This window comes from Chrysemys picta, chromosome 20 (genome assembly GCF_011386835.1).
Source record: "Chrysemys picta bellii isolate R12L10 chromosome 20, ASM1138683v2, whole genome shotgun sequence".
Classification (NCBI taxonomy): Eukaryota; Metazoa; Chordata; order Testudines; family Emydidae; genus Chrysemys; species Chrysemys picta.
The window spans coordinates 18,076,728-18,147,656 of record NC_088810.1 but is presented as its reverse complement, the minus strand read 5'-3'; the positions used below and the strand labels follow the sequence as shown (position 1 = coordinate 18,147,656).

General features: G+C 52.0%; 2 protein-coding genes across 4 annotated transcripts in view; both read right to left on the bottom strand.

The window, feature by feature from the left end:
* Positions 1–2,390, bottom strand: part of ENSA (endosulfine alpha) — a 14,739-nt gene extending 12,349 nt beyond the window's left edge. The window contains exons 1-2 of one of the 2 annotated variants that reach the window (XM_005293681.5): positions 2,203–2,390; positions 588–617 (exon numbers count right to left, since the gene is read on the bottom strand). In XM_005293681.5, coding sequence (XP_005293738.1) covers positions 588–617; positions 2,203–2,259 — 87 coding nt within the window. In that variant the 5' untranslated portion in view covers positions 2,260–2,390. The remainder of the gene's footprint in view (positions 1–587; positions 618–2,202) is intronic. The other variant, XM_005293682.5, reaches the window with a different exon arrangement.
* An 11,249-nt stretch (positions 2,391–13,639) lies between these two features.
* On the bottom strand, positions 13,640–51,337 carry LOC101937837 (hepatocyte nuclear factor 6-like). Of its 2 annotated transcripts, none has more exons than XM_005293804.4 (2): positions 40,712–42,063; positions 13,640–19,220 (listed from the first exon to the last, which is right to left on the bottom strand). In XM_005293804.4, exons 1-2 carry the CDS (start codon positions 41,643–41,645, stop codon positions 18,922–18,924), a joined length of 1,233 nt encoding a protein of 410 aa, XP_005293861.3. In that variant the 5' UTR covers positions 41,646–42,063; the 3' UTR covers positions 13,640–18,921. The 2 variants fall into 2 exon arrangements, 1 of the variants encoding a protein (XP_005293861.3); XR_010593997.1 differs by lacking the exon at positions 40,712–42,063 and adding an exon at positions 51,042–51,337 and having other exon boundaries at positions 19,082–19,220.
* Between the last annotated feature and the right edge of the window lie 19,592 nt (positions 51,338–70,929).

Sequence of the window (70,929 nt, the reverse complement as noted above, 5' to 3'; positions counted from 1 at the left end):
ACTGGTCCTATAGGGCCCAATCCACAGTCTCCCAATGACTTCAATGGGATTTGGATTATGCTCACACACAAGCTTCAGAAACATATTTAGATTTTTTTTAAATTAAGTCTGATGGTGGAGTGGCGTTTAATATCCAGGGTCCCCTGTGTAAGTCATTAAGAGAAACCCGTGCCTTCGGAGGTCAGTAAGTCATATCCTCTGTTGTACCCATTTCACCATTTTAAGTTGAGGGACGCTTTAGGAGCAAGTATTTCCCTATGTTAAAAACCAAGAGTGAAAAGAGTTAATATTTAAAATGAAGGTTTCAGATTGGAAACACTTTCTCCCCAGTCCCAACATATATGATTTCTAGGACAGACGATGCCAAGGCATTTTGGAAGAGACTATTTAAGTCAGGTTTCTCCTTTTCCCTAAAGCTACCGTCTCCTCTCTTTGGTTACCATCCACTTAAAGAGAATCAAGAGAAAATAACAATTGGAAAGACAATGCATCTTTGCTAAGACAGTCTTTAAATAAAGTGGATAAGTCTGAGTAGCTGCTCCGCTCACGACACCGTGGGCAATGCTCTAAGAAAGTCGATGACTCACGGGAGCTGCACACCATGCTGCTAAGCTGCCCTAGACAAAAGGCAAAACAAGAATTTTTGTGCAGAAGGGTTATGTGGGATAATTTTATATTATTACTCACTACAGTTCAGTCCCGCAGCGTTAATACAAAACCTCCACTACAGCTTCGCCCCCCCAAAGTAATAATGCCACCTCTTCTCATCTACTGCAGCTTCATTTTCAGGCCGCCCCCTGAATTCTGCTTTAGCCTAAGGCACTTTATTACCCTCAAATAAATCAACAGCTTGTGCACAGAACTACAGACTTGTCTACAACAAAGTGATTGCTTTAGTGCAAGCCTGAACTGGTATTTTGAGAGAAACATCCCTCCCCCTTAATATTAAAGGGAAATTCCCCTACTTACTTTGAAGCAGCTGTTATTATATAATCCTAATTTACCTCCCCTTCACGCAAACCCGATCTCACCTCTCATCAAAAATTATTTACGGAGAAGTCACGAAACTGAGGTGAACTGACGTTCTTTATACGGAAGCCACCAAACCCACTGCTTTTAAAGCAACTCCTGCGCTCTTAATTCTTCTTGTGGCTCTCACTGGGCTGGGCAGGCGGCTTTGTCCTACCATTGGGGTCTTAACAGGTGGGAGAGGGATACTTATTATAAGCCATTTCACATATATGTTTGCAGAGTTGGAGCTGTATTGGTCCCAGGATATGAGAGACACATGGGTAGGTGGGACAGTATTTTTCATTGGACCAGCTTCTATTGGTAGAAGATATAAGCTTTCGATCTACAGAGGGTTCTTCTTCAGATGACCTGGTGGGGCAGGTGCGCTGAAGAAGAGTTCTGCGTAGCTCAAAACCTTGTACCTTCCACCAACAGACGCTGGCTGGTCCAATAAAAGATATTTCCTCATCCACCTGGTCTCTCTCCTTTCACATACGTGTACTCATGGTTTCATGGACAGCTGTAACCTTAGCCCTGGTCGACACTTAAAATGTAGATGGACCTAGCCACATCGCTCAGCGGGGTGAAAAATGTCCACCCGAGTGCGTGCCGTAGTTAAGCCAACCGGACCCCAGGTGAAGAATTCAAGCTCCCCAAGCTCCAACCAGCAGCGGAGCCACCCCATGCTGAAGTCCAAGTCCCAACCCAGCACCCCCAGATCCTCCCTCCACCATAATCCCCTGCCCCTAGTGGAACCACCCCCAAGCCTGGATTCAACCCCCACACCAGGACCCCCCCACCCCCAACATCACAGTCTCCCCCCACATCCTCCTCTGACCCACCCTGGACCATCCCACTGCCGCACCCTGGCCCCAGAAGCTTCCACACTCCCCAGGATCCCATCACGACGCCCTGACCCCATCCTGTCCCGCCACAGAGGCCTCCACACCCCCAGTATCCCACAATCCACCAGCCCAACCCGTCCAGACTCACGCCGCACTGAAGCCCTATCTACCCCACGGCCAACAGCCCCCCGGAAGTACCACCCCCACCAGGCCTGTAGCCAATGACCAAACATCATTACGCGGAACGACGAGTAGGGCAGCCAATCACAGCGCAGCCCGGCGCGAACGGGCAGTCCCAGTGGCCAATCGGAACCCAGCGCGATCCCGCCCAGACTCAGCCCCTCACCTGTTTCTCGTCGCCCGTCTGTTCGCACCGGCTGTCGGCGCTGAGCTTCTCCGACATGGTGGGACAGGGAAGGGAAGAGGGACGTGGCTGAGAGAAGCACCGGCGTTCTGCTTCCCACTCTCTCCCCGGCTCCTGTCACTTTCACTCTGTAAACAAAATGGCCGCCGCCGCCCCCCTAACGTTTCTGACTGGTAACTGACAAGCAGATCATCCAATAAAAAAGCTTCGGAGGCCAGGATGACATCATACCCAACCAATCATAGCTCACAGGAGGCGGGATGAGGGGGGCGGGATACGGAGACGAGACAGATGGGGCAAAGGGCCAATGGAGAGTGAGGCAGGAGCAGAACGGGCAGGGCAAAACTTGGGAATGACGAAAACTGAGCGGGACCAATAAGAGACGGAGAGGAGGCCGTGGGGCGGGGACCCAAAATAGGGGGCGGGGTGAGGCGGGTCTTGGCTGTAGCGGGGGCAATTTCATTGGCTGCCCTGAGCTCGGTGGCGCCAGGTCCCGCCCCTGACTTGAGCAATGGCCTTGGTGTGAGGGCGGGGACTAGCGTGAGCCGCGCCGGCCAGGCCTGGGGCCCCGCCCCCACATCGCTTCGGGACCCGCCCCCGAGATCCCACCACTGCCCCCCCCCGCCGGGACCCGCCGCCACATCGCCCCGGGACCCGCCCCCGGGATCCCACCACTGCCCCCCCCCGGGACCCGCCCCCACATCGCCCCGGGACCCGCCCCCGAGATCCCACCACTGCCCCCCCCCCGGGACCCGCCTCCACATCGTCCCGGGACCCGCCCCCCCACATCGCCCCGGGATCCGCCCCCGGGATCCCACCACTGCCCCCCCCCGGGACCCGCCTCCACATCGTCCCGGGACCCGCCCCCCCACATCGCCCCGGGATCCGCCCCCGGGATCCCACCACTGCCCCCCCCGGGACCCGCCCCCCCACATCGCCCCGGGACCCGCCCCCGGGATCCCACCACTGCCCCCCCAGGACTCCCCCCCACACACATCGCCCTAGGACCCGCCCCCGGGACCCCCCCCACATCGCCCTGGGACCCGCCCCCGGGATCCCACCACTGCCCCCGCGGGACCCGCCCCCACATCGCCCCGGGACCCGCCCCCGGGATCCCACCACTGCCCCCCCGGGACCCGCCCCCACATCGCCCCGGGACCCGCCCCCGGGATCCCACCACTGCCCCCCCGGGGACCCGCCCCCACATCGCCCCGGGACCCGCCCCCGGGATCCCACCACTACCACTGCCCCGCTGGAACCCGCCCCCCCACATCGCCCCGGGACCCGCCCCCGGGATGCCACCACTGCCCCCCCGGGACCCGCCCCCACATCGCCCCTGGACCCGCCCCCGAGATCCCAGCACTGCACCCCTGGGACCCGCCCCCCACATCGCCCCGGGACCCGCCCCCAGGATCCCACCACTGCCCCCCGGGACCCGCCCCCACATCGCCCCGGGACCCACCTCCGGATTTTGTGACTCAGCAGAATTGTTCACTGTGTTACCCCATGTAAAACTGTCTGTAGGTACTAGGGTTGCATGGGTACAACTAAGGACATAATTATCCCACAGAACCCTTATTACATACATTGGTGGAAGAAGGAAAGAAATCCATCTTGACAACAAGATTGGTTGAGTTCAGAAGAATGCGAGTTAAGTGAAATGACTTTTTTTCCTATCAAACCTGCTCAGTAGAAAATCACTGAGATGACAATATTTACATTGCAGAGTAGAACTAGGGAGGTGGTGGAGTCTCCTTCCTTGGAGGTTTTTAAGGCCCGGCTTGACAAAGCCCTGGCTGGGATGATTTAGCTGGGAATTGGTCCTGCTTTGAGCAGGGGGTTGGACTAGATGACCTCTTGAGGTCCCTTCCAACTCTGATATTCTATGATTCTATGATCCCCACCACTGCCCCCCCCGGGACCCGCCCCCCACATCACCCGGGACCGAACCCCGGGATCCCCTGGGACCCACCACTGCCCCTCCGGGACTCTCTGGGACCTCCCACATCACCCCGGGACCCCCCCACACATCATCCTGGGATCCACCATTGCCCCCCAGGACATGCTCCCCACATCCCCCAGGGACCCAGCCCCCAGGAACCTCTGGGACCCACCACTGCCCCCTCCGGGACCGACCCCCCACATCACCCTGGGACCCACCACCACCACCCCAGGATACACCCTCACATCAGCCTAGAACCCAGCCCCTCCATATCACCCTGGGACCTACTGGTGCCACCCCCCAGGAACCTCTGGGACCCGCCCCCCACATCACCCCAGGACCTGCCAGGACTCACCCCACACATCAGGACCTGCCTCTTCTCCCCTGGGACCTACCCTCCAGGACTCTCTGGGACCCACCCCCTCAGAACCGCCCAGTCCCCCATCACCTCAGGACCTCCACCCCCCCATCACTCTGAGTGTCATACAGTTTGTGTCTTCTGCGGTCAACGCTGAGTCCTCCTGTCCCTGGGAATTTGGGATGGGTCCAAACTTGGATGAAAATGATGTTTGCACAGTTAATGTGTAACCCTGTTAATGGCTGTTGTCAACATGGTTCTCATCCTAGTTTGAATATGGTTCTTTAATCCAGCCCCTCTTTATGCCCTTGGGGACAGCTAGAGTCTGAATTTAGGCCCCAAAATGTAGATTTTTGTTTAGATTAAGGGGGAATTTGCACAATATAATATAGCTAGAAATAGGCTCCTCCAGCTGCATTTAGGAACTGAATTTCGTGCAGATGTGGTTGCTCCATCTCAAAAAAGATAGATTGGAATTGGAAAAGGTTCAGAAAAGGGCAACAAAAATGATTAGGGGTATGGAACAGCTTCTGTACGAGGAGAGATTAATAAGATTGGGACTTTTCAATTTGGAAAAGAGACGACTAAGGGGGGATATGATAGAGGTCTATAAACTCATGACTGGTGTGGAGAAAGTAAATAAGGAAGTGTTATTTACTCTCTCTCATAACACAAGAACTAGGGGGTCACCAAATGAAATTAATAGGCAGCAGGTTTAAAACAAACAAAAGGAAGTATTTTTGCACGCAACACACAGTCGACCTGTGGAACTCCTTGCCAGAGGATGTTGCGAAGGCCAAGACTATAACAGGGTTCAAAAAAGAACTAGATAAATTCTTGGAGGATAGGTCCATCAATGGCTATTTGCCAGGATGGGCAGGGACGGTGTCCCTAGCCTCTGTTTGCCAGAAGCTGGGAATGGGCGACAAGTAATGACTCACTTGAAGATTACCTGTTCTGTTCATTCCCTCTGAAGTACCTGGTATTGGCCACTGTTGGAAGACAGGATACTGGGCTAGATGGACTTTTGGTCTGACCCAGTATGGCTGTTCTTATTTTCTTACAAATGTTCAGGGATGTTTGGATCCAGGTTCTTCAGCTAAAAGCAGGGATGAAATTGAAGGGAAAATGCTATGCTCCCAGGCTCCACCCTCAAACTAAGCCTGCCCATTTGAAGTGCCACAACGAGGTGCTACTCACAATAAATTGTGCAGCCCTTCCCAATATAGTTTTATTGTTTTATGCACTCTGCAGCACAGCGGGAGGAGTTGATCATCATCCATCAACTTTCCTGCATTCTTTGCACAGCAATGAAGTAGTTCACAGCATTGCCAGTGAAACAATCACCATTAGGTTTCAGAGTCAACAGTCTACTGAGATTAATTGAGACAAGTGACATCTCTCAGAGGGATTGTTTCAGGCTGGCTGCAGGGTCGGGTAGAAAGCACTGCGGTGGTTTACACTTGGTTCACAGTTTGATGATTCTGTTTGCGACTAGAAGCTTAATTTTGGTTTTTGAACAAAAACGGGTTTGTTGGAGAACAAGGTGATGAAAAAAGTAGGCCAAGCCAGCCCACTTCGATCCTCTTTGTCATCCTTGTAAGAAAAGTCAGTGAAAACAAATGTTTAAGAATCTTGCTCTGCAGGGTTACCCTCTCAACCACAGCCGCCTGGGGCTGACAAGAGGAGGGTTAAACGCAAAGCCTACGAGTGACAGGTTCATCTTTGTGCAGTGCCGAGCACAATGGGGCTCTGGTCCGCGAATGAGGCTCCAAATGCGCCTAGATCATTACTGAGAAAAGGAGACTAGCAGTGTGTTGGGGTTGCTATTTCCCCCCTAGAGATCAGGGCAGCTCCTCCGTGGGCCCCTTGGCTTTGGCTGTCTGGTAATCCTTTCCTGTATTTGGGCCAGGACCAGGGATGGGCGGGGAGGATTCAGGTGGCTTTATGCTGCTTTTGTGCTTCTCCTACTGTGAGGCGGTGCAGCCTTTGGGCTGTTCTAGCTTGCGCCCTGCTCCCCATGGACCCCGGAGAACAGGGCAGCGGGCCCCAGCCGTGCTCCCAATCCACCCTCTGTACTGAGGGCTGGGAGCAAGACCAATGCAGAGGCCTTATGCTAGCTGCACCCCAGCCAAGGCACCACCCAGGGAACACCTCCCCACCAGGCCCTTCACACCTAGCAACTACCATCCAAGAGGAAGGAAATCCCCCCCCACCCCCCTGCAGGGAAGCAGGACAAGAACCCCAGCTAGAGAACAAAGGTGTCCCTGTGAATACTCCCTGAGAGCCTGGAAGGGGCCCAGTACAAGGCTCCCACAGGCATCTAGTTGGGCTGGATTTGCTGCAGCGAGAGAGACCGGGAACGCTAATGCCGAAGGCCCAGTTTCAGTCTGAAGGCCACAGGCCTGTTGCGGTAGGTCCTGGGGGCCTGGCCCACTAATGGGGTCACTCTCAAGGGACTGGTTACACGCTGGGACATAGCCCGGACCTTGGGACTCCGGGACAAAGAGGTTTAAAACGCCTTTGGCGTCACGCCTGGGCATGAATTCGCATCCCTCCCGCAGCAGCATTCTCCGCTGTTTCAAATGCCCCGCGAGTAACATTCAAGCACTCCCTGTTGCTCCTTTTGACGTTTGCTACCCACCGGCCCCATTAGCAGAGCTGTGCTGAATGCAAACCAACCAAGAGCTCGCTTAGACACTCGGAGTTCTGCCTCTCTCTAGTGGCCTTGAGTGCGGAGTGTGACATTAAACAGCGGACGCAGGAGCGGCATGAACAAATCAAGCCAGGAAGACGTGTTTAACCATCCCGCTTATACCTGGCACTTGCATCTTCTTTTTAGTAGCGAGGTTCTTGTCTTTAACCAAGGCCGAGTTGTCCAAAGCACGAAGATCATTTAGCTTGTAAATACTTTGGGGGAAGGGACTGTCTTTTTGTTCGGCGTCGGCACAGGCCTAGCTGGCCCTGAGTGGGAATTCCAGGGTGTTACCGTAACACACGTAATATATAACTAGAGAAATCAGCTGGAAAACCCCGGTTAAGTCCCAGTTAGTCCTTCCTCTAGTCTCCCGGCCCTTGAACTTCCCCTGGTAATGTGGCTTCCCTAATTCCTCTTCTGCTGCTCGGAAATGCTGCTCCCTGAGGTTCAGCTTAAATTTCCCTTTGCTGAAGGACTCCAGGCATCTGAAGAAGTGGGTTTTTTACCCACGAAAGCTTATGCCCAAATAAATCCGTTCATCTTTAAGGTGCCACCGGACTCCTCATTGCCTTTGCTGAAGTGAAGCCACTCTCTGCAAGGCACTTGGCATGACGCACTAGGGCCACTAGATGCCACTCTTGACACATTTTGCAGAGACTTTTACAGGCTTGGCTACTGTGGGTTGCACTGCACCAGGGTCAGCAGCCTACATTTTCGCCAGGCATTCTGGGCAAGTGCAGCTACCCAAGTGGCAGACTCCCCAGTGCAGGAGATTGCTGACAGTGGAGGACAATGCTAGTTCTGCCGTGAACTTTAAATCCAGGCTTCTGGCCAGCCAAGCAGCAATAAGACCTCTCCCAGAAGACACATGTGCTCTCAAAGTCACCTCCAAGAACAGGGCTGGTGGGAAGATCCAAGCAGAAGGTCTTTGAACAGGGAAACAAGTCAAACTGACTCTTGGCTGGGTTTCTTTTTCAGCAGAAGCTTTATTGGGCCAGGCCAGGCTGATGGGAAGGGGATTAGCGTTCTCACCTTGCTATAAGCATGATGCTGCTTCACCCCACAAAGTGCTTCCCCATGGACTTGCCTGAGTGAGTTTCATTCATTCATTAGTGCCAATCCATGACTGACACCTCCATCCAATCTGTAGTTACTCAAGGCCTCTTTAGCAACCACAGAGCTGGGCAGAGTCGCTGATTTCAGGGGGAGAGGCAATCATACAGTTTTTCCGTTGGCCTTCAGCTCTCACACCACCTTCAAAGGGCCCACACGCTGCCATCTCCTCCTCCAGATCTCATCAGGAAATACCTGCTCACACAGCATGAAGAAAATCAGTGGAACTCCCTGCTGCAGGAGATCAGGACATTAGATATGGTGGCTGGGTTTGAAAAGGAGGTGAACAATTTTATGACCGACGCAGGCTACGCTGAGGGAATCGACTCTCACGTTCCAGGGCAAGAGCTGATTGCCATGAGGGTCCGGCAGGAATTTCTGCCTCCTGCTCAGAATGACGCAATAGGCCAGGTGCATTTGGGGAATCTTTTTAACCTTAATTCATCATTTGTGCTGGCTTTTATACCAGTGCAAAGTGGGTACAAAACTCCCGGTCACTTTGCAATGCTGTAATGAATGCACAAGGTATAGGGCAGCAGAAAATTCTGGTGCAGCTATCAAGCACCAGCATTAGGAGTGACGGGCGTGATCCTTCCTTCGTCTGTGTGCACGGGACCATGCTCCGATGCCTTTTAGAGGTAGCGGGCTTAGCTTAATGGACCGTCCCTCTAGTAGGTTCAAATTCTAGCTGAGTTAGCCTGTTGTGGTAGCTAAACGTGAATTCCACGCAGCAGGCGGGGTGAGGGTTTCTCAAAGAAAACTTTAAAAATCCAGGCTCTGCATGGTCCCCTAGCCCTTCTTCTCCAATCCATGGCCAAAATTCCACCCCCGCAAACCCCATTTTTATGCACAGGATGGTAGAGCTGTTGGAATATTTCACCAGAATTTCCAAATTCCTTATTTCAATTAAAAAAAAAAAAAAGCTGACACGTTTTCACAAATTCTCCCTCCACCTTCATTTTGCAACTGACTCTAGAGCTGGGTCAAGATTTGGACAGAAATTTGACCAAAAAAAAAAATGCCCCCAAAATTAATTTTCCCCCATTCTACCTGACTGCTTCACTTCACCCCAGACATGGCTGCATTTCTGTGGCACTGTACAGAAAGCAAAGCAGCTTGGGATTATAACAATAGGCCCTGAGCCTGCAAACACATACACGCTTTACTACTGTGAGCAGGCCTGTTGAACTCAACAGTATGTTAATAAGAAGACCTAGCTCTTATGTGGTGCTGTCTTCAGTAGATCTCAAAGCACTTTACAAAGGAGGTCAGTATCATTATCTCAATTGTACAGATGGGGAAACTGAGGCACAGAGCGGAGCAATGACTTGCCCAAGGTCAGCCAGCAGCTCAGTGAGCAAGCCAGGTATAGTCCTGAGTCCTAAAACAGGGCACTAGCTACTACGACACACTGCTTCCCTACAATAGAGTATCGTTAAAGAAGTACAGACATCCCTAGTGTGAATGCAGCCATATCGGTATAAAGAGGCTTTTTACTGGTATAGTGATTCCGGTATAAGCCGTACTGTTATAAGGCACTGTTATACTCATGGCACTGGGTCCACTCTTGCAACAAATAGTTTTACCGTAAATCAGACCCCTTAACTGATAGATTGTACAAAACGTGTGTCTAGAACAGGCCTTAGTGCACTGGTTCCCAAACTGGGGTTCATGAAATGTTACAGGGGAAAAATTCCCTAATGGGGGACAGAGCTGTCCCTAGTGACCCCGGGCAGCCCGGGACCAGCAGCCCAGAGCCCCTGGACTTCCAAGAGCTAAGCAGATCAAAGCAAGCATCTCTATCACACCAAGGAGATTTAAACTTCAAGACTCCTTATAAGAAATGGAAAGGGAGGTGGACATTTTTTGCTGTTTTTTAAATTAAATAAGCAGCTAGTATTGTTTTTAAAATATTATGAACAAGAAGTTTAAGCTTTGTTGTAACATGCGTTGTTTGCCTGGACTGTTCAAGACCTGAATGCTTGTGTAGGAGGAACTCTTTGAGTTGGCTTCTTAAATACCTTCCTGCTGTTTCACATCTGATACTCCTTGATGAAACATAGGAGCCTTGTCTTAGAACAGGCTTCTTCAAAGTGATACAAGCTACGCAAGTGAGATCTTGGAAGAGTGTGGCCATTTTCATAATGTAATAAAAATAATCATTAATAATAAATAGAAGAACAGGAGTACTTGTGGCACCTTAGAGACTAACAAATTTATTAGAGCATAAGCTTTCGTGGACTACAGCTTATGGACTACAGTCCACGAAAGCTTATGCTCTAATAAATTTGTTAGTCTCTAAGGTGCCACAAGTCCTCCTGTTCTTCTTTTTGCAGATACAGACTAACACGGCTGTTACTCTGAAACCTAATAATAAATAGTGTGTAATAAGCATGTCATAAAACAAATGGTATATTTCCAAGATCACTGCTTTTATAATTTATACTCAGGTAAAGGAGAAAATCCCTGGAAATATTCATTTTTAGGAGGGGGTTCGCGAGACTTGACATTTTAGAGAAAGGCATTCACAGGTCGTTAAAGTTTGGGAACCACTGCTCTAAGTGGAAAAGAGAATTCAGCCTAATTATGAACAGGGACGGCTTCAAATGCACTCAGGGGTCAAGGTATTTGTAAAATACACCCCAAAGGATGGACTCATGACCCCACTTGAAAGCAAATCAACCGAGCATGGAGCTTTTCAATAAAGGACATTTACTTTGTGGATAACATATCAACACAAACAGGTACAGGCTGAGGTATCCGAGAAAAAACTTTGGTATAAAATGTACATGTCTTTAAAATGTTTACAGGCAAAGAGACTTTGGTTAGTTAGCACAGTCAACAAAGAAGAAACGAAGAAGAAACATTCAAGTGAATATATAGCAATGCACTGCTTTTCACACATGGTCACAGCACGCTACCAACGGGAAAGGAAGGAAAGGGCTGGTCGAGTTTGGCGTCACGTATTATTTGTGAGAGGCTCCCGGTGGGGTCATTGCTTGGTTGGGTGTTTTGTGAATCGATGCTGGTCGGCCAAAAAGAGAAAAAGGAATTCAACGACAGAATTCAGATTTAGGTTTGGGGACGGTGGCGGTGTGTTGCAGTGGGATGACGCAGGGCCCCGTTCTGGACAGCGATCAAAAGGAACAGACGCCCCCCAGCAGCAGCGGCACGGATCCAGGAGGCTCCTTGGCAGGACGGCTATGCTCAGTCAGGGGGCTAGTCCCATTCCCACCCACCTTAAGGCCCCCCGTATGTTACCACTGTGGCACAAAGAGGCCTGCTTGTAACTGAGAATCAGACCCACCGTTCTGTACGAATCCGTGCCGCCGGCCACAGCCAGAACGTGGCATCGGGGGAAGGAAGGAAGGAAGGGGCGTCACAGCAGTTGTTTGCATTGTGCACAGATAGGAACGGATGCTCAGAGCTGCTACTATATTCTTCCCAATTCCCCACTGTGGAGAAGAGGCCAGGCTGGGCTGCAATGAATATAAAGGGGATTCTTGACGGAGGCTGCTGGACCCAGCCAGACCCCGTGGTTCGCTCTGGCTGGTTTCTGCCAGTTCTGCAGCAGAGATGTGCCAGGGGCTGGCTGACAGAGACACCTCTCAGAGCTGGACTGCAGTAGTGGGTGAGAATCTTACCAATGCCCGATTCACAAGAGGGCACAGAGAGCTTCCAAAGCCTTTCCCTTTTATCCCCATACTGCCACCAGCAGAGTCCTGCGAAGGGGAAACGATTCCCCTGACCAAGACCAAGAGGCAGGGCATCAAGGTAAAATCAGCAGGTCTCGGGATGATGGTATCTAACATCACAAGTTTAGGGATGTGTGTGTGTGTGTGTGTGTGTGTGTGTGTGTGTGTGTGAGTGTGAGAATTGTCCAGGTCTTTTCTTTGGCTCTTTGATGTTGCCAATTCCAGTGTGAAACTGGAGGTTAAAAGAGGTGCCCTTTAGCCTCCCAAGTGGCAGACAAGGCCGCTGCTTGAGAGACACCAGTACAGAGTGGGCGAGGTTCATGTCCTTAGAATCACCAGCATTTCCCAGCAACTGGGATTACGGGAGAGAGACTGGAATTTCCAGTGGAGTCTAAGGGAGTTAGGCACTCAGCTCGCACCGCCAGTCAATGAGATGCCCCAAAGCTCCTTTGAGAGTCCCAGCCAGCCAGTCAAAGGGCCAGAGGGAAATCGGGGTGCTAAAGAGAGCGGGAACCTGGACCCGAACAGCTCTGATCCTTGGGGATCCCCGTCTCGACCTTCCCGGCTTGTGGTGAAGTAGCTCGGGCAGAATAAGGCCCTGCCTGAAACTCAGTCAAAGTCCCTGAGCAGAACCGTTTCAAAGCGCTGGATTGTTTCCTGCTCCCAGGGGATTGTCTGTGTTGGCGGCCGGCTGCTGTCTCACCTGGTTCCACATGGAAGCACCCACAACGGGCTTGTGTAACCCAAGCCAACCGGAGCTCCCTGCCCCGCCCCAGAGGCCAGACCGTGCATAGAGTTTCAGCAGCCTGCTGGTCTCTCTGAGCCAATGGATCTGGGGCAAATCCTGGCCCCACGGAAGTCACTGGCAAAACTCCCATTGATTTCACCGCTCATTCTCTAATTCAGGCAGGGGCAGCTCGGGCTTTTAGATCCAGCAGTTCTGCATTCGCTCGTGACCCACCGAGGGACACCGGTAGGCTAGGAACGCTCCTGAGAAATCTCCCAAAGGGGCCTGGATTTCATTCGGCGGCAGGGCAGAGGGTTTGGGTCTGAGGGATGCTGATCCGGCCCCAGCCGTGTGAGGTGTGCTCCTTGCTCTTAAGGGAATGTTGAGAGACTGGCCCCAGGGGAGTCAGAGAAGCGACTGCAAGAACGTGTTGTGTTCTTGCTCAGCAGCTGTGCTCCCTGTGTGCATTCAAGCGCATAACTGCTGAGCCGAGGGGCAAAGGTATGTTTTTAATGCTCCCCATTGCCCTGCAGGCTGTGGGGGACGGAGCCAGGTTCTAGGCTGGCTCGGGCCTCATCAATAGTTATTTCCTAGGTTGCAGTTGCAAATCTCCCCCCCAGATCTAGGAACCAGAAGGAGCTAGCAAAGATCCTAGGTGCTCGTGCAGCCAAGGAAACGTGCGCTGGCTGGAATGACACCGAAGCATGCTGTGCAATGGAGACAGCGGAGCCGCCCAGAGCAGGGTTTTTAGCTGGCAGAGGTTTTGTTACCAGGGCTGATTCCCAATTCGAAGTGAACCCAGTTTGATTCTCAGAGCCCAGGAGGAGTTTGCAGCACTGACAGCTTGTGGGGAAACACCTTTGCCCCGAAGGACGTTTCTTGCTCAGTTAGAGGTGCGGGGAGGGGGAAACTAGCAGAAAAAATAATCTTTGGATCTTTTCGCAAAGCCTTGTAAACCAATCCTGTATTTATCATGGCTCCGATCCGGCCCCACCATCCTGCTTTTACAGAGAGTCACTCCTTAGCAGAACAGCACCGGTCTGTCCCACTGTTACAGGTGTCTCACTAAAGTGCATTATATTGGTAACATCCAGAGAGCAGGGGACCGTGGGGAATGTCACAGAGTCGTTGTCTCGGTTAGGACAGATGACGCATGTAGCTCACGTCACCAGCTCTGCAGGGAGGGAAGCAGCTCCTGGCCCACGCAGGGTGACAGTCCGACACCACAGAGTACTTCCAGAGACAAGCCATGCAAAAAAATATCTCTCTCTAAATATAGCTATCGACACACGCACGCAGGCCCACCTAGGTGCCCACACGGAGACTCCTTGCAAAATCTTTGGTATCTTTGGTGCAAGAGACAAAGTGAGGTAGAAATTTGCCGCGGTTTGACAAAACAATAGAGTCGCACGAGACATATGGGGACAAATTTGGGTGAGGAGCGGCTGGGCAGGCAGCAGGATACGGACACCTGGGCTGTCTCGCGGTGGGGACGGCGTTCAGACAGCCAAGGGGAGATGGAGCCAGCTAAGTCCCGGCCGGGTCTGATGTGTTCATGCAGAATCCGGGGCAGGGTTTTCTAGGTCAGATCCTTCCTTACGTGTAACTGACTCCAGGAGTTGGGGGTGGATTTCCCAGGGCCCTGGAGTAGCAGGTGGATGGGGCAGAGCCGGCTGGGGAAACGAGCATCGCTCCAAAGAAGCAGAGGCTCTGGCCTGTACTATTTATCCGAACGAGTGCGCCCCGCGTGGGGAGCGCTGAGGCCTTTCAGCCCATCCACGTGGTTATTGATTTGCGACTGTGGTCGTCCCAGCTTGGGATCAGCCCCGCTCCACAGGAACGGAAGCCTGGCAGCACCGCACGGGAGGGGTTAGTGGAGATCATTAAGGACAGGCTGCTTCTCGCTCACTCCTTTCCACCCAGAAGCTTCAACTGTTTGACAAACCGCTCGGATCTGAGCATCACGGGGCAACCGCAGGTGCGATTTTGAAACCAGTTCACTTACACTGGTGCACCTTCGCGTGTGGACGCTCTTGCCTGGCTTTAAGCCTGACCTACAGCGGGTTTAGTTTGGCCTGATGTGCCAGCTAAACCAGGTTGAACTGGATAGAATGTGTCCACACGGCCGGCGGCGGGGGTGTGTGTGTGTGTGTGTGTACACGAACACACAAGCCCTGAATTCCATCTGCATTGTGTAGAAGCAGGCAGCATGCCTGCCAAGCAAAGATCTCAGGTGCTGGGGTAGCCGAGGGAAATTGGCTCAGGTTGCAATCCCCTCCTGCAGCCATGCCACCCTGTGGAAAACGGGGTTCCCACCCATTGGAGGGACCCTGGCAGCTGATCGGCCACAGTGACACTGGCGCCAGCCCCGTCTTACAACAGCACAACGTGTCCGCCACCAACGTAGCGACGCTGGTGCAGGTGAAAGCCGCCCCCAGCCCCCGGGGAGTTTGGGGATGAACGTCAGCGGTGCCAGGATTTCAGTCCTGCCCCGGGCACGTGCTCTCGACTCCCAGCAAGGGGATCCCGTTCGCCTTAGACATGGTCTCAGGGCATCACCTTGCCCCGCCACCCGCATAGATACCACGGCGATGGGCACCTTACCAAGCCTTACTCGGACTCTTATTCTATTCGTTGCTGTATCCCGCTTCCCCTTGAGCGCCACCGATAGAAAACCAGACGCTCATGGCTGGAAACTTCCTGCCTAATCTAGCCCCAGCTGAGAGCCCGGGATGGCCACCTCCAATATTCTTATCCAATCTGCATTCTGGGGCCCAGGTGTGATGAGTTTGCTGGGCCCCAGCCCCATTCCCACCGGGGTCCCCAGCCCTTTTCATTGCCCACTTCGTGGGCCAGCCTGGCAGAGAGCCGAAAGATCGGGGCGGGGGGACACCACTGGAGACCAAACTCCCCTCTCCTTGCTCTGAGTGGATCCCACCAGGAAGCACCCGGCAGGGTGGTGTGGGGCCAGCTTCCCTGCCCATACTGTGGGCACAGCCTCCCCCTTAGCCAGGAAGCCGACGGGGAGCTCAGCTGTGCAGCCCGTTGGGACGCTGGTTGCTAAAAGCTCAGCTCTGATCCCCACCTTTCATCCGCCCTCCAAGCTGCCCGGGTCTCTCTGCCTTCGCTCCCCCTCTGCCCTCTGGGGAAGCTGCTCCCGGCTGAGCCAGAGCCCGGCTCAGTCCCTCTCATCCTCAGAGGAGGGAAAGGTCAGGGGCTGCTTCAAAGCCCTCCCCAGCCCTTTGAGTCGCCGCATCTCCAAATGCAGCCCCGGCAGACAGGGCCTGAGGTCTGGGGGCCGTGTGGGGTGCTGGGTGGGGGGGGTCAGTTCCATAGAGGGCAGCAAAATCCCGCTGCGCCGTGCCGAGCTGCTGCGTCCGGCGAAGGCTACGCTGGGTCCTGCCCGGCCTGGCTGCGGCTCAGCTCCCCCCCAGGGTGTCTGTCATGCACAGACAGGCGGGGGGCAAATTAAAAGAAAAAGCGTTGCCACCTCCCCGAAGCAGGGGAGCCGCTCCGGACCCCAGCGAGGCGCAGGGGGAATTTGGCTGGCGACTCCAGTGGGGGCAGGGTGGGGACGCTGGGAGGCGAACCAAGGAGGATTTTGAAAGCACCAGGCCTTAGCTATGAAGTCGAGCGCCAGACCTGAACCCTCCCAAGGCTCCCAGGGGGGTTGGAGCCGGTTTTCTGGTCTGTCCCAACTGCAGCGTGACGCTCCCTAGCTTAGGCCTCAGCCCAGCGGCTAGCAGGGCAGGGAGGAGGGGGTGTTGTTAGTGGCTCCCCCTCTTTGGAACCTCACTCCGGGCCCAGTCCTATAAGTGCCCCACAAACCCAGAGCCCCCCTTGACTTCCAGGGGTGCTACGGCCCCATTCCTTGGAGGCTCTGCGCCTGGGGAGCTTTCAGGATGGGTTTGGTTCATCTACATGCCCAGGCCTCTCCAACACACCAGTTCCCTCTAGGCCTGGCCCCTCCATCGCGCAGAGATTGCCCATGGCTCTTATGGGCCCAGAAAACCCCCCTGGGCCCACAACCCACAGAGGCATCCATGGAAGGGACACAAGACAGAAGACCCCCCTTGATTTTTCCAAGCATCCTGGTTGTGGGGAGGAGGGGTCAAGCCCCGCCCCGGCTGCAGTGCATAGCGAGCAGGAGACCCCCCACACACACACTGTTCTGATTCGGTCGTGCACCGTGAGTGCATCAGCACAGGAGTGTTTCACACTCACTTTGCACGGGTGGAAGTGACAGCAGAATCAGGACTTGTGATTTCAAAGCACCAAGGCTCAGATCCTCAAAGGCATTTAGGTGCCTAACTCCCCACAGCAAACCAATGGGAGTTGGGTGCCTATATGCCTCTGAGGATCTGGGCTTTAGATCATAGAGCTTAGCAAGCTGTCATCTGATGCTATTGGGCTGTCCACATGGGACAGGACCACAAGGGGGGCTGGGTACAGGGTGCTGGGTACAGAGCACCGGGCTGCCAGCCATCCCTCCCCCGCAGAAGGGACCGGTCATATTCCCAGAGATTTGCTGTTTAAACTGAAAGGCTCCCTGGGAAAACCTCCATATGCGCCCTGGGGAGAAGCCACCCGGGGAGCCGCATCACGAGGTGTGATTTGTAATCCAACATTCCCCCCGCCCAGCACTGAGAATCCCCACCTCCCACAGGTGTTAACAGGAGCTGCAGCTGTTCAGCTCCACGCACTGAGTCCAAGGCGCCATTTGTACAGTGCCTTGCACAGTGCCGAGCAGGAGGACAAGGCCGTCCTCTCTGAGCGTAGCAGCAAGTTGAATGCACTTTGCACCTGTGCAAACAGCAGCACAAGGTGCTGGGCATGGGGGAAATCAGGCTCACTCAGAAACAGGCTCATAGTCTGGACACTTAGGCCAGAAGAAGAAGCAGGTTTGTCTACACAGGAAAGTTAATCCAGATTAAGGTAGAGCATGAATTTAAAGCAGAATAGATATCCTGGAGTACCTTACCTGTAGATAAACCCTTAATTAAGTTGCCCAAGATCATTTTGATGGATTGATTTTACTGCCAGTCAGTGACACAGGGGGAACCAGGCTGGGGGAATGTCCCATTCGCCTTGGGACTTCTGACCCTGAAACCAATCATATCCCGGAGGCAGGCTCTCCAGAGCACCTTTCCTCTCAACACTTGACAGACACTGGCTCATTCAGCGTCCCAGCACCCCAGTGAGATAGGGCAATTGTAAGGGCTCTGACAGGTGGGGAAACTGAGGCACGGGACCGCTGTGCCCCAAGGTCACACACCAAGTCAGTGGCAGAGTCAGGAACAGAACCCAGGGCTCCTGATTCATCAGTTTATGGTGACATTGCTAGAAATCTTGTAAGAGCCATGTGTAGAACCCAGGAGTCCTGGCTCCCAGTCAACTAATCTATCAATTAGATTGCATTTCCCCTCCAAGAGCCAAGAACAGAACCCAGGAGTCCTGATTCTAGGCTATTGTTCTAACCGCTAGACATCACTCCCCTCTCAGAGCCAAGAACCAAATCCAGGAGTCCTGGCTCCCAGCCATAGCTCTCCCCACTTCCCCACACCACCGCTCCCCTCTCAGGGGCACAAATAGGACCCAGGAGTCCTGGCTCTGCGTCTCACCTCTGGGCAGCACCGCCTTCCCCCAAAGGAAACAACCACGGGCTCCATCATCAAGGGGAAACAAATGCTTTTTAAAGAGCCACAACCTCCCCCAGGCGCCCGAATCTTCAGCCAGGTGCTTCCCCTGCCTCCCAGGCAGTTATTGGAATCAAGGGGGGGCCCAGCTCCCCAGCCAGTGCCAATCAGTCTGGCCCCATTTACCCCAGCTGAGGCGCTTGCCTGTGATTATTTAAACTCAGCTCCGCAGCTGGGGTAAATCAGCGTTGCTGCATTGGAGTCAGCGGGGCCAGATCCCCAGCTGGGGTAAATCAGCAAGGCCCCACTCAGTGCAAAGGAGCTGTTTCATGTTAGCTAAGGATCTGGGCCTGGTGGGTTCTGTTGAAACAGCTGAAAAAAAAAAAAAAACTCGGGCAGGGGAAGGGTAAAGAAACCACCAGAGAGGAGAAATTAAAAACAACCTCCCTCCCACCCCCCGACACCCCATCAAACCCCACCCAATCGACACCAGCCTGGCGCGGTGCCCCCTGTCCGGCGCCCTGGCTTCCCCTCAGGCTTTGGTGCAAGTGACGGCAGAGGAGGTGTGGGTGCCCGAGGCCGGGGGGCGCCCCTCTTCCAGCCACTTGTCCAGGCTGCGGCGCCGTGCGTTCATGAAGAAGTTACTGACGGTGGAGAGCTCCAGGCCCAGCTGCTGGGCGATGGTGACCTGCAGGTCCTTGGAAGGCCGCTGGTTCTCATGGAAGATGGCGTGAAGCGTGCGGCGCTGGATGTCCGTGAAGACCAGCCGGTGCCGCTTAGGGACGTGGTTTCTGTCGGCTTTGCTTTGCTCTTGCTCTTTCCTTTTGCAGGCTGCGGCAGAGGGAGAGAAGAGGAGACGCGGTCAGAGAGGCGGGGAGCGGCTGCCCAGAGGTGCTGGAGCTGGGCGTGCGGGTGGGTTTAGTGCCAGGGAACCAGCCCAGCCAATAACCCCAGAGACTGGAATCCTCCCGCTACCCCCAGCCCTGACGAGCTTCCCACACGCTGCTTGGAGCCCCCGGCCCCACTCCTGATCCTCAGCCCCAAGCTCAACTTGGGGGGACCTGCCCCACTGGATTAGCACAGGGGCTTCTCCAGCTGCTAAGAAACCCTGCAGCAAAGGGCTATCCTGCCCCACGGGAAGTTTCCTCCTGCCCCGCATGTGGAACTTGCCCTGAAGGAAGAGGGTGCCTGCCCTAGCAAGGGAGGCCTGATCCCCTGGCAGGGGACGGGAATTTCATCCAGCCCTGATCCAGGATTCTGTAACCACAAGACCAACCTTCAGGGCTCATAGGGACTGCCCGTTTGGATCCGAACCAAGGTCCAGGTAGCTGCTGTCCTACCTCCCACAGGGGCCAGTACCAACTGCTTCAGAAGAAGAGGTCAGAACCTGGCAGTGGCAGATGGGGGAATATAGGGGATATAAGGAGACTCACCCCCGGCGTTAGGTCATGTCCCAGTCTCCTTCCTCCCTCCTCCAGGGACGAGTCTCCTTTGCCCTGCCCCTTGTGCCGTCATTTACACCAGTGCAAACTTCTATCACACAAGTCCCCAACTGGGCTCAGGTCCCCGGGGTGCCGGGTGCCACACGGACACCCAGCGAGAACCAGGCCCTGCCCCAGCAACCCACACCCTACGAGTTTCCCCTAATTGTCAGCTCAGCTGCAGAGAGTGAACGTGAGCTCAGGAGATGTCAGGATGACCCAGAACAACCACCGCGGGTGGGCCGGGGGCAGAAGTGAGACAGACAGAGATTGAATTTGTCCCAACAAACAGGTCTCCTGATATAACGCAAGGGCTGAGTTCAGATCACGCCTGTTGAGCCAGAGCTGTGTGAGACTGGACCAGAACCGGCGTGAGACATTAGGCCTAACTGGTGGACAAAATAACCCCGGAGACTGGAATCCTGAGGGGAGTTGTTCTAACGTGGGGCCTCGCAGGCCTACCCCAGTTAGGAGCTCAGCTGCTGAAAAGCAGGTAAAATGAACACACCGGGGGGCAGAGCGTTGAAGCTTGCCCGCCCACCGCCCGTGCTCTGTGGATGGACGGAGGCCTTGTGGCTTCGGAGATGCCAACGCGGTATCCTTCACCAGGGCTGAGATCACTCCATGCTAAAGAAAATTAGAGACGCCCCAGTTAGAGCTCTCGGTTCCCTGGAGTAGGCCAGCCTTGCCCGTCTATCCATCTGCGCCAGTCTGGTGCGTCTTTTGCTCTTGACACAACCTACGCCGATACCACACGGACACAGCTGGACCCTAAGTAATCACATTGACTTGTGCCAGTCCTAGCTACCAAGGCTGCTACTCCGGCTAGCTTCTAAAACACAGAACCCGGTGAGCGCCGCCAGAGGGCCTGCCGACCATTTAAAGGGCTACCACCCTCTCCCGCCACACACCACGTAACCGCAGCCTGACGCAGGTTGTAGCAGCCTCCCCGCCCGCTCCGGGTGAGTAACCACCGCCCGGCTTCAGGTAGGGTGTCAATAACCGTTCACAGCTAAGGAAACCAATAATGCACGAGAACCGCCACTTCATTTCGCTAGAGCCTCGTCCAACCGCCCGCCCGCCATTAATATTGCATCAGGCACTTCAGGAGGCGCGTTTGGGATGATGGATGGGCTGGGCCAAGGGAGCCCAGTGATGGAGCAAGAGGCCGGCATGGGCGGGGGGGGGAAGGGGGAGGCTGAGATGTTAAATGCTGCTATATTCAGCCACAGATCCTCGGTCCAGTGCTTCATGGGCTCCTGGATCGATAGGGCCCAGCTAATCATAGAAGATCAGGATTGGACGGGACCTCAGGAGGTCGTCTAGTCCAACCCCCTGCTCAAAGCAGGACCAATCCCCAACTAAATCATCCCAGTCAGGGCTTTGTCAAGCCGGGCCTTAAAAATCTCTCAGGAAGGAGATTCCACCACCTCCCTAGGGAACCCATTCCAGTGCTTCACCACCCTCCTAGTGAAATAAAGACATGCTGCAACCCAGCGAGGCCAGCTAAGCACTGACGACTCCGTATCGTACAGCTGAGGCTAGGGGACGTCAGGCAAACGTCTGATTGACGCCGAGGGTCACCGGGCAGCTGTCCCTTTTATCTGCTACGCCTCTTCTTTACCCTAGTATCTGAGCGCCTCGTGATCATTAATGGCCGGATCCTTCCAACCCCTCTGTGAGGCAGGGCAGGGCGATCACCCGCATTGTGCAGATGGGGAAACCGAGGCACGGAGCGGCCAAGTGACTTGCCCAAATCTGTAGCAGAGCAGGGAATGGCACAGAGCAGGCCTGGGCCCTAACTACTGGACCAACCTGAAGGTCATTCAACCAACCCTGTTCCAAGGCTGGCTCTGGGAGCTGGGCTCAGCTGTCCTCGGACCTGGTTTAGCTGGGACTGAGAGCCCAGTGGCCAGACGTGCCAGAAGTCTGGGCCTCAGTCAGTCGCTAGAGGATAAAAAGGGGACTCTGTAGTTGCCAGCAGGAGAACTGCAGAGGGAGGCTGCAGCTGGGCTGAGAGCAGCTGGCGGGGGTGGCTATGAAGATGACAAAGGCCCGTTAGAGACGCAAATTTCTCTGCAGCTGACAGAATCACCTGACTCCAGGAGCTGGGACCTTACGCACTAAACGGCCCGGGAGCTGGCGACGCTGCCCCGCATGCCAAGCACACCCACCCAGAATGCACCTGCTGGTCTAGCCAGTGTAAGCGGGGCCGGCTGAAAGCCCCACCGATTTTCACCTGCTTCCGTTGGTCAGCTTTGACGTTTGTGGAGCTTCAAGGCCTCAGGATCTGGCTGTGGGTTAACGACTGGTGAGGATCCTAAATCCCCTGTTAGTGTGAAACAGCAGGAGAGTGCTGTTCATTGCAAACCTGGCCCCGGCAGCCGCTGGTGTTTGGTTCTGGGGGAGTTAGGGGGTGTCTTCAACACCGGGGTTCTGCCTGAGACAGCCAGCCCTCAACCAGAGCCCTGCACATGCCTCTGTCAGCCCTGGCAGTGTACCATGTGATGCAACACCCCCTGTCCGTCCGTCCCCTGTCCCCCCACCTCCTGCCCTGTGCACCCACCAGGCCAGCTGTACAGACATGCCTCTCCCCAAGTGGCACCGCTGTACAGCGATGATCTATGGCTCTGTCTTACGATTGTGAAACATGAGGGCCCTGCCTTCCCCTCCTCCAGTTCCTTCCGTGCCCCCCGCCCCCAACCAGCCCCCACCCCACCCCCGCTCCCCGCCTGGCTCCTCATCTGGGGCTGCACGCTGATAGAAAATATTGATCAGATCCAAGCAGCGCGTCTGCAAACAACAGCCTATTTCGCGTTAACCCTTGCCGGGCCGGGCTTCAAGCGGCCACGGATGGCATTTGCAGGGGTGGTGGTGGTGGGGGGGTCGGGGTTTGCTCAGCAGCCCTGGGGGAGGTTTGAAAGGAGCATAGTCTCCGTCAGCAGGGGACTGGAGACCTAGGTACGCTGGTTCAGATTAAGCCCCTGCTCTGTCGGTTAGAACCCAAATCTCCCACTGAGATTGCAGCGGGTTCCAGAGTTAAGCAGAATGGGGCAGTTCCCACGGCTCACGCCTCCTGGAGCTCTTGTTTCAGGCTGGCTGCAAACTCTGGCAGGCATCAGTCCCATTTCCAAGCTTTTCTTCCTTCCTGCTCCCTTCAAGCGATGGCAGGCGCTGGGGCCCATCACCCCTCTGCCTTAACCCAGCCCCGAGGGGCTGATTCGAGCCAAAGCAGCTGTTCTAGCGCACGGGGCAGCCACGACCCTGTCACCATCCCACAAAGTCAAAGAGGCCCCGAATAGATCGATAGCTATTTTGTGTGTGTGTGGCGGGGGGAGGGGGATGTCTCCTGTCTTAGTACATAAAGACCCCACCCAAGACACGGTCTGACACAAGATGGGTGTCAGCCACAGAAATTCAGATGCAGGCTTTGAACCCCCTCAAACTTTGACGGGGAGGAGTTTGGATCCAGGATGGGCAGGGGGTGATCCTGGTGACAACCCCTAGTTCTAATGAGTAACAACGGGACGATAGGACTTGTCTGCCTGGTCTGGATCGGTCTCCTCCTAGACAAGCGACCCAGCCTTCCTGCAGCGACCAGCCTCACCGGCTTCAAAGAAAGAGAATGCCCAGGGGACAAGATTTTGTTTTCAGGACATCTTCCATCAGAAGATCTCAAAGCCCTTTGCAAAGACACTCCCTCCCCCCCGCCTTTTGTGTCTTGCTCTTGTTAAGAGCTGATCACAACCCCAGTCTCACTCCCCCCGTTGCTTGCTCCCCCTCTCCCACCAGTATATTCCCCACCTGCTCTCATAACAGCTCTGCTGGCAATGTCACAATGTGCCCATAGCAGGAAATTCACAAGACGGCTGGATTGGCAGAAAATTAAAGGCCTGATTTTTCCCAGGCATTGGGCATCTGCAACTCCCCCTGGGTTTGGCAGGAGCTAGGGGGAGACTCCCCTGAACGAGTCACATCTTCTTTCTGTGCCTCAGTTCCCCAGCTGCTAAAATGAGTATAATAACCCTTCACTTGTCTGTCTAGACTTCAGGGCAGGGACGGGGCTGGGCACCGCCTGGCATGACAGGTCCCTGATCTCAGTCACTGTGTGTCTGGGCAGCGCCCGGCACGTCAGGGCCCCAATCTCAGTTACTCTGTGTCTGGGCAGTGCCCAGCACGTCAGGACCCTGATCTCAGTTACTCTGTGTCTGGGCAGCGCCCGACGTGACGGGGCCCCGATCTCGGTTACTCTGTGTCTGGGCAGCGGCCAGCGTGACGGGGCCCCGATCTCAGTCAGGGCTTTGAGCTCCCCTCCAGTTTCCTTAAAAAAAAAAAAAATTATATATATATATATATATATAGAGAGAGAGAGAGAGATATACCTATCTCATAGAAGTGGAAGGGACCCTGAAATGTCATCAAGTCCAGCCCCCTACCTCTACTAGCGGGACCAAGTACTGATTTTTTCGCCCCAGATCCCTAGAGTGGCCCCCTCAAGGATTGAACTCACAGCCCTGGGTTTAGCTGGCCAATGCTCAAACCACTGAGCTATTCCTCCCCACATTTCATGGCTCACTGACTTCCCCATTTCACGGGTGTGACCGAGAGGGGGCTTTTGGCCCTAAGATTCCAGGCTGGGATCAAGATGCCTAAATGCTTTAGGTGCCCAAATCCTATTGGGTCAGCTCCAGGCACCCTACCGCTGCAATTGGCCTAAAGGACCAGAGCAGCCTGTTCTCTTGGTGCCCCACGTGCCAGAGAGGGGTGGGGGTCCGGCACGTCGTCCCTGCTCTAGTCCTTGTACCCAGGCACCAGGACAGAGGTGCCGGGAGTGGAGCAGGTGACATAAGGGTTAGGACCTGTCGACGGCCCAGACAAACGCAGGCAGTGAGGGAGCGTGGCCGTGAATCACGCTGCCGAGTTAAATCGCCCAGCAGGGGTTGCCATGGCAATGGGGAAGGCCAGGCAGATTGGTAGGATCCTCTCCGGACACAGGGGCCTGGGGGTCATCGGCCCCCACCCACTGGGAAGGGCAAGGGGCTGGGAGAGTCAATGCCCAAGGAAAAGATGAAACCTTTCTCCTTCACGCCTGGGAAGGTTTACACCTGTGCTGGGGGCGGGGGGCACTCTGCTCCCCAGTCAGCATCCCACACACACACTTTGGGGCAGGGCAATGGACACCAGGTCCCAAACCTTCACCCCCAGGAGGGCCAATTCTGCTCTCTGGGGCAGCCCCCTGCACTCAGTGGGGGCTACAGGGGCCCGTGGCTAGATGGACCATGATCCTACCACGTTTTCTTTGCACCTGCTTCCGCCGTTCCCACACAACCTCCTGTCCTTTAAGGTCACTTCTCCTGCTCTCCCTGCCCACCCCCCCTGAAAACCCCATGGCCAATCCTTTCCCAACTGGAGTCAGCCCCCAAGCCTTAAAAGACCCATATCTGGGGGAGCTTCCCCAGCCCTGAAGAGGGACAAACATTGGGAATAGCCAACGGCTCCTTTAAGCATCTCCGCTAGGATAGGAAACCGTACCGAGCTAAAAACCAGCCCCTGGGCAGCGGGGAAGATATGGCTGAGTCCAAAGGGCCTGGTCTCTCTCAAAGAATCATAGAAGATTAAGGTTGGAAGAGACCTCAGGAGGTATCTAGTCCAACCCCCTGCTCAAAGCAGGACCAAATCATCCCAGCCAGGGCTTTGTCAAGCCAGGCCTTAAAAACCTCTAAGGATGGAGATTCCACTCCCCAGAGGAAGGCTGGCTGGCCCGACTCCGGCAATATGGCCTCCATCATGGCACCGTGGCTACCAGGCCGCCATGGCCAGGTTGGGTTTTAAGGCGGCAGAGGAAGAATCTCTGCTGACACGGTCTCTCAGCTGGGCCCGGTTCTTATTCACAGCTCCTTTCAGAGCAGAGTAAATACACCCACTCTCAGGCCACTCCCAGAGCCACCCTGCGCACGAGAAATGACTTCCAGGGACTTGCCTCCACAGAGAATTTTGCCCTCGCTTTGCATAGACGATAAACACAGGCTGGGGGAGGGAAAGGGGGGGATGCAAAAAGCGGGGGCTAATTTTGGCAAATCCAAAATCAATGCTTCCCTGGCAGAAAAGCCCCCCTGGGGAACCGGGCGCAGGGAATTGTGGGCTATTGACTACTAGCTTGTGACTGTCACTGACTGACTGACTGCAAGGAGGAGAGAGAGAAAAAAAAATCAATGGCTTCCCTTAAATAAAGCACCCCAGGGGGGGTTGGAAACCAGCCAGGAATTCGCTCCTCCTCCCTTCCCCCATGGCAGCCTGGATTGAGTCGGGGTCTCTGCAGCGTGAATGGAGTCTGGCATCTGACCTGCTGGCCAGTCTGTGTCCCTGCCATGTCCATCGGGTACCCAGCCTGGCCGAAACAACGGACCCAGCGATTGCACCATTACTTCGTGCTTTCCATGGGAAAGTCTCCGAGAGCCATGGAGTTTCCCTGCCCCGCACTGTGGGGTGTTAGGAGAGATGGGTAAACGGAGGGGAATGCTACTGCCAAGGGCCTGCAGAGACTCAGGGCCAGGAATCAAAACCCCAGTCATCCTGGATCCCAGGCCCAGACGCTAGATCATGCTCCCCTCAGGACCTGGAAACAGAAGACAGGAGTCCCCCAGCCCACGTCTCCTGTTCCAACCACTAGGCACTACGCCCCTCCCGGAGCAGAGACCAGAACCCAGATACCCTGCTCCCTTGCTTTAAGCGGGCACTGCGGATCGCCTGGCTGCAGGAGCCGCTCCCCGTTCAGCGGGAAGATTTGACTCATTGGCCCTGTCTGCATCCTCAGCGGACATGGAGTCTGTAAACCCCTCCCCCACTGAAACATAGCGCCCCCCCCACCCCCGCTCCAGGGATAGGAGAGTTAGCTGCCTCCAGAGCTGACATGGGCAAAGCCAGCGTTCCCAGAGCTCACTGACCTTCCATCAACAACCCCATGTGAGCAGGCCTCCTCAGGAGACCCTACAATAACAAATCAGCTGGATACAGGAGTCAAGGGGAGCTGATAAGTCCAGGTAGGGTGACCAGACAGCAAGTGTGAAAAATCGGGACAGGGGGTGGGGGTAATAGGAGCCTAGATAAGAAAAAGACCCAAAAATCGGGACTGTCCCTATAAAATCGGGACATCTGGTCACCCTAAGTCCAGGAGCTCTCCGTGGGGTTCTCTCTCTCTCCATCGGGCTCCCATCACAGCACCTCGCCATCTTTATCCTCCCCATCCCTGGGAGGTGGGGCAGGACTATCCTCCGCATTGTACGGATGGGGAACTAGGCACAGAGAGACTAACGCCCTGCTCCGCAGAGGTCTGGAGGCAGGTAACTCCCCATTGAAACCAATGAGAGTTAGGCATGTAAATACCTTTCAGGAGCTAGATCTAGGTGCGTCTACACTGCATTGTAAAGCTGGGCTCAGACCCTATCCATCGCCACGCAAATCAGTCTGATGTGTCAGCAAGCCCCGGGGACCCGGTCGGATCCTATGGCCCATCTTGGAAGGGTGTCTGAGCCCGAGTCCCTCGGAGACTCCGATCCAAGCCCTGTCATTTAGCAGTGCGGACGCAGCTCAAGCCGCAGACCCGAGCCGGAAGGTTTGCGCAGGGCAGTGTGTACGCTGCGAGACGCGGGTCCAGCCACCGCAAACCCAGGTTTACGACGCAGCGAGTCCACAAGCCCGGGTCCCACAGATGCAGGTTCACAAGGCAGGGGAGACATCCCCCAGGGTACCCTCCCCCCCAAGCCTGGTTTCAGAACTCGAGCAGGAACGGCCACACAGCAAGTCTGTAGACCCAGGTGCTGAGACTTGTTGCCATGGTTTTTAGGGGATGGGTTTTTTTTTTTGCAGTGTAGACGCACGCTTAGGGTAGAGATCCGGCCCAGGGCTGCAGCCCGGGCTCTGGGACCCTCCCACCGCTCTGGGTCTGAGCCTGAACATCTGCACAACAATTAAATACCCCCTGCACCCGAGCCCAAGTCAGCTGGCCCGGGCCAGCCGCGGGTTTTTCACTGCAGCGCAGAGGTTCTCTCAGTGACTTGCCCGGGGTCAGGAAGTTTGTGGCAGAAGGAACGGAGCCTACCTGGGACATCTCCTAAGTCACAGGCTTGTGGCCTAAGCCCCAGCATCAGCCTTCCTCCCTCTCTCGTCTCTGTCTGCACCCAGCCAACATCCTGACTCGACCTGCCCATCAAACCTAGAGCAGCTCCCCTCTCGCTAATTACTCGGCTCCCTGACGTCGGGCTCGTGGCTCACCCAGCGGGAATTTGCGCAGATCCCTAAGATGACAAAGCAGCAGCAGCTGCCGCAGCATGGAGCATTTTTGCACTGGTACAGTGAAGCCCAGCCAATTCCCAGCGGTCTGACTTCATTCCCCCAAGTGTCGCCCCCAGCCCCTGAGCTTCTACCCCAGCCGTTGGGTCTAGGTTACAGCGCATCAACTAATTAAAGCCCAGGAGAGGAGTCAATTGCTCTGTCTCGTAGGAACATGAATGCTTCATTTCAATTTTGAACACTAGACTAGGGAGTGCGGATAGTGGTTAGACCAGGAGGGGACTGGGAGATGGGACACGTGGGGTCTAGTCCCAGCTCCAGGAAAGGGATGTGTTTATCATACCACAAATAGCAGCTCCTTTCCGGTACGACTCTCAAAGTGCCCCACCCACCCACAGGAGGGTCAGTATCTTTTGCCCCGTTCTGTGGATGGGGAAAGTGGAGTTCACAGAAAAGAAGCAACTGGCGCACGTGGGAACAAAACTCAAGATTCCCAGTCTCCTGTGTGGGTTTCCCATCTCTGCCGCGGACTTCCTGTGTCCCTTCAAGCAAATCCCCTCCCCTCTCTGTGCCTCAGTTTCCCCATCTGTAAAATGGGGGTGCTGACCCTCCCCTCCTGCAAATGACTTCATTAACTGATGCTAGGAAAGTGCTAGGAGACCCTGTGATCACAGGAGCTTGTAAGGCAAAGGATGACAGCTGTTAGACTCTTTGCTCTCTGGGTGGGTTTGATGGCGGCCCAGAAAAGCACAGATCCTAGTGCCAAATGATTCCTTCTGGCCGACCGTCGGGCAGAATTCAGATGCTCCTCCAGCCCCAAAGAGCTACAGCAGGGAATATTCCTGCGCTTCAAAATAACGCTGAGCGACCACTGGATTTTTGGTGCGGGGGCCAAACCAAAACCTTCCCCCCCCAAAATCCTATTAGTTCCTAACCGAAAACTATTTTTTCCATTGAATCAGAAAACTCAACTTTCATTGGACATTTTGAGTTGCCTTGAAACAAAGATTCCCACCCCCAATTTTTTATTTCAATTCAGCCGTACTTTGCCCCCTGCAGGGCATCATCATGGTGCTGGATGTTTTTGTCTCTGATAACGGGGCTGAGAACCAACAACTCGCTGCACACAAAGCAGCCATCAGAGGGCAACAGCTTTGGGTCACTGACGACCAGGCTGTGGAGCCCACACCTGGATCCCTGAAGGGGGTTCCACCAGGGCAGGGGTGAGACGCATGGGGAGGAGAGATGTGTGGGGCAGGGGAATTTTGGCCTGAGCTGCATCGGGTTCTGGTTTCCAGGTGGCAGCCGATCCAGAGATCGCTCCAAAGAGCGGGGCTGACGGACTGGGCCCAGTTCTGGTCTCTCCCTGGTTTTACACGAGCAAATCTCCATGGTTTCCAGTGGGCTTTGGCTCAGATCCTCAGTGGATCCACACCAGCATTATTAGCACAAGAATCGGGACCCCTGTCTCCATCCGCCAGGCTGCTCCCCTTCAAATCAGGGGCTTGGCTCTAACGGGAGCAGGGGCAACTCGGTTGTTTTCCAGCCGGTTCTGTTTAGCCTCCGTTGCAGCAGCTGCTGCTGCTCGCCCTCCCCGCTGCCGACCCCCAGCCTCGCTCTTCGATTCCTCTTCAGCAGCAAGGCCCCGTGTTTTGTCTGTGGCTCACGTACTGGAGCGGATTCTGCAACGGGGACGCGCTGCGCCTCACTGCGGCGGAGGTGGGGGGAAGCGGGGCTGGTTGGAATGGCCAGCCTGACTCCCCCGGGACCTGGATTTCTGCACTGAAACGCACAGGCCCGGAGGCTCTGGTGTGGAAGCCGGAGGAGTGGGTGTGGGGGGGTGTCTATGCCCTTCATGAGCTGTGCACCCCCTAATGCAACGCCCCCACAAAGCAGCCACCTCTCCCCATTTCCCAGCAAAGCTATAACAGCTTAGCATTCATACCACTACAACTTCATTACACTTACCCCTTGTACCAAAACATTGTTACTCACCAGAGTTAAGGGATAAGACACTAGACTGGGTCTATTCCTTGCCCTGCCATGGGCCGGTTTGAGTGACTTGGGGAGTGGGGCATTTACACTTTGTGCCTCAGTTTCCCTCCCCCCCCCACCTTTCATCTGTCTTGTCTAAGTTCTCTGGGGCAGAGACTGCCTCTCACTCTGTGTCCGCGCCCAATGGGGTCTCTAAGGCTCTAGTCCAATACGAGTAATAATGGCCCACTACAGAGCTATGGTCTCAAGTTGCAGTGGGGGAGGTTTAGGTTGGATATTAGGAAACACTATTTCACTAGGAGGGTGGTGAAGCACTGGAATGGGTTGCCTAGGGAGGTGGTGGAATCTCCTTCCTTAGAGGTTTTTAAGGCCCGGTTTGACAAAGCCCTGGCTGGGATGATTTAGTTGGGGATTGGTCCTGCTTTGAGCAGGGGATTGGACTAGATACCTCCTGAGGTTTCTTCCAACCCTAATCTTCTGTGAGTATCAGGATTCGACTACCCCCTGCAGCACAAAGTACAGTTTGTTAAGTAGCAGCCTCGGGTTTTTAACCGTGCGGGGTCTTCGGCCCGGGAAGCTACGCTTTGCGTGTGGATCCCTGCACACGCACCGAGCCCGGTTAACGTGAATGGGGTTCTGGGGCGGGGGTTCCTGCACAGACCGGCTTGTGGGACTGATGCCTCACCAGCGTATTTGTTACAGAGCTAGCCTGGTGTTTTCCCCTCGATACGTCGTATCAGGGGGATTGGTGCTCTCCTGGCCCCAAGCACGTTCTCCAGAACTAGGGCCCAGCCGTCCGAGCCCTGCGCCTTGTGAACTCCCTAGCGCCAGGCGGGGGCGAACGCCACCAAGTCAGGACAATCGCGCTTTGTGCCCGTGAAGATGGCCGGGTCAGAGAGACTCAGACCTAGAGGAGGAAATGCCGGTTGATTGAAAGGCTCCTGGGCCAATCCCAGAGTTTGCCCCCAGCTCTGGAAGTGGCCAAGAGGATATATTAAGGTCTGTAAAGCACAGTTAAGGTGAAAAACGGTACAGAACTGCTGTGGGAGGTAACTAGGACTCCTGGGTTCCATCCCTAACCTGCTGTCTTGCCCATAGCCTTACTCTGTGCCTCAGTTTCCCCACCTGTAAAACAGGACTAACGATACTCACCTTCCTGGGAGTGCCACGGATGAGACGTGCTACCCACTATTACACTTTGGTGCATTAAAAGTTTTTACTGATTATGAGTTGCCAGCACGTGGCTCCATTTGAAGTCTGGGCGGTATTTGTTTTCAGACGGCTAAGGCCATAAGCAAATCGAAATCCAACTCTTACTTATATGGCTATAGCCTTGGTCTGTATTGTTTATAGAGTCAGAGGCCAGATGGGACCCACGGATCATCCCCCTGGCTCCTGGATAGCCTGGGCCATGAACACTTCCCAGCTGCCCCCACATTCATCCCCATAACCAGGGATGGCAAACTACAGCCCAGCGGCTGCATCCGGCCCTTCAGATGTTTTAATCAGGCCTTTGAGCTCCTGCCAGGGAGTGGGGTCCAGGGCTTGCCCCGTTCCAGCACTCCAGCCGAGGAGTGGGGTCAGGGGCTTGCCCGGCGCCGCGCAGCTCCCACAGCTCCCATTGGCTGGCAACCATCCCGCCCTCCAAACCCCTTGGTCCCAGCCTCCTCCTGCACCCCAGAGCCCTCACCCCCACACCTGCACCCTAACCTCCTGCCCCAGCCCAGAGCCCCCTCCCGCACCCTGAACGCCTCATTTCTGGCCTCACCCCCAAGCCCAACCCCCAATTTCATGAGCATTCACGGCCCACCGTACAATTTCCATACCCAGGTGTGGCCCCCAGGGTGGAGAGTTGACTCAGCGAGCTAACCTAGGACATAGGGTCTGGACACACTTCAAGCTGGTGGCGTGATTCCCAGCTTGATACCGATGCTGGCTGCCATCGAGCCTGCATGATAAAAACAGAGCAGAGGGGCTAGGGGCCCTGAGTATTGCCTCCTATCTCAGGCAGGATCACACTGGGGCCGTGTCCAGCCAGGCTACTCTCCATTGTTAGTACGCTCCAGCTCAAAGGACAGACATAGCCAGAGATGTATTACGGTAGTGTCTACGGTCCCCAATCAAGACTGGGACCCATTTGCTACAGTGAGAGAGAGCGTCCCTACCCCAAAGCGCTTACAAGCTAAAGAGACAAGCCAAAGGGTGGGAGGGGAAACTGAGGCACAGAGGGGGCAGCAACTCGCCCAGGATCAGTGGCAGGATCCCTGACCTCCTGAACCCCCCGTTCAGCACCCTGGCCGGCTGGACCTCAGCCCCCATGTGCTAGGCGCTGCACACAGATAGGAACAAAAAGACAGTCCGGTCCCAAACCAGTCTGAGTTTCTGGAGGCTCAGGCTACGCAGGGTACTTGCCCCTTTGACAGCCTCGTCGCAACTGCATGTTGTTTGTAAATCCAAAGCACATTTATCTAAGGAAGCTGGAGATAAAAGGTCAAACCGCACATTAAGATCTAGTGTGGGCCGACTTTTTATTATGTATTTTTCAGGCAGAGAAGCGGCCTCTAAGTATTACCATATTTTTCCTAACAACCGCTGTCCTTCTAGGAGCCCTATTTCAGATCACCCTTAGTTTTGGAAAGGGGCTGCTTTAGGCTGAAACAGAGAAAGTCCCGCAAGTTCGTTTTTAAATTTAGCCTAGAAAGGTTTGATCCTGCACTCGTTAGAGTCAATGGCAAAACCCACATAGACTTTAATGGTGCAGAATTGGGCCCTTAAATTAATAAGATCTCAGCTGATGTCCAGTTGTAATTTTCCCACTGTTTCAGAAAAGCTATTAAATTTATAGGGAGTCAGTATCGCCCACCCCAAGCAATCAAACAACATGAGTTAACACCCTCTCCCCAAAAAAATCACGTGATTGGATCAAAAGGCGTGGCATTTTAACTAGAATAAATCCTGGGTTGTTTTTATTTGCCATCTCCTCTTGGAGCTTTTAAGCAGTAGTGTAGCTAGGGGGGAGCAGGGGGAGCACCTGCTCCCCCAATCCCAAAATTCCCCAAGTGGCGCCTTTTCCCCTCGTCCGTGATTTCGGCGGTGTGCCGCTCCATCTTTCGGTGGCATTTCGGTGCATGCACAGGGCCGCTGAAATGCCACTGAAGGACATGCGCCTTTTTTCTCCGCCGCTCCTCCTCGGCAGCAACCCTGGCTACGCCACTGCCTTTAAGAGTCACATTTGCAAACTTCTCTTAACAACTCCAAAGTTTAGAAATAATAACAACAAAATAATAACAAAAATGCAAGATTCTTACATCACCTGACTCCAGGAGCTGGGGCTTTAAGGAAACCCAACAGCATCGCAATAAAATTGCAAAGCGTTGGCAGCACAACAGGTCGATTCCTACAACCTTTGTCCCTGAAAGTAATCGCAGTAGACTCAGCAACGCTACTCTCAGGAGTCCGAGCGGCTGGATCTTGCGACAGCTAGTCACCATCGTAGTCAATAGCACAACGCTCACTGACTTCAGCGAGAGCAGGATTGGACCCTGTGTATCTGCCACGTAGCTGTAAAGGGGCTCACTTTTAAATCAATAGGAATAATCTAGCTATACTAAAGAGAGACGCATTTCAAGTGAAATCAATTTTTTTAAAAAACAAACAACCAACTTTCCCTGCCATCCCATAGTATGGTAACAGCTGATTGGACTAAAAGTGACGCGTGTAAGGCCGAGAATTTTGCAAAAGGGACTAGCGATTTTGGAAGCCCAACCCGAGACATCTTACAGAGGCCTGAGTTCCCACCTTCCGGAAACCAGGTCTCAAGACGGGCATCTGAAAACCAGGGCACCTGTTATTGACTATTTGTATTGTGATGGCCCCAGTCAGACCTCAGGAGCCCACGGGGCCGGGTGCTTGTGCCTAAAATCATTCATCATATTTTAAAAAGTCACGGGGACAGATTCGTAAAGGCACCTGAACATGCAGGTGGGACTTTTGAAATTCCCACTAGGCGCCAATCTGCATCTTTCGGCAGCTAGATGTATTTAAACCAGAGGTTCTCAAACTGTGATCCACGGATAGTTCCCTCTAAGGTGCGCACCTGGGCGGCCGCACACGAGAATGAAGGGCCACCCACCTAATTAGTGGAGCCGCGCAGACGTGGCTCCACTGATTAGGTGCCTGGACCCTGGAGAACGCACATGTAAAGTGAGGTGGTGGCCTTGGAGGGAACAGGGGGTAGGTGGGAGGGGGCAGTGGGGTGAGAAGAGGGAGTGGGGGAAATTTCGGACGTGCAGGGCTGCGGTGGCCAGAGAAAGAGGCGACTTTCCCCAGCTCCAAGGCTGTGGCTGCCAGGGAGATATGGCCCTGCTTGTGGTAGGGGAGAGATCCCCCTCCTTCCCAGCCTCAGCTCTGTGGCTGCTTGTGGTAGGGGAGAAACCCTCCTCCTTCCCAGCCCCAGCTCTGTGGCTGCTGTGGTGGGGGAGAGACCCCCCTCCTTCCCAGCCCCAGCTCGGGGGCTACTGTGGTGGGGGAGAAACCCCCCTCCTTCCCAGCCCCAGCTCTGTGGCTGCTGTGGTGGGGGAGAGACCCCCCTCCTTCCCAGCCCCAGCTCGGGGGCTACTGTGGTGGGGGAGAAACCCCCCTCCTTCCCAGCCCCAGCTCTGTGGCTGCTGTGGTGGGGGAGAAACCCCCCTCCTTCCCAGCCTCAGCTCTGTGGCTGCTTGTGGTAGGGGAGAAACCCCCCTACTTCCCAGCCCCAGCTCTGTGGCTGCTGTGGTGGGGGAGAGACCCCCCTCCTTCCCAGCCTCAGCTCTGTGGCTGCTTGTGGTAGGGGAGAAACCCCCCTCCTTCCCAGCCTCAGCTCTGTGGCTGCTGTGGTGGGGGAGAAACCCCCCTCCTTCCCAGCCCCAGCTCGGGGGCTGCCGCGGCAGGGGAGAGAGGGCACCTCCATTGCATTAGAAAGGTAAGACTACTGATATTAAAATAGGAGTTGTGTGCTTTTAATTGTAGAACAAAAAACATTCCATTATTATTCATTTTTTAAAATAGCGCTTTTATCCAAAGCGCTTTACAACAGTTAGCTAACGGTACAAACGACATTTGGAAAGATCATTAAATGGTCCGCCGAGACCCTCAGCAATTTTCAAGTGGTCCGCGAAAAAAAAAAAAAGTTTGAGAACCACTGATGTAAATAATCTCTCTCTCTTTTTCTGTATAAATATATGCCTGCTATTGATTTTATGTGGCAGGTGCTCTGATGTCACGGTGACGGGCAACACTAGAAAACCCTACGATAAGATAAATACACCCCCCCACGCCCCTAATTGACTTTCATCACAGACGCTCTGCATTTCCACTTCACTCAGCTTTGGATAGCAAAAGTAGTTTTACGAGCCAGTTTCATTTTCTGGCTCTCAGGCCCTGGCTCCACGCTGCTGTACTGACACCGCACTGGAAAGTTTATATTAAAAAGTGTGTGTGTGGGGGGGAACCAACCTGTTTTCCCATTAAGTTTTTGTTTGGTTTTAAAATTTCATAAAAACATTTCTATTCTGCCAAGGTGAAGTTCACCCTGTCTCAGGGGCGTGGCACAAAACCTGTGCTCCATTTTCATCCTGGGGCCTTAAAACGCTTTACGGACGTTGATCAGCCTTCACAACCCCTCCGTGTGAGTGATCATCTGGAGAGGAGGGGAAAGCAGAAGCCCAGAGAGGTGAAAGGACCCACCCCAGGGGGCCCCACATGCCAGGGAGAGGGACAGAACCCAGGAGTCCTGCCCCACTGTGTTACAGGGAGCAGCGCCTGCTGACAAGGGGAATGTGTCACTGTGTAATCGGTGCAATCGGATCTGTGCAAAGCTCCCGATTTACGTTGCACGACAATCCCTGTGCAAAACCCGATACCTCGGCACGGAGGGCCCCCTTTCACAAGTCAAGATTTCGCCATGAACCCCGGTGAGCCTGGCTTCTCTTGGCAAAAAGTCTTTCCCGCCTGGCCAAAATACTTGATGCTCAGTTCCCTCCCCTGCCCCATCGAACTGCAGCCTCCCCCAACCGGAGATTTGGAGTCTAGCCTCCTCCTGAAATAGGGATTGCCTCCATATCCCAATCCTGATCCCCCTGAATGCCTCCCTGCAGCTCGCTTCCCACCAGTAACGGCACGAGTGCTCCACGCGGGATTGATGGGCGCGAGTCCTCTGGTGGCACGTGAGCACAGCTGTTGGTGGGCAGCAGACAGAGGGATGCATGAGGGTGCAATCCTGCCAGGCCCCATGCCGGGCACCACTTCAAAGTCAACAGCAGAGGAAGGCGCCCAGGTCCTTTCTGTCTCCCACATGCTCTGGGCCAGCTCAGAGCCCAGAGCACAAGAGCTGATCTCATGGGTGGCTCTTACTCAGTGGAAGCAACAAGATTGGATTGGGGGCCGGTCCCGCTCTTTGTACAGCACCGGGCACCGTGGGGGCCTGGCCCATGACTACGGCTCCGAGGCGCTAGGGCATAACCAAAAATAATAACCTAACAAATCACCGGCATGCAGCCACCTCTGGGGTGGAAACAACCATCTAGCCTGCAGGATGTTGAACAGTGGTGGAGGGATCAACTGCACTCGCAGACATGAGGCCATAGCTAGGGAACGGGGGGCTGAAGGCAGCAACTGAAAAAGGATTTAAGGATCATAGGAGACAGACATGAGCTCCCAGTGTGATGCTGTGGCAAAAAGGGCTAATGTCGTGCTTGGACGTAAACACGGGGAAGTGGTGAGTAGGGATGGGATTCCCCTGCTATTGGAATACTGCAGCCAGTTCTGGCAACCACCGCTTATAAAGGACACTTCGAGAAGGGGCAGAGAAGAGACACAAAAATTATTTGAGGCCTGGAGAAAATGCCTTATGGGGAGAGACCCAGGGTAAGTCTACACTGCAAACCAAACCCCGCAACAGTGATTCTCAGAGCCCAGGGCAACTGATTCGGCTTGCGCTACGGGGCTAAAAATTGTAGTGTAGACATTCCTGCTCGGGGTCTGAAACTCCTGTCAATTTTAGTTGGTACTGACTTGGCTGGTGCTTTTTTATGTAGCCTGTTGTAAAACTAGGCAAATGAGTTGAGTACTCCCTGGGAGATCTCTGCTACCCCCAGAGGTACGTGCACCCCAGGTTGAGAACCACTGTCTAGTGGGAAAATGCAGCGTGAGAACCAAATGACCTGAAGCTGAAGCCAGACAAATCCAAGCTCAAAAAAGGCTCCCATTATTAACAGTGCGGGTGACTAACCATTGGACCGGACGGCCCAGGCAAGTGGTGCATTCTCCATCTCTTGATAGCTTCAGATCACGACTGGCTGCTTGCCTGGAAGAAACGCTAGAGCTCAGCTGTGCTCCGGGAGGTCAGACTGGATGATCTAACGGAAGCCTTCTGGCCTTAAAATCTGTGAGGGCAACTCCCCTTCTCTGGGTGGGTTTTCTCATCCATGCAGAACAGACCTGGGTTTCTCCGGGGCTCATCCAAAGGGTGACAGGCCACGTGGAGCTCAGTGTCTCTCTCCCAGAAGGATGGAGATGAGCCGACTCTACTGGGGTTCAAACTTGCAAGTCCAGGGAGCATAGGAATTGCAAACTAGAGGTTTACGGCCCCAAGCCAACCCCTCCAACCGACGGGGCGGGAAGCCAAACACTTCTCTTAGCTCAGCCAAACCAGCGTTGCTAACACAGGGCTGCAGCTAACTCCCTGGTGCCCACCAACTCTATCCTAGCGACGGTGGCTGCCTGCATGCAGACCAGGGTCGCCGTCCGCAGGCCAGATCACACAACACAAGGCCACAGGAACGCAGTCACAACCAACGGTACTGAGAGACATTCATCACCGCTGGGATAACCTGGGGGCTGGTGTGCAGAGGGGCCTTCTATACCCTTCTCTGCCCCCCACCCCGCTTGGACAGCTCCATTCCCAGCTGCCCACCCTTCCACAGCAGAGGGGACCCAATCGAAGACAGCCACTGCTGTCCAATGTTAAGCAGCCATGAGGCTGCTCCGACAGTTCCGGGGACACCGGCTTGCATGGTTCAGGAGTTGGAGCCGGACAACACAACCACCCCTGTGCCACGCTTTGGGCATCACAGGATCTGGCCCTCGGTCTTCACGGTGCTAACCTCGGGGTCTGGGCATTGTGACAAGAACCCCCCGCCAATGGCTTTCTTAGTCGATGCTAGAAATCAGAGGTGAGGAAAGGCCTAATGCAGCTAGTGCAGCCCCCGCCCCCCCCCCCCAGGGTCGGCTCCAGCATTTCTGCCACCCCAAGCAAAAAAAAAAAGCCGTGATCAGCGGCTGCAGTTCAGCGGCAGGTCCTTCGCTCCTAGAGGGAGTGAGGGACCTGCCGCCCCCGAATTGCGGCAGGTGCCGCCCCAAGCACCTGCTTGTTAAGCTGGTGCCTGGAGCCGGCCCTGCCCCCCGCCCCCCCGAGCTGTCCCCAGCCCAAGGAATAAACGTGCTTGTGGGGGATACCAGGGAGTGGAACCACACCCCAGAGAAGCCCTCTGCTTTCCCATGAGCCCTGGCAGGAATAAACGCGGTCAACGTCTCGCGCCGCGATCAAGGTAAAAGGAGAGGAGCCGGAGGACGGAAAACACAGTGGGCAATTGGAGAGAGAGGTGCCTTTGAAAATCACTAAACGCCGGATCTAAAGCTCACGGCAGCCACCGGGGGATTTGACGCTATAGCCCAGTCCCTGAGCTCACTGCTGTTTCCTGTTGCCAGGCCGGCTCCTTCTCCTGCTAAGAGATGTCAATAAAACTCGGGGGAGTCCTCGGGGGTCTAAATATCATTCCCACCAGCCACAAACACCCCCATTTTGTTTCCCCTTTCCCAATCGCCCCATCAGCCTCCCGACAGCATCATTAGCGGCGAACGAGCAAAGAGACGCTGTGATCGCAGGGCCCTGCTGTGTCATATGATGGGGCCAGGACCGTTGTCACATGGCACTTAATAGACATACGCACAACATCACCGCTAACTGGCTCACCGGGAGGAAACTCAGAGAGATCGGGACCAGGCCAAGAGCCTGAAACACGGCCAATGCCCCCGCCCACCTCCGCCCCCACCTTCGCTTTTCAAACGCACCAGCCCTTCGGAAGATGATGGGGGAGCCTCGCAAGCATGAAGGAGAAAGGAAAAACAAAAGAAGCAGAATCATTCCGAGCGGCCATGCAAATGCCTTGAACCACAGCGATGATATGAAGCGTCACCGGCCACCACGATTCTTCAAAACGAAGGATGAAAGTTAGGCTCCTAGCGCCATACGGAGGCCACTAAATAAGCAGCCTCGTTTTCGGAAGCGCTAAACACTCACCAGCTCCCAGTGGTAAGGGCTGGTGTCGGGGGGGAATCAGGCCAATTATTTAGGATCCTAAATAGGGATTTAGGAGCCTCCCTTTGGATAAGGGTCAAATCCTCAACCAGCCTCGATTCAGCAAAGTCCCTCCCTACAAAAGGGTATTAGTTTCATTGATTTTAATGGGACTTAAGCACACGCTTAACAATAATTGCGTGCTTAAGAGTCTCCTGCTTCAGGACTTAAGTCCTGCTCTTGACTACTGGGGGGAGAAGCCCCTATGCCAGGTTGTCACATCACTGCAGGGTTTCTTACACCTCCCTCTGAAGAAGCTGGTGCTGGCCCCAGTCGGGTACTAGGTTAGATGGACCTTGGGATTGATCCAGCCTGGCTTGCCTAATTGCCTGGCGTAAATCAGGATTGCGCCACTGAAGCCCATGGGAGTCACACTGGTTTAGACCAGCTGAAATGCCGGCCCGCGCTTTAGGAAAGCCTGGGGGGGGTTGGCCAATGAAAAAGGCCGTCCGCTCCCATCTGTTGCAAGGGGGCAGCACTGTCAATCCTCCATCTGTGGAGTTTCTCCCCTTCAGCTTCCTCACACTAACCCTACAATAACAACATCAGCACAGAAACATCGCTCTCGTCAGGGTTATTTGGACCCCATCCAAAGCTCACTGAAAGCAGTGGAGACTCCCAACAGCTTTGACTCAGGCTTCCACGCCACGGGATATGGCCCACAACCACTGAGAACGAGGTCTCCATCTTGACCGTGAGGCTGAGATGTTCAATTACACCATGGCAGCACGAGGCAGCCATAGGCTATGGGGTGAGGTGACGAAATGGCTTTACCAGCATAAAGGACAGAAGGCAGGCGGGGAAAAAAAGATGGAGCCTCTTGTGCGTATGTTGAAACCACCCCGAAACAATACAGGGGAATGCAGGAGAGAGAAGGCATCCGGAGATTCCTTTGCAACCCACTCACCCCCACCCCCCATAATGTGGGTGTGTACATCGCAAGTTCTAATCAATAGCTATGATTTGTATTACCAAGCAATAAAGGCTCGGGGTGTAATTATTCATGCCTTGCGGCTTCATTCGGGCCTTCCAGTTTGCAAAGAGATTAGCAGAGTCACAGAGCAGGTGACCTTTGCTCGCTCTCTGAAATCAAGAGGCAGCGCCATATATCCCTGTATTGTTCCAGGCTCAGTTCCGGATCATGCTCATAAAAAATATCTTACCTTCTAACCTTAAAGCTGCCATTCTCTGAAACTCAGGCTCCTGCAGCCAGCGCCACATCCTTTTGAAAGTCTCCCTCCCGGACTTGAGTTTGCTCCAGGGTTTAGGGTTCCTGAGGAGGTCTGACAAGGTGCCTTGAGACCGGCACAACACCCTCTCGGCAAAGATGGCCTGCGGGATGCTGTATCTCTTGAGCTCAGCGATGATCCGCTGGGCCACTTCTTTGGTGTTGATCTCCTCCAGCTGGCTGGAGAGGACGGTGGTTTGGGTGGAGATGGGCTGGTTGGGTCTGGAATTCATGTCCGGCCTGGCATGGCCATAGGGGTGCTGGCCCATGCTGTTGGGGGATCCCATGGTGGAGTTCTGGGAGGGGGAAAGCTCCCTGGAAAAGTGCTGGTCGATCCTGCCAAACATGGCAGGGTGGGCTTCGAAGTTATTGGCCGCCACCATCTTCTCGTTGCCCAAGTGTCCGGCAGAGTGGCCATAGCTATGCATGGGGGTCAGGTTAGGGCTGGGCAGGGACGACAGACTCTGCCCCATGCCAAGATCCTTGTGGTAAGGGCTGTAAAAGTTACCGCCGGAACCCAGGCCCCTTTCTTCCCTCATCAGGGTGAAGCTCCCAATCACGTTGCCCACCGGCAAGCACTGGTGGTGATGGTGCTGGTGGTGGAATTTCTCATGCAGCGGCTGCAGGGGGGTCAAGGTGGTGTAGCTGTTGGCAGCCCCAGTGGGCGAATCCCCACCAAAGCCAAGCCCCGGGTGCAAAGCGGTAGCCAGGTGGTGCTCGGCTCGGTGATACTCACTGCCGTCCAGCACCGAGGCCACCAGAGAAGGTCTGGAGAGAGCAGAATGTAAGGCTCTGCCTTGGCCGTGCATGAGCTCCTGCTCTTGGCTGGACATGTCCCCGGTGTTCTCCAAACCCAGCTGGACATTCATGGCTGCGGGCTAGCGCATCCTCTCTTTATCCACTGTGCAACTCATTAATCTTTCGTTTCTTGAGTGTAGGGAAGGGCTTGCCAGATTTCAAGGGGGTCTGAGGAAACCTCTCTGCCTTTATCAGTGGGGATGGGAGCAGGGGCAAAGCGGGAAGTCCCCTATGTATTCCACGACCGGATCTTGTCTCCCGTGGGAGAAATCTAACATCCACCAGTCTCGGTTGCAGCCCCAGGAAGACAAGGGCGCATCATTCCTCCCCAGCCCACCAACAAGCCCCCTTCAAACTGATCAGAAACTAGACACATTCTAACCCAATGCTGGATGGGTTTGGGGGAAGGGAGAGGAGGGAGGCTGGAGGATTCCCCCCACCCCCTCCCTTTAAACCCCAATCCAAGTGAGAAAGTTCATGAAGAACCTGGCTTACCTAGTGCCGCTGCTGTTTTTTCTAGGCATTTGTTGCGGGTGGGGGAGGAGAGGGATGTAAAAATATAAATAAAAACAACCAATAATAATAATAATAATGAAATGAAAATCAGCAGCAGGGGTTCAGATCCCCCCCCCCCTTCCTGGAGCTTTCAGCAGAGGGGCTCCTGTGTCTGAGAATTTGGAGAGGAGAGGTCTTCTCTTCCCTGATCAGTCAGCCCTTTTAGGATAGTCCAGATCTCCAGCAAAGTGCTTGCAAAGCGACAGCAGGCTCCAGCAATTAGCTACTGTCTGTGTTTTGGTGGGGGGGGAGGATTAGATCTCTCTCTCTCTCTCTCTCTCTCTCTCTCTCTCTGTTTTTAATAGGTGCAGCTCAAAACAGTCCCATCCTCTTTGTGTCTGCTACACACTCACACACACACACAGATCTCTCTCTCTCTCTCTCTCCAGAGAATACTGCCCTACTCCAGCCCACAGCTACTCTCATCGATTTCACTAGGAAACACTCCGCTTTCCTGCTTCTCACACGTCACCAAGCCTAAAATCTGACAGATGTGCAATCAGCTACCAACCTGACTTAACCCGATCGGGCCCGGCTCCGAATTCGGACGACAGAGCGAAAAGGGGCGTGTGGCGGCGGCGGGGAGGGGAGGGGGAATCTAGATTGTATTGACTTTGCAGTTTGTTGCATACTTTGTGGCTCAGGGTTAAAATGTATATTTAATACTCCCCCCCCCAAAAAAAATATTATATTTATCTTATATGTATCCACCTAAATAAATACACCATATCTCTCTAAAAAGCAACAGAGGGTCCTGTGGCACCTTTGAGACTAACAGAAGTATAGGGAGCATAAGCTTTCGTGGGTCAGAACCTCACTTCTTCAGATGCATCTGAAGAAGTGAGGTTCTGACCCACGAAAGCTTATGCTCCCAGTACTTCTGTTAGTCTCAAAGGTGCCACAGGACCCTCTGTTGCTTTTTACAGATTCAGACTAACACGGCTACCCCTCTGATACATATCTCTCTAGTTATACACCGCTGCCCATCACGGTGGTGTCTGAGCGCCTTCCACGTCGAACAAATAGTGCAGTCCCTAGTGGATTTCAGGACATCTCTGTCTCTCCTCTGTATAATACCTGTATTTTTGTAATGCCTCTCTTATGTACGAGATCACAAATAATCTATATAGAGTCTGTGTATAAATATAGATTAATCTATACAAACCCACCTACAGAATCTGTGAGGAAGCCTGGGTTATACATCTGTAGAAAGCCACACAACTGTACACATTATGTTTTGGTGATTTACCTAGCTTATGTAGGCGATCATAAAAAAAATCTAAATAATACAGAAATTGCAAATGCATGTTCCTATATTTGTGTGATTTCTCTCTTATACAGAACTCACAAAAATCTATATAGAATATATACAAATCTAAATATATAAATCACACACATTCACCTCGCTGCCTTTTTTATATGTTAGATGAAAAAAAAGTATAACTATCCAAGCTATGAGAATGTCATAACCTTTCACACTTGATAAGGGGACACTGAATTCGCAGCAGAGCTGAAAGGTGGTTTAAACTGGACTTATCCGTTTTAAAATCATTCCTGTCCGACCAATAATGATCCCAAAGGAGCCAATAACGTGACATTTTTTTAAATAAGCCTTGTGCGCAATATTAATAGCTTCTAAATATTCTTAACCCTCTGTAGCTCTGTTCTGGAAAATGCAGATGTTGCAACCAAACCCCCTCCCTTTATATTCACAATGATTTCAACTGAAACAGTTACAAAAATAAATACCGGCGGCCCTTGGACAAAGGGAAAACTCTCCAATAGTCCCCCGGTAAATAGATTAATTGGGGGGGACGGGACATTTTAGCCCTTTTTATGAATGGATCTCACACGTAGGGAAATTGAAACAGATTTAAGTAAGTGTGTTCAAATAGGCATCTTAATAATAAAATAAAATAAAAAATAATAATAATCAGAGGCGAGCAGAGGGGAATCCGGGCTACAAACACAGGGACCCAGAGAAATCGGTCCGTGGTTGTCAATTTTCTCAAAGGATCTTAAAAGCCCCGTTGCAAAGGAGGGTTGGGGATTTCCATTATGATCAGTAGCTGCGGTGTCCTTCTCTCCAGCTGGAGAACTCCAAGTTCCGTGGAACATTTCTGACTATTTACCCTCTTTTCCTCAAAGAGACACCATTAAAGTAATCAGTGCAGGGCGCAGCAATCTAACAAGCCAGTGTAAAAAGAGATAGATTAACGAGAGAGAGAGAGAGATTGGGGAGACTGGCTGTTTAATGAAGAGTGAGGAGGAATTTAGGATTTGGTGGGCGGGGTGGGGTGGACACACTCCACAAATATGTGTCGTCCCCCCCCAAATCTCACCAGGTGCGCTCTGGGGAAGTGGATAATCTGCAGGGAGGGGGAGAGGTTTAAGGGCTGCTACTTTCCTAACCCTTCTGATTGAGGTCAAGAGGAGGGGCTCACAGCCCTAGTCAGGCTCAGTTGATCGCCTGGGTTCCTTCTAGCTGGTAACCTGAACTCAGGCCCCCCCCTGACTTTCCCAGCTCCCAGGGCAACACACACGCTACCCACACACTACACATTCCAGCCTAGTGCAGAACGCGTCACAAAAATGCTCCAACGACCCCCCCTCCAAAAAAACCCCACCAGCTGACCCAGAGAGGAAATGCCCCATATCCTCTCTCCTCTATGGTTAATGGTTTTATTGCGATGGGTTGGGAGTCTGGGGGATTCCCCCCCAGTTGCACTTTGTGTGTCTAGCTGCAAAACAAACCAGGCCCCGTGGAGGCCAATCGATGCGAAGCTACTGCCAGATTTTCCGGAGAGATCAGTTCGCGTTTAGACAGAGACGGCTCCTCGGCTGGGGTGTGAGCCCGGGTGGTGGTATTTCTCCCACCCCCCCCTCCCCCGTGTTGAGCTGAGAAAGTTTTTGTAGGCTGCCCTCTGGTTAAAGTGACGGATACTGCCTTTACAGGTCTGCCCCGTAAAGGTTAAAGGGCTCTCGGAGGAGCTGTCCAAACCCTAGGTGCTGAAGGGGCTTGGTGCGGATGAACTGGTGTCGGGGCGTGGGGGGGGGGGGGGGAGAGATATTTATAGCATCACCACCTAGATCCAAAAGGGCTCGGATGGAAACAGCAAATACAGGGGCTTTCTCTTTAAAAAAAAAACATTTCGCTAAACCAAAGCTTCCAGACAGGAACGCAAAATCTATTTGTGTTGTGTCTACATTGAAATAAAGCGGAGTTAAGAAGCGCGTGCACTCCAGGCACACACACACACAAACCGTGCACCTCGCCGACTGAAAATGAAATAACTGCAGGTTTGGGGGAGTTTTTAAAATGATTTGGGGACGCAGGCAAGAGAGAGAGAGAGTTTATACTTAGAAATATCTGGTCTCCCTGGTTTTAGAAGAAGGTGCACTCTTATTTATTCAGAGGGAGAAGCAGTTTAGATTTCAGCTTGTAACAATTTGTATCAGGGTCATGTTTAATCCCCGACTCCAAAAAGCAAAGAAATGCCGGAAAAACCTGCAAGTCATCTCTCAGAAATCCACATTTAGCAGGGGCACCTCTTAGCCACCGGAATTCCCCCCTCTCTCGACAGACTGATAAAATGGCCCCAAAGCGAGGTTTTGTTGTGAATGCCAACACGAGGTTACTAACTTTATTCCTGGTCAGAACTGTGCAAAAAGAGACCTATTAGACTTCCAGATCACATTTATTGTAATCATTTGACATGGCATTTCTTAGTGTATAACAAGAATGAAACACCCCCCCCCCATAGTCCAACACACATCGCTATTTAAAAGTCTATCACTATATTCTTTATTTTTTAAAAAAAGGGTAAATCAAACGTTAAATGACTGACACTTAAAATATACTGACATACTGAGACTGGAAATTTATGGTGCCTCCCAAATGACTTCAAAGATACCAATCAATTGTCTTTAGCGTGGAGATAAATGTTGCCATATCTATATTCCAGTTGAACCTAATTATGAAATAATCTCATACTCCCGAGTTTCCCAACACCTCCTGTGAAACTGTATATGGCGCCTTCACAAATACTTAAAGGCACTAGCCTCATCAGTTTGGTTTTTAGCTCTCCTGAACAGAGTTTAAAACACCATTTAGTTGATTAATTGCTTTTTATTGATCAATTTGCTGTCTGGCAGGAACATTGGCCCTTCCACTGAATATATTGAAATACTTTCCCTAGCCCATTAAAAGACACAAAATACTTTGTTTTACAATTTGGTTGGCTCCCCCCCACACACACACCAATGTCTAAGCAGAAAATACAGGGCTATCTCAGTTATCATTCACTTCGAGGAAATGAAGTTGTGTTTAATGCAATTTAGCCCCCTTAAAAATGAAAATTGCATTACAGAAATTTAATATTTCTCCTCTTTAGGGCTTTTCAGAAATAATAACTTTAACATTGTTAATGAAATGCCAGCCAACTTTCTTCTGTTGTTCGTCAGATCTAGCCTCCACAGAGGACGGATGGTGTCAACAGCCCTAATGTATTTAGGGAATTTATTTCAAATTGTTTTAAAAAATAACTATGCTCAAAGCTAAAATAATATGAAAAAAAAATCATCCTAGACACAAGAATAGATTTTTAAAGGAATTAAAGGGCACCGTTTCGGAGGCAAATAATCCCCAACAATATTTTTTAAATGCTCAAAATCATCAGGAGTGTCATGTTTTAGCTGCAAAGGAAGAAAGGTGTCAGAACTCGGCATGTCCTTGTTATAACTATGAGGATCCGAGATTTGTTTCGTGTACGTGCGTTTATTATTTAAAATGCTCGGTGCATATGAGAGAGGCGTTTATTCAGAGGTCTACTACGTACATCCAGGTCAGCTGAATGGATGTTTAACCAGGAACACTTCAAATTTTCCAACTGGCAGTGATCTAAGAAGATAAAACATCCTCTGATAATTGGATTGTGCCTATGTGATATCTATATCTATCTACACACACACACACATCGTCTCTACACACACACACACACACAAACGCACCTATATGGATGCCCATGCACCTACACATCAAATTTCACGCCCACACAGGACATTGGAATTATGTCTTATGTCAATTTCAAGAGGGGGGGGGGGAAATCATTTCACTGTCTCTCAAATAATATTCACTTTTCCAAGCTCGCCGAGTTGTTTGTATTTACTCATTTTAAGTAATCTTCCAACAAATGCCAACTCTTTGGGAAATATGTCGAAGCCTTTAAAAATACTTTTCCCTTAACTCTGCCCCGGTCAGTAAACAGATCCAACCTGACACAATGAAACCACTTGGCAAGTTGGTAATTAATTGATAGGAGGGCTACGGGTTTACAAGGAGAAATTTAAAAATAAAAAGTTTATCAATAAAAAAAATAAAAGTTCTGCAGGATATTGCGAGACAGCCCCTCAAAATACAAATAAACATTAAATAGCTACCCGGTGAAAGACTCAGAAATTCACTCTCACCTGGTAAACAAATGTTAACATGACTCAATATTTACGGCAGGCCATGGGGGCTGGTTTCTGATCCCATTCACACCACACTGGGAGCCCGTTTCAGGAAAGTCAGTGGAGTTACATCTGTGTGAACGAGATCAGAATCCGTCCAGTCCATTTGGCAGGGAGACATCACAGCAGCTACAGGGGATGAAATGTAGAATTAAAGTAACAGACAAGAACAATCTGAAACACCACCTGATTATCAGTGGCTACTGGTATTATCAGTTGAAAAATGTAAAGTGGTTGTAATTACACATATATTCTGTGGGTCTGATTCAATAGAGATCTGAAAAATTATATATAATACATATAATTACACACATATTGATTATTCAGCGCTTTATAGAATCAAGCTATACAGAATATTCTATATATAATGAAGACAGATACACATTAAATATTTTAAATCTTAAAAAATAAAAATGATACATGATACTATTTGAGAGGAGAAAAATATTAACTTGACGTAAACAGGCTTTTAAATAAGCCCAGAAAAGATCTCTCAGTACAAAGAGGGGAAAAGTGACTCCTGGTCATTCAGACCTAATGTAACTATAACACGACACATCCACAAATAAATAAATAAAAGAGAAATAAAGAGAGAAAATTAGTACAGCTCCTTTCCTCTCCATTTAAAGTCCCTAATAAAAAGCAGAGTGCATTATCTGGAAGTCAGGGAAATTTTTTTACAAATATGATAAGCTGTTAACCTTTAGAGGGCTATAAAAGTGGCTGTAAGTAAAAAAAGGAGAATTTAACTTGATTTAATGTAATCAACATTATTTAAACTATTCCCTGGACTATTCCCCAATGTAGTTTACCTTACAGATAAAGGAAATAGCAGGGAAGGAAATTGAATTACATTCCTATATTTGCCATGCTATGGATCAAGTTCCTGACAGCAAGGAGGTGAAGTCTCTGCCCCAGCTATGAATCATTTTGCATTTACAGTATTTGATGTTTCTTAATAAATACTACTTCTATTGGGTTAAGCTTTAATTTGGACGCTATTACAGTGCAGCCCATGGGTCTTCAGTGCTGTTTAAATCTGATCAATAGAATATTGTAATCAAGTATCCCTTAATGAGAGTGAAATTAACAAGGGCCGAGAGATGGCAAAACGTCTGCGTTCATTGGGAAGTTTGCTTCTTGGTTTAACCAAAGATCTTTAGTATGGTCCAAACTTTTTATTCAGTAATTTGTTGGGAGCCCCCCCCCCTTTGCTTTAAAACTGCAGGGAAGAGAGTTAATGGTTTTTAAATCAACTTGGTGCAAACTTTCTCCTCTTTGAAATATCAGGGCTGCATTAAAGGGATCAATAGGGATTTTGTGGTGTTGTCTTCACTAGATCCTTCAGAAAGACTATTTATTTGGCTGCTAAACAGAGGAGATGCCTTTTGCTTGTGGCGGGGGGGGGGAGCTAAAAGGGGCTTATGCTTCAGCTGTGAGTTGAAGGCAGGGGAAGCTAAAGGTTATAGGAGACCTTGCCAAAACCTCGCAGTAGGGTTCGGTGTTCTGTTCATTACAGCGAACCCCTATATCAGGGGCTTGTGTACCGATCATTTTAGGGAACTGCAGAGAGTAGATCTGAGTCAGGGAATGGGCTGCTTTTATTCGTTTTCATTTCTAACCGGTTAGTGAGAGCCCTTTGGCTTTTTTCCCCCCCCTCCCGCCTCTCCACATTGATTTCCATCCTATCTATTGATCGGCAACACAATATTGCACCGCATACACTTTTTAAAAAACGCTCGGTCATTTCCATCTTTAATAGTGGGAGCCAATTTATTGTTTTCTCCAAGCCACTTAAAAAGAAACAAAACTAGGAAACTTTAATGGATCAGTTTAGATCCTTGGCTCCCCGCCTACCCCCTTTCATCTTTTATGCCTAGGTAAGAAATGTATTTTAAAGTAAGGTGGTTTCTCCTCTCCCACCAATCACTAAAATGTTTGCTAAAAGCCCGGGGTTTGTGATCGCGCGAATCTACCAGTGGAATCAGAAAAATAAAATAAAATGCAAATATTGTAGGAATCGCGGAGATTTTATTCGGCGCAAGGCATCAAACATTGTCCCTGAATGAGCTACACATTTGATTTGTTTCTCTTATTGATCATTCTGTGGTTAATTTCTCTAACGTTGTGTATGCAAGACAGTTCCCCAGGTTCGGGTGCACGGATGCTGTAGCAGGAAACCAGATATTCGGCTAAATTAAGATCTCTTTAGATGTATATTCCACATTCCACCCTCCCCCAGCCCCAAAATTACAGTTTGGTCCATCAAAACGCTGCTCGATCTTTTTTTTACAGGTGAATGTAAAAGTCTGTGCTCAGATCAGGACAGATTCTGTCGTGATCATAACAATAAACTCGAAGAGCTTCCGTCACCAGTGTTCAATGCAAAACTGGCGGAGACAGAAGAGGTTGGAATTTTAACCCCAAGATGCACTGCGTGATATTAACACGACCATTCTGTTTCGTGGGAGAGGGGTGTTAATTGCATAGAGGGTCACGCTAAAAGAAACACAAGGAGGGGGTGGGGACCCCTGAGATTTTACAGTACAGCTTCCTGCAAGGAAAATACACGTCACCATTCAATTCAGCCACCGGTGCATATTGACCGGTGTGCTCTGACTCCCGGTTGTGTGTGTGATTGTGTGTGTGTAGTTTTTAAAAGGGGGTGTTTTCTACAAGAATCAGATGTCCAACTCCTTGCAGAATAAAGAGCTCAGGAGTTGCACCGATTGTGGGATTTCTTTTACCCCCACCTCTGAAGGGATTTTTTTGAACAAACCCTTTTCCCATGAAGGTAAGGGCGAAGCAAGGTGGAGTGGGATCGACCTTCCTCTATTCCTTGCCTTTGTCCTATCAAAGTAGCAAAACCGGGTTTCTGGAGAGCAGCAGGAATAAAAACACAGGCTAATTGCTGGAGTATGTACTTTGCAGAGGAGGGAAAGGGGGGGAGAGCCAGACGCTCGCTGCGTGTGATGTGCAAGCAGTAGAAACACTCCGCTCTCCATCCACACCTTTTACCTGCTCCCCAGCTCTCTGATTAATCCCCTCCGCCCCGCCCCCCAATTAGAGACCGGAGCCATTCATTTTCAAGTCCCCTCACGGCTACTGCCTACCAGCCCTGGTGGAATTCAGACCTGTCCCTGCCTGGCAGCCCCGCATCTTCCCCAAAGACGAACCCACAAGTCCGAGCGGTCTCCCAAAGTTTCCACCGCCTCCCACTTGGCTTTGCTCGAATAAACGGGGGAAGGGGCGAGAATCTCCATCAAACGCTGAATTTGTGGCTCGGGTCCTGCTACTTCCGTCTGGGACCCGCCCCCTTTCTCCCCCAGTGGTTCATAGGAAGCCAGACATCTGCAGCGGTCTCCTTGCTACATACTCGTCAGAAATTCCCACGATCTCACCTCCGCTCCTTCGCCTCCCTGTGATTCTTCTCCTATGGACACGCTGGGTCGCCTGTCTCCTGCTTTTTGAAGGGACCCAGGAATTCCTGCTCCTGGGATATTCTGTCTCGGCCCTCCTCCTGCAGCTTTTCCTTACCAGTCAAATAAAATGAATCCACCTTTTGCTACCAACGCTTTCCTTCTCTTCTGTGGATCTCTCCCCCACCCCCGCCCAGTTCCTGGCTAATCAAGATGTTAATGAACAGAGATTCCAATCAATAGATTCAATCAGAAAAGCAGAAATGATCATACTTTCACTTCCCAAAGCTCTCCCTCCCCCCAGCACACACAGCTCCTATCAGCTAATGAAAACAAATAATCATTAGAGGATAATTTGACAATCCAATTTAATTATTCCTAAACCAGATATGAGCCTTTCCAGCGGGCGAGCTGGAACTAGAAAGATTTTTCTTTGATAGTATTTTGCGGGGGAGGGATTTTCTCAGAGCTGAGTTTGAAGGATCTAGTCAGTTTCATAGCACCTTCTTGAAAGCCACAGAGCATGTGGAAAAATCCGGATTTAGTCTTTGCTAGCTCATCCTAACACACTTCCAGATGTAGGTGCGTGCATCCTTACAAATGGCGTGTGAAACCCACATCGCATTAAGTTTCTGATTAATCCTATTTGATTTTTTGTTATGAGTTTGCTAGGCAGAGTTTACTCGCCTTGTCCCCAGAGGGAAAAGATCACTTGGAAAATGTTGATTTTTCTAATAAAATAATATTTCATAATTGGCTGAGATAAAAAAATAAAACACACAAGCAAACAAGGAGACAAGCAAACCCATGCAGTGATGGTTAGATGAACTACAATGGGAGAGCATCAACTCTGGGTTATTTATTACTAGTTCCTGCTAAGAAGGAGCCACCCTGTTAGGATCTGGCACTTTAAGGGGTTATGGACAGTTAGTCAGATACACAAGGAAAGTTAAATAAATTCTAGATTGTGAGATCTCTGAAGCAGGGGACTATCTGTGTCACATTTCAATAGGCCCTAGTACAGTGCTACCACCATACAAATGATCAATAAGAATAAATCCTTGTGCGACTTTCTTTACGTTTGTTTCCCCAAGAAAAACTGGATGGAAAAAAATACGTTGGGAGGATGAATGGCACTCTTTCATGGGGTATAATAATTGGCTAAAGCTCTGGATGAAAAATAAACCCCAGTGAAATGACCATAAACCACAGGGGGAGAGAGCTTTTATGCCTTAATAGGGAAGAAAATAAGAGAATGGGTGTTAATGCTTAAACTAAAGATAAGGTATCAATTCCCACTTAGGTAGCATTACCTTGTCCATTGGATACCTGTGTGTATCGAAGGGCCATTTGTTGTGTATAACCTGCTGGCACATTATCTTCTGGGCTACATCTTTTCTATGAGACATTGCAACCAAGGGCAAATTACTTCACTGTCCAGTTCTAAAACCCAGGAATTAGGGATTTCTAATGGGAACAACGCGTGGGGCTAGCCTGTGAGAGAAGGCAGTGAACAGTGGATTGAGCACTGATTTGTGATTCAGGGCAGCTGGGTTTTATTCCTGCTGTGACTTAAGCCATTTTGCCTCTGTTTCCCCTCCCACCATTTACCTGTCGTCTCGACCTAGTTTGGGGCAAGAACTGTCTCTTACTAGAAATTTGTACAGCACCTGGCACAATGGGGCCCTGATCTCAACGGGGGCTTATCAGGGCTACTGCAATGCAAATAAATAGTAATATAAAGCATACATAGCTAGTGGGTGTTATGTCTCTCATCTACCTCATTCTTTTGGGATCTGAATGCTAACAGCAAAGAAGTTAGTTCAAAGAGACGTTTGCCAGATACACTGGTCTAGGCCCAATATTCAGATCGGGGATTTTTTGTTAACTGCCCAGATTACCAACAGAAATAATTTAAAAACCCAGCAAAAATTGTTTTGTTTAAATTATCAGTTAAAGACGCCTCTGCCTTGCTGGACCCCACAGCTATCAATTTATCTAGCCCCTCTATTTTTTCCCCAGCGCCGACCTGTCACAGAAGGAAAGCATCTAAACGGCATTGTGCTAAATGGCCCATTGAAGTCAATGGGAACTGGCCCATTGATTTCAATGGGCTTTGGAAGCAGTCCCATGAGAACCAGAAAGCGAAACAGACTAGAATCAGGGACTTGAAATCCATCCTAGCTGAGCGAAATACAAACAGTGTAGATGGGGAAAAGTCAACGGGAATGTTAAATTGGTTTTAAGAATCCAAGTCACTGAAAGTAACCTAAGTAAGGATTTCCCGCCTCCCGTGATACAGGTCTGAGGCCTGATTTCTGTTAATTGAGACAGTCACAGGGAATCCCCAGTGTGAGAACTGATAATCAGGTGGAAGCGACTGCTCAAGGAGTGAGAGAGACTGTCAGGAAAGGGGCAGCAGCCTGGATTAGACCTGATTGTCCTTTTCATATAGTCTCAAATCACAACCAAGGAGAGGGGAAGTTTGCCAGAAAAAAAAAAAAAAGATGCTATTGGGAAACCCAAAGCTAATTAAGAGCATGTTCAAACGACAATATTGCAAATATATGAGGTCCGATTCATTGCTCTTTACCCAGGCAGGCCCTGATTCAGCACAGCACTTAAATGTAAGGTATATTATTCACGTCAATGGGATTTAAGCCTGTGTTTAAAGTTAAGCACCTGTTTAAGAGCTTTGCTGAATCAGGACTTCATTCCTTACTCCCAGGGATGTTCATGGAAGTTTTGCCTGAATAATAATAATAATCTCTAGCTCTTATCATCTGTAGACCTCCAAGGGCTTTACAAAGGAGGTGAATCTCATGAGCCACATTTTACAGCTGGGGAAACTGAGGCACAGAAAGGGGGAAATGATTTGACTGCGGTCACCCAGCAGCAGAGGTCTCCAGAGCGCTACGCCGATGTTCGATCCACTAGAACTCGCAGTAAGACTCAACTTCAGGATTTAAGCTGATCTCGAGCAATTAGAGACCAGGATGAGAGACCTTCACTGGGGGTGGGGTGGGAGGAGAGGGGAGGTATGGATTATCTCACATCTGCCTGCTATCGGGTTCTGGCACCGTCCTCTGACACATCACTGTCAGAGACAGGACACTGGGCTAGATGGATGCTGGCCCTGATCTGCAATGTCCACTCTGCTGTTTTTCGCGCACTAGCTAGAGCTGAGCTAGCGCAAGTTTGTCTGCCTGGGCTGGGAGGCTCAGGGTATGCCCACACTGCACGCTGAGCCTCAGCGCTGACTCAGGGCTGAGCCAACCCCCCACTTCCGTCCACACACAAATCAGTCTGACTTAGGTCGGCAAGGACTCAGAACCCACTTTGTAAGACGCTGCTGGGGGAGGGGAGGGGTCAGAGCCTAAGTCCTGCTGAGATTTGGGTTCAAGCCCTGTCATGGTGCAGTGTGGACGCAGGGCAAGCCGCAGACCTGAGTCAGGAGGTCTGGTTAGTGCAGTGTGGACACGGAGGCACCGCTGTGAGATCCAGGTCCAGCAATTGCAATCCAGATTTACAATGCAGTGTGGACGCTCACACACGGACTAGGAAACACCAAGTCCACAAGCCCGGGTCCCGCAAACCGGGGATTAGTGTGCAGTGTAGACACACCCTCAGCTCCAAGCCTGCAAACACGTTTTCTGAGAGTCCCATTGAAACCGGTCGGATTCCTTGGGTGAGGAGCACTGGGCTGTTTGCTTGATTAAAGAATCATTGATAGGTTGCCTCTTTGATAGCTTTTAAAACCCCTTTGCACTCGCAATCAGAAATAAAACTCAGGGTCTAACCCGCAGTAGCGGGAGCTGGTGACTTCTGGTCCCACGTATGCTTGCGGTTACTGAACGATCAGAGGTATCTTTGTAAAGGCCTCTGTCATTTCCACTGCATGTTTGTGTGATTGGAAGGCAGGTCTAGGCAGCATTCCCCCTCCAAGAGTTTTGCTAGGGCTGTTCCGCTCCCTTAATACAGTCACTTGAAGGTACCACAGACACGCTTTGCTTTTAATACATTGGTTTCCAAACAACCTAAAGGCAGGGCCTGGAAACGGCTAATATGCACCTAAATGCCATATCTGGCACCTCTCTGAAGCTACTATCTTGTTCTCCAGCATTTTCCCTTTAAATTTTAACAGACAGAGTAAGTTCATAGGTACTACAGTTGCAAAGATGTGATGTCTACAGTCCCAGGAGATCCGTTCCCCCGGTCTACCCCAGGCGGGTGTGCGTCTAGTGTATGGAGCGGCCTGGTTGGCTGGGCAGTTGCACATAAGGAGAGCTGCTAGCTGTGCTCCCCAAACTGGGCAATCAGGAAAAGGCATTTCAAAAATACGCAGGGTGTTGGAAGTGGGGAGGGGTGTTTCTGGTCTCCATGACCCCTGGGCAGTGGAGTTCACAATTGTGACCAGTGTAGCCACTGCTGCAGGGAATAGGGCTTTGTGGGACAGCTGCTGAAGGACTTTTAGGGTCGACATAGGTCACACAGTGTCTACGCTCGCACAGCGTCAATCTCAGTAGGTCAACCATGGCTCAGGGCCGTTCGGGGAGGTGGTTTTACTGTGTTGCCGTCGACCAATCTGAGTGTAGACACCCGCACAAATAGGTCAATGCAAGAGAGCCTGCGACAATAGCACCAGGAGGTGTGAACTGCCCTGTCCCTTGCACTGAAGGGTTAACTCAGAGGCCCAGTTATAAGAATTTCAATATCAAAATTGTAAACTATGTCACTCCTCGTGTAAGAACGGAGGTGGGGCGTGCGTGTGACAGAGCGGCACAATTTACTGAGAGTGATGTCTCTTTTTGATACCATAACAACAACCCCCCCCCCAGCTCTTTTCATCCAGAGATCTCAAGGGAGCCCAAAAAATGGACTTCAGACATCAGGAATGGTAACATACAAAAGCCAATAGGAGAACACTTCAATCTCCCTCGAACCTCAATAAAAGATTTAAAAGTAACCATCTTTCAACAAAAAAACTTCAAAAACAGACTTCAAAGGGAAACTGCAGAACTAAAAATTCAATTGCAAACTTACCACCACCAATTTGGGCTTGAATAGGGACTGTGGGTGGCTGGCTCACTACAAAAGCAATTTTCCCTCTCTTGGTATTGACGCCTCCTCATCAATTATTGGGAGTGGACCACATCCACCCTGACTGAATTGGCCTCCAACATTGGTTCTCCACTTCTCCTTCTCTTCATGTGCCAATATATATTTATGCCTGTATCTGTAATTTTCACTCCATGCATCTGAAGAAGTGTTTTTTTTACCCACGAAAACTTATGCCCAAATAAATCTGTTAGTCTTTAAGGTGCCACCAGACTCCTCGTTGTTTTTGTGGACACAGACGAACACGGCTACCCCTCTGATAAAAGGAGCCCAGAAGCACTATCCCACTTTAACAAATTGGGAAACTGAGGCACAAAGCAGGGATATAACTTGTCTAAAGTCAGCCAGCAAACAGAGCCAGGACTCTGGCACCTAGCCTAGTACCTTACCAACTAAGCCACACTGGTAGGTAGTATAGGAGCTACACCACCACTTTTGCTTCAGTCAAGGAGGATCCCAGTTCAAGGACCCTACCAGAGGTCTCCTACAGGAAGCTAAGCGCTAACCACCCAATGGTGCTCATGCAGCATATTTTAAATCTCTGCACAATCTATTCGGAGCAGCAGATCACGTGGGCGGAGCTTGGACAAATCCCACCACCTTTCCCCCGCAAGCTGACCCCTGCCTGGATGCCGGACGACTGGGGTTATTCCTGTCCAGATTCCTGAGCTGGGACTTCGTAAAACTTGGAGACCAAGCCCTTGAGAATCTATCCTAGGCTTTACACTTCGCCTGCTGCAAACAGGCCCTGGGAGGGGAGTTTAGGGCCTGATCCGAAATCCATTGAAGTCAATGTGAAAATTTCCCTTTGCCAGTAGGGAGCGAATACGCTTCCAGGGGAAATTCACCTGAATAAACCTCAGCCCAATCCTCTGCACAGGGCAGAAGTTTGCCCCCAGTGCAGTTCAGCTATACTTCACTCTGCAGTCACAGTGCCTGACCAATACCAGGAGGCAATCCAATCTGGGACGGGAAATGAAGAACCCAACCCCTTTCTCCAGTTGAACCTGCCCTGGGAATTTAGCAAGGAAGGAGGTAAGTCCCCAAGCGGCCTTTAGTTAGAATGTGGGGCGCGTGTCCGGAAAACACCGTGGGGTTCTTTAATGACCATCGGCGGCTGGAAGGTGGTCTCTCCAACAGCCCAGCAAGCCACACCAAGGCCTGGTCTACACCTAAAACGTAGCTTGATCTAGCTACATGGCTCAGGGCTGTGAAAAATGTCACCCCCTGTGTGGTACAGTCAGGTAGAGCTGTACCACTGTAGACACAGCTAGGTTGACAGAAGAACTCTTCCATTGATCTTTCTGCTGCCTCTTGAGGGGGTGGAAGTGCTAAAGTGACCGAAAAAAAACCCCTAAGTCACTGTAGTACGTGTCTATGCTACAGTGGTACACCTGTGGTGCTTTTAGCATAGAGATACACCAAGACATTAGATCAGTAGTGACTTAGGAAGCCGACATCATCCATGTTCCTTAGAGGTCTCCCATGCAACCAGTGTCCCAGGCTGACACTCAATGGGTGCAAAGGTTGAGAAAGAAATAGCTTAAAGTCCTAGCTCCTGGAGTCTCTCTCTCTCTCTCTCACACACACACACACACACACACACTCTCTCTCTCTCTCTCTCTCTCTCTCTCTCTCTCTGAAACCTAGAGGCTCAAAAGCCAGTTGGCAAATAGAAACAACCCAACTTAATAACATTGTTAAAAAAGTTTGGAGTTGCTTATACTGTATCTACTTATCTATAGCAGCATCCTCTTTCAACCTGTCAGGGTCACTCAGCCTCGCCACTGGAGATCCCAGGTTCCTGGGGTTTACGCCCTGGCTGGAAATGAATTGCGCTGGGTCGACGCTTTGCGTTGAAGAGCTCTAGTTCAGGATGGAATTGGGCATGAGTGGGGCATAACAGCGTTTAAACAGCCCTCCCCCTCCAGAGGGCTCACGGCACTGTTAAGTATTATGATGCCCCTTTTTATGCGTGGGCAACTGACGGCCGGGGACCTGCTTCACATCATGCAATAAGTTGGTGGCAAGTTTGGGAAATAGAACCCAGGTGTCCTGAGACCCAGGTCGGTCCCCTGCCTTACTGGGGAAAACACACACATGCACATGCGCTCTCTGTTGGGGGTGGCTATAGAATGCATTCAGGTGAATGGGGCACTTTTGGACATACATCGTTGGCCGTAACCCAATTTTGAAGCCTGGCGCTGTGGAACAGGAAGGGGTGCAAAGCAGCCGGGGTTTCAGAGGCACCTAACCACAACTCCCATCTCTCCCCCGAGCTAGAGCCAATGCTCTGAGAGTTGACTTTCTTGGTCTCTTATTAATCCTAATGTAGACTGGGGCCTTTGGGTGCTAAGGAGAATAAATTGAGAGCCCCAGGTCTAGCTGAATTGCTTCATTAGCAACACTGGGAGCCCAGGCTGGGCTGGGAACTGGGATATGCCCCCCACTGCCCCCACCTCCCTCCTAGGGGCAGTATCTGCCCTTGGCTCTGATGACAGGCCAGTCTGACCCCCCCCATGCCCCTAAATACCACCTCACGGAGCCCACAGAGCCCTCCTCCCTCACCCCCTCCCCGACCCCCAGCTCTAGTGACCTCTGCCCTCCCAGCTGCCCGCCCAACACACTAGCCCCCATCTTCGATGCTGCGGTCTCCTAGCAACCGTATCTGACCCGGCGTCTCCAAGAAGTGGCCTATTGATTGTGTAGATAATAAATGGACAGCAGCGATGCGCCATCCCCAATCCATTTCTACTCTTCCTTGTGGTTCCTTGATAGATTCTTGCTCTGAACCTCGGCTGGAGGGATAAGTGGGTTAACTCTTTAGGAACCGGGCCTTGCGGAGGGCTCCCTGGCTTCTGTCAGGTCACCCACTCCCTCCGAGGGTGTCTTTTCACCTTGTTCGCCACGCTGCCAGGCCCAGATGCTCCTCAGTGCAAACCAGCGTAGCTCAATCGGCTCCAGTTTACATCTGCTGAGGATCTGGTCCTAGGCGACGTTGTTTCTGCGGTTTGCAGGCAACTCGTGTATGTTTATTCCGGGAGATGGGGAGATCTTTGGGTCATCAACCCCCTCTTCTCCTTCACACGCTCTTTCTTTCATAAATTCATAGATTCGAAGGCCCAGCAATCCTTTAGTCACATACCGCGGGCCGGCCCGGAGACCTTCCCTGAAATAATTCATGTTTAGGCCAAGACACATCTTTTGGAAAGACAGCCAACCTTGCTTTAAAGATTCCCACCACGAGCCTGGGGAAGTGGCGCCAAAGGTTAATTTCCCTGGCCGTTAAGAATTTCCGCCGTATTTCCGGTCCGAATTTGTCTCGCTTGGTGGTGAGAACACAGGTGAGAGCGCCTAACCGATGCACACTGAGGAATGCATGAGGAAGATCAGAATCCCCATGACGCTGGAGGGCAAAGGAGGGACTCCGGAGTTATACAGAGGTTGCTCAGAGCAGAACCCTGCTGTCTGAGGGGAGACATAAGCAGAAGGGGGTCAGGTGACACGGTGGCCGAGGCCCAGATTTTCAAAAAGGCGCAGCACTCAAAATTGGGGGCAGCTTGTCAGAAGAGCCGTGCTCCCAGTGAGCTGGCAGAGGTTCAGAAAAGCTCTCCCATTGGGCGGCTAAACTCCTTTGAAAATCTGGCCTGCTGGGGGCTGAGCACACAGGGAAATCTGGCCCTTATTTAGGTGTCTAAAGGGAGCAGAGCTGGAAAAACTGGTCCTAAAAGTGCAGTTCACAGACTTTAAAGCCAGAAGGGGCCGTTACGCCCGTGTAATTTGACCTACCGCATAGCACCAGCTGCAGAGCGTCACCGATCATTTCCACATCAAGCCCATCACTTCGGGCTGAACTAAAATCGATCTTTAAGGGAAGCGGCTAGTCTTGAGTTGAAGTCTGCAGGGGATGGATGACCCGCCCTGACCCTAGGTAAGTTGTTCCGACGGCCTGTTACCGTCCATGTTAAAATTCGGTGCTTTAGTTCTGATGTGAGTACATCTAACTTCAATTTCCAACCTTGGAAGCTCATCGGGCCTTGGCCGGCTAGATTAAAGAGCCATCTAGGGTCAGGAAGCCCTTCCCCGGCTGTGTAACTTTCAAAATTCACTGATTTGATCAAAGATGAGCCTTGCGGGTAACATTTAAAAACCCAACAACCCTACGTTACTTAGGAGCTCACGGTTAAATGTTCAAAAGCACCTAAGTGATTTAGGAGACTCACTCTCATTTTCAAAAGCCACTTAGGACCAGAATGTTGCCGGTATTAGGGGACTTAGGCGCCTATTTGCATCTTAATAGGATTTTTAAAGGTGCCTAAGCAAGTTAGATGCCTAGCTCGCGGCGATACGTTCCCCGAACACGGCCTGGTCCCCGGCGCATGGTTACTCCCTTCTTGTCTATCCACAAAGCTAGGCCTAACCCTTACTCAATGCTGTCCTCTGACACAGACTTTGATGGCTCTGAGATCGACCTACCATCACTGCTGAGTTCAGGACGGTCAAGAGAATGTTCCATCCCCTTGGGGAGTCAGGGGTGTGGACCTCTTCACCTCTGCCAGCTCTTCCACCCCCATTGGCTGGGAGAGAATGGAAATATTAATCCAGGGCCTGGGTGTATCCAGCCGCTAGGGCTCCCAGCCCCTCACTCTGCTGTCTATGTGATACCCCACACGCTCTGCCTCCATGACGTTTGATTCCACCTAGCACCACCAAGCTTGCGGACAATTTTAAAAAGCAGCAGCGGCACCAGGGGCCTGTTGTTGTGATCCTGCAGTGAGCTGGTCAGAACAGGCCATGGGCAGAGGGCAGAACCGCTGCCTTTCCGATGGGTATTATTCTGTGTATTGTAGTAATGCTTACAGGCCCCAGCTGAGGTCAGGGGCTTATTGCATCAGGCGCTGCACAGAGAGTGAGAGACAGTCGCTGCCCCAAAGAGCTCATGCGCTGAATAGACAAAAGGTTGGAGGGGAAACTGAGGCACGGAGCAGGGGCATGATTTGCCCATGGTCACACAGCAGCTCAGTGGCAGAGCCAGGAAGAGAATCTAGGTGTCCTGACTCCCAGTGCCTTACCCACTGGACCATGGTGGCTGTCAATAAAATACAGAGCCAAGGTCCTCACCCACCTGAGATCACTACACATCCCATCTTCAGACTTGCATCTGAAGAAGTGAGGTTCTTACCCACGAAAGCTTATGCTCCCAGTACTTCTGTTAGTCTCAAAGGTGCCACAGGACCCTCTGTTGCTTTTTACAGATTCAGACTAACACGGCTACCCCTCTGATACTACACATCCCAGGAGGTTGGAAATAACCCTAGAGACAAGCGAGCTGGGGTATTGCCCATTTGCTCTGCCGCCTCTGTGCCTGCTGGCTAGAGCCAGGGCAGGGACGGGGGCTGAGAACACTCCACCAGAGAAGCTGTTTTCAGGGGATTTTCCTGCAGCAAGTGCCAGGAATCAGGCGAGACGAAAACCCGATGGGGTGACATTTCCAGATTTAGGTCCCAATCCGGCAAACTGCTCTGTGTCAGCGGATCCCCTGCTGCCCTTTGGAAGATTGAAGCTGGGGTCTTCAAAGGGGGTTTGGGGAACGAGGGAAATTTGAGCATCTTGCTCCCTTAGGCTTCTTTCCCTGAAGCAGTAACGTGTGCAACAAATCCAAAGGCACTGAAGCAAATTTTAGCACCTAAAGCCCATAGGATGGCTCATGGGCTTCAAGTCAGGCATGTGCTTAAGTGCCTTGCTGAATCGGGGCCTAAGTGGAAAGCTTACCACAGCCTTAGCGATGGAGTTGGTAGCTGTGCCTCGTTAATACACACACACTGCAGAGTATGAAACAGCTGGTAAAAAAGGGTTAAGAGCCAGGCATTTTAAAAAACACATTTTAGGAGGCAAGAAGGGGCTGTATCTCGGGAACCCCTTAGCCCAGGGGTCAGCAACCTTTCAGAAGTGGTGTGCCAGTAATACATTTATTCACTCTAATTTAAGGTTTCGTGTGCCAGTAATACATTTTAACGTTTTTACAAGGTCTCTTTCTATAAAGTCTATAATATATAACTAAACTATTGTATGTAAAGTAAATAAGGTTTTAAAAATGTTTAAGAAGCTTCATTTAAAATTAAATTAAATGCAGAGCCCCCCGGACCGGTGGCCATGACCCGGGAAGTGTGAGTGCCACTGAAAATCAGCTCGCGTGCCGCCTTTGGCACGCGTGCCATAGGTTGCCTACCCCTGCCTTAGCCAAATGATCCCAAATTTGCACCATTTACTCTACCCCAACCCTTGATGTGGCAAACAAATTTTCAAGGCAATTTGCCCATCCATGTGCCTTTTACAGCATGTTGAAAAAAATCAGCTCTTAAAAAGAAACTGCTACAACCCTAAATGTGTGATAACTCCATAGTTCAGTTCATACATTCACTCTGCACACACAGTTGTGCCCTCACACTCACTGCATATATGCAGATATACAAACACACACACACAGTCTTGATCTTACACACACATTCACTGCATACTCACACACACGATCTCACAGACCCACATACCACATACACACATATGTATGATCTCTCACACACACACTCACTACATATACACACACATATGATCTCACACACATGTATGATCTCTCTCACACACATGATCTGTCACACACACACTACATACACACACGTATGATCACACACATGTATGATCTCTCTCACACACGTATGAGCTCTCACAAACACACCCGTATGATCTCTCACACACATTCTGCATATATAAACGCATGTACAAACAACTCTTTCCTGGCGACGTCACTGAAACACACATACACAGGCAGAGGCTCCTAGCCAGAGCTGTCGCCCAGGTCTCTACGGCGCGGCTCGCACCTGATGAAAGGGGCGGCTGCGTTGCTGGCGAGATCCATTACGGACCTGCTGTTAAGCACTTAAGCGCTGGCCTGGGTCACTGATGGAGCTCACCGGGCCAGCCATTTGAGCCCAGCCGCGCTCGCGGTCGGCAGGGAAGAGCACATCATTAGGAGCGAATCGGCAGAGTTCAGTCTAGTAACGCTGCTATCGAGATTAAAGAGAGGGCCCCAGTTAGTTGGGCTAATGGCCACTCCGGCTCCAGCGCTGCGCAGAGCGGGGTTTGGAGGGCTTCTGATAAAAGGCACAGAGATGACACAGATCCGCCTCTGAGGGCACTTCAGAAACACTCCAGCCTTCGCCGGGGAGAGATGGGCAGGCGAGGAAGAAACAGGAGCAGCACAAGGAGCTTTTCACTCAGGAATCGACGCCCTCTTTGCTGAAGTGCCTTTCGCAGCCAGGCCTGCCTGCCTCTTGCTCCGTCTCAAAGCCGTCTCTCTTGGCTCCCGGTCTGGGGCCTGATCCTTCCAGCCTCCACCAACTCCCATGGAGACCCCCACCCCTTGCAGGATTCGTCGGGTCCAAGGCCAGACCACTGTGATCACCTCACCTGTCCCCCTCTGGCACAGACCAGAGACCTGCCCCCAGATCATTCCCGGAGCAGATCTTTTAGAAAAACATCCAATCTTGATTTGAAAACGGTCAATGATGGAGAATCCACCGCGACCCTTAGTAAGCTGTTCCAATGGTTAGGGCCCCTTGTTGTTAAAAAGTTACTCCTTATTTCCTTATTTGTCCAGCTTCAACATCCATGCCCTTGGTTCATGTTAGATTTTTCTCTGCTGGATCAAAGACCCCTTTATTAAATATTTGTTCCCTACGTAGGTACTTATAGACTGTGATCAAATCATCCCTTTACCTTCGCTTTGTTAAGCTAAATAGAGTTAGCTCCTTGAGTCTCTCACTATAAGGCAGATTTTCGAGTCCTTTAAATTGTTCTCGTGACTCTTCTTTGACCCCTCCCCAATTTATCAACCTCCTTCTTGAACTGCGGACACCAGAACTGGATGCAGGATCCTAGCAGCGGTCGCACCAGTGTCCAATACAGCGGTAAAATAACCTCTCTGCTCCTACTCAAGATTCCCCTGTTTACACATCCTAGGATTGCATGAGTCCTTTGGCCACAGAGTTGCACTGGGAGCGCATGTTCAGCTGATTATCCCCCACAACACCCGAATCTTTTTGAGAATCACTGCTTCCAGGATAGAATCCCCCATCGTATAAGCATGGCTGCATTCTTTGTTCCTCGATGTATACGTTTACATTTTGCAGTATTAAAATGTATGTTTGCTTGTACACAGCTCACCAAGAGATCCAAATCGCTCGGTATCAGTGAGCTGTTCTCTTCGTTATTTCTCTTCACTCGCCCAATTTTTCATCTGCAAACTTTAGCAGTGATGATTTCGTGTTTTCTTCCAGGCCATTAATCAAAATGTTAAACAGCGTAGGGCCAAGAACTGATCCCTGTGGGACCCCCCTCGAATTGCACCCAGTCAATAATGATTCTCTGTTTACAATTTCATTCTGAGACCTATCAGTTAGCCAGCTTTGAATTCATTTGATATCATTCCATTTTTTTAATCAAAATGTCATGTAGTACAAGTCAAATGTCTAAGTCTATGACATGAACATTATTACCTTCATCACTCAAACGTGTAATCTCACCCAAAAATTGGCATTAATTATATTACCCTCCTTATTATTAAACAAGTTCCACTTCAGCAGCTCCATTATCTTGCCCTGGAACAATGTCACCCTGACAGGCGTATAATTATCCGAGTCATCCTGTTTACCCTTTTTAAATATTGGCACATCATTAGCTTTCTTCTCGGCTTCTGGAAATTTCCTCATGTCCCAAGACTTATCAAAATCAACATTAACAGTCCAGCAAGCCCCTCAGCCAGCTCTTTTTAAACTCTTGGATGCAAATTATCCAGACTTGCTGATTTCAAAATGTCTAACTTTAGTAGCCGCTGTTTAACATCCTCCTGAGATCCTAGTGAAACAACAATGGGAACCCTCCCTAGACATTCCCTTGCTGTTTGCTACTCCACACCTGGGAACGTGGGGGCATCGGGGCGGAGGGATTAGAACTAGGGTGACCAGACAGCAAATGTGAAAAATCGGGACAGGGTGGGGGGTAATAGGAGCCTATATAAGAAAAAGACCCCAAAATCAGGACTCTTCCTATAAAATTGGGACATCTGGTCACCCTAATTAGAACTCAGATTTTCCTGCTCCCAAAGCCCAAGCCCTGAAGCTAGAGAAGAGTCTCTGTGAGCAGGAGAGGACCAATGACACATAGTGGAAGATCTCTGATTTCCTCCAGCAGAGGGCAGTGGTGCAACCACACATCTAGCTAGTAAAAATTCATTACAAAACTCAGCCTTCTCGAGGAACTTTTCAGCCAAGGATCTCAATGCACTTTATAGATACTTGTTAATTAAGAAACAAAGATAAGCGCTATTAATCCTCTTTTGTGGCCGGGAAGAAGCTATGGAGTGGAGAAGTGACTTGACAAAGGTCACACAGCAAAGTCAGGAATGGAAGAATCCAGGAGTCCTGGCCTTAACCAGTAGAGAACATGCTCTCCCAGAGCCAGGAGTAGAACCCAGGCGTCCTACCTCCCAATCTCCTCTGAGTGCTTGACATTATCCTTCTCCAAAGCAGCTGTTGAATGCTGTCGAGCTCTTTTGGAAGAAAAAAAAAAAAAAAAAAAAAACAGGCCCCAGGTGATTTGTCCAACCCGAACAGCAGACAGGCGCCCGCAGCTGCGACCGTCGCTGCTGTGCTGGGCGTTTAAACCCACCAGTGGCTGCAAATCAGGGCTGTGTTTACAAGCCAAACGGCTGGACAAAAGGGACTTGATGAGAGCCGCTAAACAAAAACAGCCGTGAATGAGACAGGTCAGCTTGCCCGTCACACAGCTTCCCCTTCCTACCTCAGAGCCGCCGCGGCTGCCTCAGAGGCCCAAGACTGTGAACTGTCAGATGCACGCACCTGTGCGTGCATCCTCGACAATCCCTCTGATGGAGGCCTCATCAGTGGGCACAACCCCCTGCTAACCAGGCAGAACTAAGGGTGATCAGACAACACACCACACAGCACTGGGTGGGGTTGTGCCATTGCTGCTGCTGAACGGGGACCGGGCCTCTTTAAGGAGCCCCCCAAAGTGCTCGCCCTTGAATCGATTTGCAGCCGGGGCCAGTGACCTCTGTCAAACCACAGGGGTTAAAGGTCAGCAATCCCTTCTGCTCCCCTCCAGGCCAAAGGCGGAGGCTGCCTGGGCTTCTGTGGGTGAGACGGGGAAACACCATAGAGGAGAATGGGGATGGAGAGTTGAGGGTGAGGGGGGAATGGGACTGTAGGGAATACAATGAACACACACACACACACACACACATCTTAGAGATGCTCTCCTAGACTAGAGATACCATGTGCGTGCGCTTGAATGTCACTTGCCCGTCCTGTTATTGGTGGGGGCGGGGGGAGGTCAGTGCTGATGGGGAGGTTACCCCCAATCCTACCAGCAGAGGGAACCAACTGAGACGCCCCCAGCACGTGCTAGCGAGGGACGCCGAGGTTTTTCAAGCACTCGGCACCCACCATATGGGACTTCCTGAAGTTCTCTGCTCCCAGAGCGTCCCTGGGCATCTGGCCCCGGCTGTGGGTGTTGGAAATCTGGCCCAGGGGGACATCAGAAGCGCTTAGGCAAGGCTGGTCTGAACAAGACGCGTGCAGCGTTAGAATCACGTTTGCTATCATTCCTGGCCCCGTGGCAAAACTCCCATGGACTACGATGGAGCCAGGATATCACCCCAGGTGAATCCAGTCACTGCCAGTCTTCCCTGTGTCACCATTTCCCATAGGCTGTCTCGGCACAGATTATTATTCTGGGGTGTATTACGGTAGCACCTTGTCCCCGCGCCCGAGATCAGGGCACCGCTGGGCCAGGTGCTGCACAGGCGCAGAGACATTCCCAGCCCTGAAGATGTCGTGGTCCAAATAGACAAGACAGCAACTTGTGCGCAGGGGACAGCTCGTGGCAACCAAACCAGGTCTGTTCTCAGGACTGCAGGCTGGGAACCTGCCGTTGTATTTAACTGCATCACAACGGAGGGGAGGGTGGGGTCGTGGGGGCGAAGACTCCCATTCACTATGCAGGAAGTAAGGGAGGGGCGGAGCATGGCTCCAACCCATAATACTCTGAGTAACCCAGTTACTCAGACCACTTTACTACAGCACCACTTTGGCTAAAGCTTCAACGGCCCCCTGCCCAGGCAGTACAATATCATCGTTGCCCTGCTACAGATGGGGAACCCGGGGGGGCGCAGAGAGTGGGAGGGACCGGCCCAGGTCACCCAGGGAGCTGGGAATAGATCCCAGGAATCCTGCTCACCTATTCCCTATCTCCTCTGCGTTTCTGAGGAGCTTTAGGGGATCTGTGAACTTCAGGAGGAATTGTCTGGCTTGTACAGGGCCGGATTTCCAATTGGCACAGTATTCCAGGGGCGCCGTACCTCCCTAAAAGTGTGTGCAACATGAAGGTCATCTGTAGGCGGGGGTGGGGGGGGGTTGAAGATGCTGTGCATAGGGGCGTGGAAGGTGAAAATCCGGCCCCGGGCCTGTGCTGTGCACATCAGACAACTGTCTTTATATGCCAGTAGAAGCTAGAGTCTCCAAAAGGAGAACAGGGCCCTATTGTGCTAGTGCTGCACAGATGCAAAGTGAGAGAGAGAGCCTACGCTGCGGGGCTCGCAATCTATAGCGTGGGAAGGGAAACTGAGGCACGGAGAGGGAAGTGATGTGCCCAAAGTCAACTAACAAGCTGGTGGCAGAGCAGGGAACAGAAACCAAGTCTCCTGGCTCCTATCCCAGTGCTTTAGTCACTAGACTGCACTTCCTTTCTATTTTAGGTTCACCCAGTGCTGTTTTTAAAAGGGCCTGGCAAAGACGGCTACTAGCCAGTCCCTTCTGGCTCCTTCGGACCTGTCCCCTTCCACACTGACGTTCTTTAGACATCAGGCCTATGGGTCGTATTGACTGAGCAAGGGGGCTCACAACCCGGCGCTCACGTCCGACCCAGAGCCGCCGTTCGTTGCTAAATCAAATGAGCGGGGGGGAAGGTGGCAAGGGGTAAATAAGCAGCACCGATATTTCCTTCCGATCCGTCTGCTGAAAGGGGAGGACAGAGACGAATCCAGGAACGCTCAGTCCCTCCTAGACAAGGGGGAGGGATGGAGGCTGAGGAGGTGGAAGACAGAGCAGACGGGCACCTATATCGTGCTAACTCACATATCGTTCTTGGCTTAAATGAATGACCTTCTGTCCCACCGCGAGGGGTCAGGACCCCGGAGCCATCCTTGTGCGACCCCAAAAATGGAGGTCACTTTCAGAGCTCCCATTCCCCCGGAGGAGTCAAGGCATGTTGCAGATGGGCTGTAGCAGCCATGTGGTTTGCTAAGCGCCAGTCCTTTCCATCCTTGAAGATCTGCACTGGGAGGTGACAAAGATGTAACGCAACACGTTTAGTGGCTTGACTTCTCCACCGGACTCTGCCAGGGATGCGCGGGGTTTCCGGCAAACTCGCTGCAAACTCGCCAGAGAAAGTCACGGGGCGGGGAAGCCTTGCACAAGCGTAAGAGTGTGACGCGGGGGCCAGCACGCCCCTTTGTGGCTGGGTGAGGCGTAGCAGGCTTTGCTCCTGGGGCACTCCCAGTTAACAGCTGCGCCGACCCTGCGGTTGTCTGCTTTTTGCATCTCAGCCCTATGGCTGGATCGCACAAGGTCCCAGCCCCTCCAGGGTCATCCAGCAAACAATAGTCCGTTGACCTCACATTGGGCCTGTGGTCTGACTCCAGACTCCCTCAGCCCTGATACCAATAGGGGATTCAATATTCCTGACCGCTTATCAGGAGGTTTCCACCTTCCTCAGTGGCCAGTAGGGGAACCCAGGTCCCCCCCTCTCCTCTGGGTTCCGCTCCAGGGTCCCTGGCTCTGCAGACCCCCTGCTGCCTCCCTGGACCACTTCAGGCGTTGCCCTGTCCGGGGCCCCTTCCCAGCCATGGCGTGCTGTCAGTCTCTGCAAGGCATGCCCGGCCGGCTGAGCGCTGTCCAACTGGTAGCCCACAAGCCAGATCCAGCCTGCAGGACCATTCCATCCAGCCTCCCACAGCGGGCGCCACTGAGTAGAACAAAACAGCCTCCTCCACACAGCGTGGGACTGCCTGAGGTATGCAGGTGACTTGTTACGTGCCTCCCCAAACTGTCATGGCACCGCGCGGCTTCCCAAGCTTGCCGTGCCTCAGTTTCCCTCTCTCGACGGCTCTGCCCTGCTCACTCTCCCCCGGCGGGTTCTGCTGCAGGAGTTCGCACACTCCCTGGACAGGGCAGTCGCTGACCCAACAGGACCCTTCCTGCTCCCTGAAAGCCCAGCCGCCTCCCTTGGGCTTCCTCTTGCAGGCTCACTGGCTCCAGCTCACAGCTGTCTCTCCCCATCTGAGCCTGGTTCAGCCCTTTTAAACCCTCCCTCCAGGCACCACACCTACTGCAGGTGTAGCAGAGCAGGGCTTATGGCACTCCCAGGCTCTCATTAACTGCTTCCGGCCCATCATGGGCTCAGTCCGGCCTTAATGCAACCACCTGCCCTAGGCAGGATGGCATGAAACCTGGGAAAAGGGAGCCTACGGTGGTCATGGGCCTTCTACCCTGGGGTCAGCTGTAGCATCGCAACATGAGAACTGCCATCCCCGATCAGCTCAATGGTCCAGCCAGTCCAGATCCTGCCTCTGACAGTGGCCGCTGGGTGTAATGGAAAACGATGGAGTGACCTGCCTATTGGAGAAGTTTCTGCCTTAATCCCAGACAGTTACCTCTCGTCAAGACAGGGGCGTTAAACTCCCCCCCCGAAATGTAAAATGGGCTCAAAGTCAACACTTCTTTCTAGGTTCTTACCCTGCCTGTGAAACCAGGATCACAATCCTTCTTTGCTCCCTCCCTGTGTCTGCCGGGTCTACTTAGCCTGGGAGCTCTCTGGGGCAGGGACCGTCTCTCGTGGCCCCTGTGCAGTGCCTGGCTCGGTGCGCGGTCAGGGGCACGACACTCACACACACGATAAGCATCAGGTCTCTGAGACCAAGGTGACGCCAGCGACTTCCAGGTCGGTGAGACTGGGCTTCTCCGTTGTGCTGGGGGAGGGTGGTAAAGAACCCGCCCAGAGTAAAACGAGCGATTCAGTTCATGTCGCCCAAGGGGGATTCAAGGCTCCTTTGTGCACCAACACCGCAGTCTAAAGGGCCAGAGCGCCCAGAGGTAGGGCACTGGTGAGCATGCGTGCCACGTCCCGCTCTGTGCCCGCCACGCTGAGGAGCTGAGTTTATTACAGCCGCAGCTAGGAAGCGTTAGCTCAAGCTATAGCAGCTGATGCATTCAGTTCTGGAGGGCCCCAGCGTGTCGGCCACTGTGTGTGCATGCGGGAGAGAGAAATTGGTGGCTGGGAGATCTCATGGGATACTAGATCTTCACAAGAGTGGGCCTCCAAATAAGGGCCTGCGCTTTCCCCAGAGCTCAGCACGTTGAGGGTTGGGATTGTCTGAGAATCTGGTCCTAATTATTATTATTTATTTGTATTATCGTACCCCTCCCCCTGATCCTCTGTCACAAACCAGGACCCCCTGGAGAAACGGGCAGCACAAACACAGAACAAAAGACGGCTTCTGTCCCACAGAGCTTACGGTCTAACATCTAAATAAATGGAGATATCCTATCTCCTAGAACAGACCTTGAAAGGTCATTGAGTCCAGCCCCCTGCCTTCACGAGTAGGACCAAGTACTGATTT

Bases quoted from the DNA above. Each gene is read 5' to 3' on its own strand.
- LOC101937837 (XM_005293804.4), bottom strand. From the start codon at position 41,645: ATGAATGTCCAGCTGGGTTTGGAGAACACCGGGGACATGTCCAGCCAA. The intron at 19,221-40,711 runs GTAAGATATTTT...CCTCTGCCGCAG, and splicing joins GGCAGCTTTAAGGTTAGAAG to CCTGCAAAAGGAAAGAGCAA.